Here is a 72,089-nt window from a genome sequence, read left to right as displayed (position 1 = left end):
CAAGGTTCTGAAATTCCCATTGATGTATGTGCAAATTTGTACTTGTTGATGCAGGAGGAATTAATCCTCCTAACAGCACAAAATTATTATTGAGTTATGGTCTGGATTTCCAACTTCATTTCTACTGCTAGCCAGCTGCATTGATTTGGAAAATACCAATTAACACGGTTACAGAATTTTATTTGAAGTAGTAACCCACAATCTTTTAACTCACTCTGCCCCTTGTAAACAGTAGAGACGACGGGAGACAAAAAGCTGGCATTCATTGTAAAAATCAGTATTTCCCAAAAGAGCCTCTCACTCCTACAAAAATACTGATATAAATTCATTTTTAAGTGGACGTTTATACCAATAGAGAAGTAAAAATCTAGGTGCACTTTGTACCTGCTCAACCAAGGACACTCTTTAAAACGAACACCCAGAGGAGATGGTATAATTTGTATTAGGTGCTCTTATGTATCTCAATGAAAATTCACATATTTACCATAGATGATGCAATTAAGTGGGGTTGCACTAAACAAATAATGCTAATGCCAATAAATATGGACTGGGGAGGGGAGATGGAATTAAGCCCCTGAGGCTTATTTAATTATGTTTTGTAACAAAATACTTCTTGTCTGTCTAGAATTTGTAGTTTAATTTGTATTGTCTGACACAATAATTTATTGTGTATCCATGGATGTCTTTTATCCTGAAATTTTGTAAGAAAAATGTCAGCTGTTCTGCACTTTGTACAGTGATCTGTTTGTCAAGTGTTTTGATCTTAAAAATGTTTTATTGTACTTTTGCTTTTCAGATCTGTTTTGAAATAGTTTGCAACAGCAAAATATAGCTACATGCTGTTTCGCAAATAATTAGCCACATAGTTTCTTACTTACCAAGCAAGAGAAAAGAAAACACTGGTCTATGACTGAACATGTGTAATGTGTAATGTGTAATGGAAACAGCACCCTCTTTCTCTGCAGCATACAGCAGAAACAGCTGTGACTTTCCTATTTCCTATATGACTCTCTTATTGTACAAAGCTATACTATATAGTCACTATGAGGCCAATGCAAAAAATAGGCCATTAATTTGTTGCGTAATAAAATCATCAAATCATACACTGCAGAAGGAGACAACTCAGGCCACTGATCCTGAGCTAGCTCTTTGAAAAAAGCCATCCAATCAGTCTTGCTCTCCCACATTTACCATATAATGCTGAAATGATTTTCTCCTAGTATTTATATAACTCTCACTGCTATTGCCACCCACAAAAGCAGAATCACAGACATACTACAGCACTGAAGGAGGCCATTTGGCTCAAAGTGCCCACACTTCCTCTCAAGATTAGCATTATGACTGGGAAATAATGCAAATGGAGGGTCAACATGTCCCTGTAAAGCTGAAGAGTGAGGCCAAATTGTTGAGAAAATTCTGGATATCAAAAGAACTCTACAGGATTGGATAATACTCCAGATGAGGTCGAACAAATACCTTATAGAAGTTCACCATTATCTCTTTGCTTTTGTACTCCATGTCCATATGAATGAAGTACAATATACCTTGTGCTGTATTAACAGCTTTCTTCATCTGTCCTGCCATCTTCAATGATCTGTGTGTATATTCATCCAGATCCCTCTGCTCTTACATCCACGCTAGAATTCTATCCCTTATTTTGTATCGTCTGTCCATGTTCTTCCTTCCAAAATGCATCAGCCACATTTCTCTACATGGAAAATCATCTGCCACCAACTGCCTACACAATCAATTTGCCTTTTTTTTTTAAGTTCTGCATTGTCCTCCTCACAATTTATAATTCTTCCAAATTTCATATCATCTGCAATCTTTGAAATACACGTAGACACTTAGTTCCCCATACATGTAGACACTTAGATCAAACTATTTCTATCAGGAAACATAAGGGTCCCTATATGAAGCCTAGGAACTCTACTACAAACCATCCCCGGCCCTAAAAATATCAATTAATCATTATTTTCTATTTCCTATCACTCAGTCAATTTTGTATAAGTATTACTGGTGTCCCTTTTATTCTATGAACTATAATTTTCACACAACACTGTTGTGTGTCACTGTATTGAGCACCTTCTGGAAGTCTGTGTTCACCACATCAACAGCATCACCCTTGCTGTTACTAATTCAAAAAATTCCAGTCAATTTGTTAACATAATATCCCCATTAGAAATTCATTTAACTTGTCCTAATCAATGACATTTTTCTATGTGATTAGGCATTCTATCCCAAATAATTGTTTCTAGTAGCTTCACCATCACTGAAGTTAAACTGACTAGCCTTTAATTGCGGGTCTTATTCTTACAATTTTTTTAGCATGGGTGTGACGCTTGCAATTCCCCAGTTGTCTGGTATTTCAAGGTACCCATCAGGCTGTGCAGTCCAAGATCACTAAATAAATAATATCAACATCATCTCCTCAGCTTTACAAATAATTAAATGCTTTCAAAGTCTTCCTATTGATGCTTATAGTGCAAACACGTAAGTTTTTTTTTACAGGGCTAAGTCAATTAAAGAGACTGTATATGTGTTGTAAATAATACTTTACAGGTGTAGGAGAGAATAACAGCTACAGAGAAGGTGCAGAGAAAGATCAATTCTAATATATGAGATTAGATTAGATTAGATTAGATTAGATTCCCTACAGTGTGGAAACAGGCCTTTGGCCCAACAAGTCCACACCGATCCTCCGAAGAGTAACCCACCCAGACCCATTCCCCTACATTGACCCCTGACTAATGCATCTAACACTATGGACAATTTAGCATGGCCAATTCACCTAACCTGCATATCTTTGGATTGTGGGAGGAAACCGGAGCACCTGGAGGAAACCCACGCAGATACGGGAGAATGTGCAAACTCCACACAGACAGTTGCCTGAAGCAGGAATTGAACCCTGGTGCTGTGAGGCAGCAGTGCTAACCACTGAACCGCTGTGCCGCACCCGAACCACCGTGCCGCCCCCTGAACCACAGTGCCACCCCTGGCTTCCAAGAGGTTATTACCAGAGCCGGGAAAAATTGGCTTTGGGTGCATGACCATTCATAAGTCTCATAACAGCAGGGAAGAAGCTGTTCTTACCACTCTGCTGGTATGTGTTTTCAAATTTTTGTATATTTTGCCCAATGGAATAGGGTGGAAGAGAGTACAACCAAAGTGGGAGAGATCTTTGATTATGTTGGTTGCTTTCCTACAGCAGTGGGACAGTGTAGACAGAGTTAATGGATGGAAAGGTAGCTTTTGTGATGGACTAGGCTGCATTCACAACTCTCCATAGTTTCTTGTGGTCTTAGGTGGAGTAGTTGGCATAGCAAGCTGTGATGTATCCTGACAGGATGCTTTTTATGGTGCTTGTATAAAAATTGCCCAGTTAGAATATGAAACGTATACCAAAGAAATAGTGACTGTGTGAAAATCGCAGTGGATTTAATTCTGATTAGTCCTACACTTCCAAAGCACATTCCAAAAATCACTGCATCTTCAGTCAACACATGGGAAATGGATACTGCTGGTCTAATCAATGTGCACCTACACTGCCTTGGAACAGGACGTTGGTTATGCTAATGTGAGTACTGTGCTCCCACCATACCCACCAGAGGGAAAAACTAACTATTAAAATAAAGTAATACTTGAAACTGAATGTGCTGATTACACTACATTTTGAAGTGTAAAAGATAAATTGGACCAGTATGTCTCATTCACCAGTTTGACTATTATTTCCTTTTGGAACTGAAGCAGCAAGTTGGTGTTGCTGACATCATGATTGTGAATGTTGTTTGCTGCTTGTCCCTTGTTCCACCCCCTGCTTGCTGACACCTTACCACTCAATAATGGTGCAAATCAGACAAAAGATTTAACTGCACAGAGCTGATTAAATGGACTGTGCAAGAGCATATTAACATTAATGCAAGTCTGTAAAATAAAGGCAAAAATCAACTGATTAGGTTTCGGAATGAAGAAAACAAGCCATTGTTTAATTTTTTTATTCACTTTTGGGACATGGGTGTTGCTGTTTGGCCAGCATTTATTGCCCATCCCGAGTTGCCCTTGAGAAGGTGGTGGTGAGCTGCCTTCTTGAACCACTGCAGTCCATATGCTGTAAGTTGTCCCTCAATGTTCTTAAGGAGGAAATTCCACCAGGATTATGATCCAGCAACAGTGAAGGAATGGTGATATATTTCCAAGTCAGAATATGAAAGGCTTGGAGGGGAAATTGCAGGGTGTGGTGTTCCCATATGTTCACTGCCCTTGTCTTCCAGGTTGAAGTGGCTGTATGTTTGGAAGGTGCTATCAAAGGATCACTGGTGAATTTCTGCAATGCATCTTGTTGACAATACACACTGCTGCTAGTGGGTGTTGGTGATGAAACCACCAGAGATTGTATGACCAACAGCACTCGTTGTTTCAATTACCACTTTCCAGCAGGTCATCTCCGCAGGTCATCTTCTTCTAGGACTGGAGCAGACCTCCTCCCATTATTGCATCCTCTGGATTCACAATGTACAGATTATTCCAAAATTTCTCATTATCAAACTCAGTGTTTCTTGAGTCAGCATGGTTGCACAAGACAGACCATCCAGAAGGAGAAAGTGAGGTCTGCAGATGCTGGAGATCAGAGCTGAAAATGTGTTGCTGGAGAAGCGCAGCAGATCAGGCAGCATCCAGGGAACAGGAGAATCGACGTTTCGGGCATAAGCCCTTCTTCAGGAATGAGGAAAGTTTGTCCAGCAGGCTAAGATAAAAGGTAGGGAGGAGGGACTTGGGGGAGGGGCGTCGGAAATGTGATAGGTGGAAAGAGGTCAAGGTGAGGGTGATAGGCGAGACTGGGGTGCGGGGGGAGAGGTGGGGAAGAAGATTGCAGGTTAGGAAGGCGGTGCTGAGTTCGATGGATTTGACTGAGACAAGGTGGGAGGAGGGGAAATGAAATTTTCAGCTCTGATCTCCAGCATCTGCAGACCTCACTTTCTCCTAGCCATAGTGAAGCCACACAGTGTCTAACTCAATGACTCGTCTCTGGTAAATACGAACGTTGTTGATCTCCTCTTGTGTTGAAATCAGAAACAGACATGAAGGTGACAATTGGAAGCCACCCACCCTGCACTGAGACTGAAGCCAGCCGTCTCTGGTTTGATGTTTTCAAGAAAGACCTTTATATCTGCGATGGGAAGATTTGGGTGTCAATCTTACAAGGTAATGCAACAATATCATTAAGGTAGAGATGGATTGTTTGTAGTGCCACCCCTCAGTGAAGTTGTTAATGAATAAATAGAATACATAAAGAAAGAAAGTCACATTTGTATGAACCTCAGCAAGGCTCATTACGGTCAATGAAATTTTTTTTACTCAGCCAATGAAACAGGGCACAATAAGCTCCCACAAACAGCAATATGATAGTTGCCAAGTGACCTGCTTTTGCAATGTTGATTGGTCAGGACTCCAGGGTTAACTCCCTTACTATTCTTTAAAATTGTGCTATGGTATCTTCTCCCTCCACTTGAGAGGATAGAATCATAGAATCCCTACAGTGTGGAAACAGGCCCTTCAGCTCAACAAATCCACACCAATCTTCTGAAGATCCATTCCCCTATCCTATTATCCTATACTTACCCGTGACTAATGCACCTAACCTGAACATTATGACAATTTAGCATGACCAGTTCACGTACCCTGCATGTCTTTGGATTGTGGGAGGAAACCTGAGCACCCAGAGGAAACCCACACAGACATGGGGAGAATGTACTGTCGCCCAACGGTAGAATCAAATGCAATACCCTGGTGCTGTGAGACAGCAGTGCTAACCACTGAGCTACCATGCCAGATAGATGCGACCTTTTTTCTTAACAATTCGCCTCTGACTGCACACCCCTGCTCAGGACTACACTGGGGTATCAACCCAGATTAGAACTTTCTAAAGAGGCATTTTGCCCACAATATTGTAAATCAGCGTTCAGGGTTCAAGTAGTGAGTCACGCTAATTCAGAGTGCATCAGTGCTGAACGGTACTGTCTTCCATGTGCGTCAATGATCAGATAAAGGTCTCTGAGTGTTGAATAAATTATCCCCTCCCCACACAACACATACACACACACCCACTCTCTTTCTGTTTCACACACACACGCCGTGTTGATTCGGTCGTCTGAGATAGAAATAGAAAGGTCGAGGAAGGGGAGGGAGGAATCTGAGACTGCCCAGGTGAATTTGAGGTCGGGGTGGAAGGTGTTGGTGAAGTGGATGAACTGTTCATCCATAACCTTTGTTTAAATTCTTATATTTGTCAGTGTTGTTTCATGGATATGCATTGAATTCAGAATCCTGTTTTTCACAATTGAAGTTAGTTTTAGCACAAAGTTATCGTTAGTGTCTGTGGCAGTGATGTCACATGCACTGTTACTGAACATGTGGTAAATAAAGCTCAAATCACAAATGCATGCCAATTTTTCTTTTAAAATTCTAGCATTCTAACTATGATTTTAAAATGTAATTGAAATATTCAAAGTCTATGAAACAATTAGAATTATAATTAGCTTTATTGTCACATGTTCTAAAATGAGTGCAGTGAAAAGTTTCTAGGTCACCACTTACAATGCCACCTTAGGTACAAAGGTACCTAGGCACAGCTTCTTCAGTTACAAGATTAATTACAGTGTAACAATCTCACCAACAATGTACAATGTCACCAACACATGGCACCATCTTAGGTACAGAGTGACTAGGCACAATCCTTAGTTACCTAATAGAGAAATGGAAAAAAAAGTTACATTACAGCTATTCATGTTATAACCACATGGCAGAAAAACCAGAAGCAAAGTTAAAAAGACAAATATCACAATCTCTCCCCAAAGGCTCTCTGAAGCAGATCAACGTCAGCACAATGGGTCTCCATGTGGTTTGACCACTGGCTGCTGCCATGCTCTGCACCATGCCACTGGCCTCTGGCCTCCCTGCTCTGGGCCACCACCTGTGCTTGGGAGGCTGAGGCTGGGTGTCCAAGTCCGAGAAGACAGAAGAAGAAAAACATAGAAGGGAGGAAAAGAAGGAGAAAAAATAAAAAATGAAAAAAATGAGTTTGGAATGAACTGAAATTGCTGATTCTGTGACTTTATTTTGTTAAAAAGTAGAATACTTCCACAGCAATTACACCCAGGCTGTGACAACGGTGTTCAGATGATCATTGGTCATAATACATTCAAGCAAGAAAGCATTCCACTAGGGCAAATTCCATAGCAGGAAGAAGTTTTAAGGAGTGAATGCCTGGGAATATGACTTTTCAAGATTAAATATACATGCTCTTTTACTCATCATGTAGATGTGTTAAATGAGTTCAATTGGAATATATCTTCATTATCATTATACTACACATTTACTGGAGTATGCTGAGAAATGCTATGTTTATATCTGTGTTTCTGTAAATTGCATTTTATTATCTTTCTGCTTGTTCCCCCTTACTTTGATCATTCCCTGTTATTCACTGCCTGCCTCTAAACATTGGATTTCACCAGCGTTATCCCAGAGTTAGTTATTGATGGGCACATTTGTTTCATAGAGTCAAAGAGTCATGCAACATGGAAACAAACCCTTCAGTCCAACCAGTCAATGCCGAATATAATCCCAACCTTCGATTTAACCATCTGCCCACTGCGTATAGTTGTAATAGAAATTTGACTACCTCTTATGAGCTTCTTGATATTACTGCTGAAAAAAAAGATGATAAATTTCACCTTTGAGCTCAATCCAAGTCATGGCGTTCAGAATGTCAGCAACAGTCAGAGTCGTAGAGATATCAAAAATAAAAAGGGATTTCAGGTGAGATTTTGAGGCTTAACTTGTTACTTAGTGCTAAAAACTATTTTGCATGTATGATCATATTTTATAATAGTCAGAAAAATATTTTTGTAAATTTCCTCTAAAAATTAATACTTCATGACAAAAAAAATCAAAGGTGACATTGATCACGTGGAAATGATGACAAAGAAAATCCTAATTAGATTTATGTAAAGAAGCACTTTTGTGTCCATGTAACCTGGAAGACATGTAGATAATCATGCTCACAATGACATTCTGTGCAGAACGTTGTTCACTCAGCTTTAAGCAGCTTGTGGCTAATACCCATGTTCACCCAAAATACTGATTTGCTCAAGTAGAAATACAACTAAGGTGTTTGCTGTCAGAGAGGCTCTATAGCACATCTGGAGACTCAGATATAAATTAATAATCCCTATCAAGGTACGTGATTTGAAAATTTCTTTTAAAAAGGGTAACGTATTTATTTTCTTGCCTGAGATTGTTATGGACCCGCTCACATAAAGAACATTAGAAAAAGGAATAGGAGTGGACCATCCACCCGTTGAGCCTATAACAGCATTCACTACAATCCTCTGAGTCAACTCCAGAATTTAACCATTCCCTTAATGCCTCGACTCCAAGAAATCAAAAAAAAAAATTGATATCAGTCCTGAAAACACTCCACAGCGGAGCATCCAACCCATCTACATTGGACAATTCCAAAATTCACAACCACTACATGATGAGTAAAAGAGCATGTATATTTAATCTTGAAAAGTCATATTCCCAGGCATTCACTCCTTAAAACTTCTTCCTGCTATGGTTCTCCCTCATCACAGTCCAAAATAATCAACCTCTTATCCTGAGAATGCTCCCCCATGTTCTTGGCACTCTGGTTAAGTGGAAACAACTTTTTAGTGTCCTTCAGAATCTTTTCTGCTTCAATGAGATTACCTTTCTTTCTTCTTACTCTAGAGAATATAGGCCCAATTTCCTCTGCCTGTCGTTATAGGACAACCCTTTCATGTCAGCAACCAATCAAATAAAACTTTGCTCTTCAAATGTTAAATCAAATATATTATTTCATAGATGTTGAGGTTAAAACAGCATGCAGGTATCCATGTTTGGTCCCATTAACACTCTATATGATTGTTACAATAGTTCTTTGTTGTTATGAAGTTGTAGGTGTACTGTACCTTTAAGAAAGTTGAAAAGCTGGCAAGGACTTAGCAAGCATGCAGAGTACTGGAAAATTTAAATATAACATTTGGGAGAATAGCTAGCAGTGGCTAGGCTGCTATGAGACAAAAATAAGTTCAAATTCAGCCAATCAGTTTAAATTATGCCCCAAGATATCAAACTCCAATCAAGTTTGAATTTAGTATTTTGATAACCTTAAAACCAATGAAATGATCCAATGTTTTGGGGTATAAAGACAGAAAAAAATTGAACAGTTGAGGGAAACTGCCAAAAGACCAATGGATGTAGCCTGCTGGTTTAAGAACTCGCCGAGAGGTACCTGTCTGTAGAAGAAGTCTGCACAGAAGAACATAGAAACCGACCTAGAGAGAGAATCTACAGAGAAAAATCCACAGAGGAAACTCGGCAAAGCTGACTGGTTTTGAAATGTGATTATTTCTTTTTGTAAATCTTAATTGGGAACTTTGTCAGACCAGTATTGTAGAGGGGGAGGTAAAAGATAGGTTTAAGAGAATGGAGTTGGAAATAGTTGTTAGTTAATATTCTCTGTTAGACTTAAAGAAATAAAGTTGTTAATTTTTACTTTAAATATTTACATCTGGGATAGTTCTTTGCCTCTCGAATTTTAACAGATTATATCACTGGGTGAATCTTTTCTGTGTTGTTGGTTTAAATTAGCAGAGGGGTTTATCCCATGTTGTAACATTATTCCTGCACTCCAATCCCCTTGTACCAAAAGTCAACATATCACTTGCCTTTTGATTTGTTCGTAGAACTTGTATACTAACTTTTTGTCTTCCTTCTAGCGGTGCACTCTTGAACATCGACAGATAAAAGTTTCATGACTTTCAAAACTATTCTGTTTTTCTATTCTTACTTTAAAAACAGACAACCTCACAGATTCCCATATTCTGCACCATCTCCCATCTTGTTGCCACTCACTCACTACCTTATCTTGACAGCGTCTTTGAAGCCTCATCTAACCTTATGTAATGGTAGACTTAGGCGGACATTTGGCTTGAAGATCATGAAGCAGATTCAATTTACTACTGTCATCATCTTATCACAAACATTAAGAGAAATTATAGCTAAAATAAGGAAAGCAGAATACTTACAGACCCTATAGTTCACACTGATCAAGAAATCCTTTATCCAACTGACTGACTGTGTCTCTCTCTCTCTCTCTCCTGCCTCCATGAGGTTGCTGCTACCTGACAAAAACATTCCTCACTTCAGAGAATGTCCAGGGTGACTATCTGACTCCCCTGCTCAGTGTCTTCCCTAAATGTCGCCACCTGCTGTTGTTGATCCCATTACACACTTCCTGTTTGAGACTTGCCAGCCTGGCAACATTTGCAAAACAGCTGCATGATCAACAAGTTGAATTGTATGGAGGTGATGGACTAGTGGCATTATTGCAAGACTATTAATCCAGAAAATTCAGCCAATGTTCTGGGGAACTAGGCTCAAATCCTGGCATAGCAGATGGTGGAATTTTAATTCAGTTAGTCTGGAATTAACAATCTAGTGAGGAAAAACCTAACTGGATTCATCAATATCCTTTGGGGAAAGAAATATACCATCCTTATCTGGTCTGGCCTCCATGTGTCTCCAGACCCATGGACCTGTTATTGACTCTTAACAGGATAATTAGGGAGGAAAATAAATGCTGGCCTAGCCAAAGACACTCAAATCCTCTGAATGAATAAAAAAAAGTTCCATGCTAGCTTGAATGTTTGGACCCACCTTAGTTGCAGCAGTTTCTTTTAGCACCATCATCAGGACAAATGATAAAGGTGATGGTGATATCCAGCATTTGCCATACACAATTTCCTCAGCCTCTCATCTGTATTGGTACATGCCATTGGATTCCCCGCTCTATGTAAGTATGTATTGGGGACTAGGCCAGTCAGGGCTGTCAGAATTTGTATCATCGGCAGCACTCATTTGCCTCAGTCACCACCTACCAGCAGGTCATCTCCTTACTTCTATCATGTACATTAACATAAAGCAGCATTTGTTTAGCAATAACTTGCACACAGATGTCCAGTGTGTTCTGCTAGGGATTCTTAGGTCCTGGTCTCACTAAAGTCTTGGCTCAGACATAGATGAAAGAGCTAAATTCCAGAGATGAAATCAGAGTGATAGCCCTTGATATCAAGGCCACATTTGGCCAAGTGTGGCATCGCAGAGCCCTAGTAAAACTGGAGTCAATGGGAATCAGTAGCAAAGCTCTCTGCTGGTTAGAGTCATACTAGGCACAAAATAAGGTGGTTGTAGTTGTTGGAGATAAATCATCTGAGCTCCAGGACATCTCTACGGAATTCCTCAGTGTCTCAAACCCAAGCATCTTCAGCTGCTTCATCAATGACCTTCCCTCCAACATCAGCTCACAAGTGAGGATACTCTCTGATGATTGTACAATGTTCAGCACCATTCACAAATCCTCAGATACTGAGGCAATCCATGTCCAAATGCAACAAGATCTGGACAATCAGGCTTGGCTGAAAGGTGGTATATAATAATCATGCTAAATAAATACCAAGCAATGACAAATACCAACAAGTGAGAATCTAATCATCATCCCTTGGCAGTTAATGGCATTGAATTCCCCCAGTATCAACAGCCTGGGGATCATCATTGACCAGAAACTGATCTGGATTAGTCATGTTAATATAATGGCCAAAAGAGCAGGTAAGAGGTTAAGAATCCTGCAACATGAAAATCACCTTCTGCCACCCAAAGTCTGTCTGCCATATAAAAGGCACAAGTCAGTGATGTGATGGAATATTCTCCACTGGCCTGGATGAGTGCAGCTCAATCAACACTGAAGAACCTTGACATCATCCAGGACAAAGTAGCCCACTTTATTGGCATCACATCAATGAACATCAACAAATCAGTGTATACCAACTACAAAATGCACTGCAGAAATTCACTCACTATCCTTAGACAGTGCCTTCCAACCCCATGACCATTTCCATTGAGAAGGTCAAGGGCAGTAGATACATGAGGACACAAACATCTGCAAGTTCTCCTCCAAACCATTCACTATCCTGACTTAAAAATATATGACTGGTCTTTTAGTGTTGTTGGGTCAAAATCCTAAAGGCATTGTGGCTCTACTAACATCACATAAACAAAGAGACCTTGGAATGCAGGTTCATAGCTCCTTGAAAGTGGACTCGCAGGTAGATAGGATAGTGAAGAAGGCATTTGGTATGCTTCCCTTTATTGGTCAGAGTATTGAGTACAGGAGTTGGGAGGTCATGTTGCAGCTGTACAGGACACTGTTGGAATATTGTGTGCAATTCTGGTCTTCTTCCTATTGGAAAGATGTTGTGAAACCTGAAAGGGTTAAGAAAAGATTTACAAGGATGTTGCCAGGGTTGGAGTATTTGAGCTATAGGGAGAGGCTGAACAGGCTGGGGCTGTTTTCCCTGGAGCATTGGAGGCTGAGGGGTGACCTTATAGAGGTTTACAAAATTATGAGGGCATGGATAGGGTAAATACACAAAGTCTTTTTCCTGGGGTCCGGGAGTCCAGAACTAGAGGGTATATTTTTAGGGTGAGAGGGGAAAGATATAAAAGTGACCTACAGGGCAACGTTTTCACGCAGAGGGTGATACGTGTATGGAATGAGCTGCCAGAGGAAGTGGTGGAGGCTGGTACAATTGCAACATTTAAGAGGCATTTGGATGGGTAAATGAATAGGAAGTGCTTGGAGGGATATGGGCCGGGTGCTGGCAGGTGGGACTAGATTGGGTTGGGATATCTGGTCAGCATGGACAGGTTGGACCGAAGTGTCTGTTTCCATGCTGTACATCTCTGTGACTCTATGACTCTATGACTCGAAGACAGCTTGTCACTATCTTTTCAAGGACAGTAGGGATGAGCAAAAAAATGCTGGCCATGTCAACGATGCCCACATCCCAAGAATGAATTTTTTTAAAGTCTAACCCATACAGAACTTCAGTTCACATCTGGTACTTTAAGAAAAAAGAGGCAAGTCAAAGCAAGGAGAAGCTTTGAGAATTCAGTATTATTACAAGTCAAATCTCTCTAAAATAATGAGCTAGGTGAACACATTGAACACAAAGGAATTATCCAGTCCTCATCTTGAGAAGCAAGGTCTGTTTCAACAGGACGACAGTGATAGAAGCAAGAGAGAAAATACAGGTCATTCTGCTGTAACGCGACAGTTGTATTTCTGTGCAACCTCGCATTATAGAAAATCATGCTTTGGAAAACCGCACAGGAACATTGCGTAGTAGAAGATTGCTATTAGAAACTCACTGTATGTGTTCAGTAGAAAGTTCATATTACACAAACAATGTTCTCAATTTGTCAATTGTGTTATAGCCAATTTGTTCTAACAAAACATGTGCTATTGCAGAATGACCTATGTAGTTCATTGTATTTTTCACAAATGCAGGGCAGATCCCAAAGCACTTTGTTCAAGTGTAGTTACTTGTTATATAGGAAATGTGGCACCCAATTTGTGCACACTGATCTCCTACAAATAACAATGTCATAATGCAGATACACTAATTTTATGTTGATTTGGGGATAAGTATTGGCCATGGGACTAGGAATAAATTACTTGCTTCAAAACATTGCTGTGGATCCTTTCTATTTATCTTGAAAGCAAACAGAGCTTCCGTATAATGTTTAATTGTGGTCCAAAGTTTTTGAAAGAGGCTAAGGCTGAGGTTGAAACACTGATGTTAATTAACATAGATAAACTAAGGCACTTAAAGCAATCTTAGACAAATTTATTTTGAAATACATAATTTTTCAAATTGTAATTAGGATATGGGTCTTACTTTAAGATTATAAATTGGCTGAATGAAAATAAGAATTATCAGAGGATTTTTTTCTATTAATTTGAGAAATTTTATTGATTAAGCATGGTAGATATTTGTAATTGTCAATTGCCAACTTGAAAAAGTGTTAAATTGCCCATTTTGGCAGAAAGAACAAAAAAGAAACATATTATCTAAATGGTGTGTCCTTGCAGTGCTCTGAGATATGGGTGTCCGAGTACATGAATGGCAGAAGGTTTGTATGCAGGTGCAGCAAATAATCAGGAAAGCTAATAGATTGTTATGATTTATTATGTAGGAAATGAATGCAAGAGTAGGCAGGTTATGCTTCAATTTTGCAGGGCTAGGTTAGATGTTCTATTGTTCTGGTCACTGTACTTACGGAACAATGTTAATGCATTGGAAGCAGTTCAGAAAAGATTTATTGGACTAATACCTGAAATGAAAATTTGCATTATATGAAAGGTCTCTGTCCTCTAGAGTTTAGAAGAATCAGAGTTGGCTTATTTTGAACATGTAAGATCCTGTGGGTACTTGACCAGGTAGCTATTGAAGGGATACTTCCTGCTTTGGGAGAATCTAGAACTAGGGTAATAGTTTAAAAATAAGAAGGTGCCCATTTAAAACAGATGAGGAAACCTTTTTTTTTCTTGCAGAGGATTGTGCATCTTTGGAATTCCCTTTCTCAAACAGAAGTGGTTGCAGAATGTTAAAGTATTTTTAAACCATAGTTAGATAGATTATAGATTACCAAGGAGACAAAAGATTATCTAGGATATTCAGGAATGTAGAGTTGAGGCTAAAATTAGATCAGCCATGATCTTATTGAATAGTGGAGCAGGCTCAAAGAGCCAAGAGGCCTACTCTTGTTGATTGTTCATATGTTTGTATATTACAACATATCTCTAAATAGCAACTGAGCTTTTCTACCCAACCATTCAGAAATAAGGTAATATGTGATACTACTGCCGGTTTTAGAACTTTGTATGTGTCTCTTACAGTTTGTTTGCTTGTCAAGATAAAGATGACCATATTTATCATCTGGGGTGTTTGGTAGGTGATAACTCCAGCCAATTTGTAACTAGAATTTTTTTTACTGAAATAGGACTGGACACTACAGATGTTTGAATTTTGGGCAAGTCGATGGCTCAAAATTTCCTCCCTTTCCACTTTCTCTCTGTTACTTATATGTAAGAGCTTTTGACGGAGGTCACACTGTTATTTATATGATCAATATATAGAATACACAAAATCACTATATTCCACATATCCATGATATAGATGTGCATAAAGTTTGATCAAAATATAGACCACTCATAACTTCAATTGAGGATCAATATTTTGTAGATATTTTATGATATTAGTGCATATTCCATTTAATAATTGTCAATGAAATATATGATCACAATATTATGTACTGTTACGCTATGCAAGACTTCTGTCCTAATCAAACAATGTATCCAGAAAATTATCCGTACTTTGCCTTTGGAGATTCAGACACCATTTTCTAATGTCCAGAAGTGTTAACACACACAGCCAAATGACTTTCCCACAACCAAATCACCGTGATTGTTTTGCTTTTGTTTTTGACAATTAACGACCACCCGTGCAGCCAATTAGAAGTTTACATGCAAAGCCCATTATGAACCATCAAAAGTGAAGGGGAGGGGAGGGAGGGCAGAACAGAAACCTTTTTTTTAATAATTAACCTGTTCAAATGTGTTATACATTCCTGCACTTGAAACTGGGCCTTTTTGCTCAGAGTTAAGAACACTACCTCTGCATCATGAGAGGGCTCAAACAGATACCTTCATTTTTTTTAAATATAAAATTTTTCTAATCAACCAGGTGAGAAATGTTATTATGCAGCTATGGAACAGGTAGGACTTGAATGCATGCCTCCCAGTCAAGGGGTGGGGACATTATCAATGCACCACAAGAGGGCCCCAGACACAGTATTTTTCTTTTATTTTAGCTGTCACACTGCATAAATGTTTTCTTTTCATTGATTTTCCAATCAGTTTGATATTGAACAGAATCTCCTACAAACAGTACAGCAGCAAAAGCAGCAGCAGCAAAGGAGCCCAGTAGTCAATAGGGAACAGGGAATGAGTTACATCAGGAAGATTATTGGAAGTGACAGCTGGGTTAGATAAGATAAATTGATCTCTAGGATTAACAGGATAAGTCTTGGGCAGGAGTCAAAATTCTTTTTTCTAAGCACTCTTGAGATTTTCTCGCAGGCTACGTTTTGATTTTAAGGTCTACATTTTGGTTTTCAGGTTGACTTTTTGTTCTTGCTAACTCATTTATTAGGTGGTGCCAATATAGACCATCAATATCTTCTATGTCTATGGTGGTATGTTTAGACTCAGAAGCAGAATCAGACTAATTCATCAATGTCCTCAAAAATTATAAATTCTCAATTAAACTTAAAGCCACAGCTCACAAGAAAAACATTTATTTCATATATGTCACAACATTTAAATTGGGATAAAACAGGAAGCATAAGTTAGCAACAGAAGTTTTTTTAGCAAAATCATACACATTTCTACTTAAAAACACTGACTTCTGAAATCATAGCTGATGCATTTCCACTCAATATGCACAATATGTAACATTTTAAACACTTACCCCCCCCCCCCCCCCACCCCCCCACCATTATATTATGACTGAGATTGGGGGGAGTCATAATCTAACTCATACCTGATCCAACTCCTCCACTAGCCACAAAAAAATTTCAGGTGTTGAAGGTGATTTCCTCGAATTCCAGGAGCAGCAATTACTGTTTTATATACTGTTGCACTGTTTTGGAACCATGGGGAAAAGAAAAGTCAAAACAACAGCAGTTTTAAAAGGGAGAAGAACAGACAAAGGAAGCACATGGTGAGGACAGTGCAGGAGAGAGAGAGAGAAAAACAAACTGACAGAGCAGAGAACCTACACAGTTACTGCCTTTGCTGTTTCAATTCATGTACCGCTGGACATTGGAGTGTGTCTGTGAAAATTAACAAACAGTGAAATTCACAACTAATCTTGGAGGAACCAGTTGAGAGAAGTCACAGCACAGAAACAGATAAGTGAATATTTAAGCGTGGCCGTACAGTAAGTCTGCAGTAGTGAGTAGAGTGAGTTCTTTCTTGATTATATGTTTTATTGAGATATGTCTCTTGATTAAATTTAAAATAGAAGCCACAACTATTAATTTAAACTGGAGCAGTGTTTTGTAGAGGAATAAGAAGGTGCTATTTTCTGTGTCTGTAGATTGCAAAGGAGCAAAAATGGCCTTTAGTAGAGTGATATGCTCTTCCTTTCAAACGTGGGAATTTAGGGAGAGTTTACGGGTTACTGAGGATTATGTCTGCAATAAATGCAGTTGGTTACAAATTCTATCAGTTCGAATGAATTGGTTGGAGAGACAGTTAGAGGCAATGAGGAATTTATAAGAGCAAGGAGATATGATGAATGGCAGTTATAGGAAGGGGGACAAAAATCGCAGATACAGTCACATAGATGGGTTAATTCCAGGAAAGGTAAGAGAGGTAGGCAGTTAGTGCAAGAGTTTTCCGTGGCTATCAACCATTCAAAAAAGTATGCTGTTTTGGAAAATAAAGGGGATGATAAATTCTATGGGGAATGTAGCACGAACAGCCAAGTTTCTGATATTGAGACTGGCTCTAATGCAATAAGGATACGTCGGGTTCCAGGAGATCAATTGTGTTAGGGGACTCTCGAGTCTCAGGTACAGAGAAACGTTTCTGTGGGCAGCAGCGAAAATTCAGAATGGTGTGTTGCTTCCCTGGTGTCAGGCTCAAGGACATATCAGAGAGGGTGCAGAATGTCCTCAAGGGGGGACAGGGGCCAGCAGGAGGTCATTATACACATTGGAACCAACTACAGAGAAAGGGAAAAGATTGAGATTCTGAAAGGATATTACAGAGAGTTAAGTAGGAGTTTAAAAAGGAGGTCCTCAAGAGTAGTAATATCTGAATTACTTCCGTTCCTATGAGCTAGTGAGGCCTGGAATAGGAGGATAGAGCAGATGAATGCATGGCTGAGGAACTGGTGTATAGGAGAAGGATTCACATTTTTCGATCATTGGAATCTCTTTTGGGGTAGAACTGACCTTACAAGAAGGACGGATTGCACCTAAGTTGGAAGGGGACTAATATACTGGCAGGGAGATTTGCAAGAGCTGCTCGGGAGGATTTAAACTAGTAAGGTGCAGGAGATAGTGAGGAAAGAGATCAGTCTGATACTGGTACAGTTGACAACAGAAGTGGGTCAAACAGTCAGGGCAGGCAGGGATAAAGCAGAGAACAAGGTAGGACTGTTAAATTACACTGCACTTATTTCAATGCAAGGAGCCTAACAGTGAAGGCAGATGAACTAAGGGCATGGTTAGGAACATGGGACTGGGATATTATAGCAATTACAGAAACATGGCTCATGGATGGACAGAACTGGCAGCTTAATGTTCCAGGATACAAATGCTACAGGAAGGATAGAAAGGGAGGCAAGAGAGGAGGGGGGGTGGGGTGGCGATTTTGATAAGGGATAGCATTACAGCTGTACAGAAGGAGGATATTCCCGGAAATACACCTAGGATAGTTATTTGGGTGGAACTGAGAAATAAGAAAGGGATGATAACCTTATTGGGATTGTATTATAGACTGTCTAATAGTCAGAAGAAAATTGAGAAGCAAATTTGTAAGGAGATTTCAGTTATCTGTAAGAATAATAGGTGCTTATGGTAGGGGATTTTAACTTTCCAAATATAGACTGGGACTGCCATAGTGTTAAGGGTTTAGATGGAGAGGAATTTGTTAAGTGTGTACCAGAACATTTTCTGGTTTAGTATGTGGATGTACCTACTAGAGAAAGGTGCAAATCTTAACCTACTCTTGGGAAATAAGGCAGGGCAGATGACTCAGGTGTCAGTAGGAGAACACTTTGCGGCCAGCGACCGCAATTCTATTAGATTTAAAATAGTGATGGAAAAGGACAGATGAGATCTAAAAGTTGAAGTCCTAAATTGGAGAAAGGCCAATTAGGTATTAGGCAAAAGCTAATACCTGTTCGCAGGAAAAGGGGTGGCTGAAAAATGGGAAGCCTTCAGAAATGAGATGACGAGAGTCCAGAGGGTGAAAGGGAAGGTTGGCAGGTATAGGGAAGGCTGGATGACTAAAGAAATTGAGGGTTTGGTTAAGAAAAAGAAGGAAACATGTGTCAGGTATCGACAGGATAGATCGAGTGAATCCTGAGAAGAATATAAAGGAAGTAGGAGTATACTTAAGAGGGAAATCAGGAGGGCAAAAGGAGGACATGAGATAGCTTTGGCAAATAGAGTTAAGGAGAAAGTGAGGTCTGCAGATGCTGGAGATCAGAGCTGAAAATGTGTTGCTGGAACAGCGCAGCAGGTCAGGCAGCATCCAGGGAACAGGAGAATCGATGTTTCGGGCATAAGCCCTTCTTCAGGAATTGAAGAACTTTCATTCCTGAAGAAGGGCTTATGCCCGAAACATCGATTCTCCTGTTCCCTGGATGCTGCCTGACCTGCTGCGCTGTTCCAGCAACACATTTTCAAATAGAGTTAAGGAGAATCCAAAGGGTTTTTTCAAATACATTAAGGACAAAAGGGTAACTAGGGAGAGAATAGGGCCCCTCAAAGATCAGCTAGACGGTCATTGTGTGGAGCCGCAGGAGATGGGGGAGATACTAAATGAGCATTTTGCATCAGTATTTACTGTGGAAAAGAACATGAAAGATACAGAATGTAGGGAAATAGATGGCGATATCTTGCAAAATGTCTACATTACAGAGGAGGAAGTGCTAGATGTCTTGAAATGCATAAAGGTGGATAAATCCCCAGGACCTGATTGGGTGAACCTAGGATTCTGTGGGAGGCTAGGGAAGTGATTGCTGGGCCTGTTAGTGAAATATTTGTATCTTCAATCATCACAGGTGAGGTGCTGGAAGACTGGTGGTTGGCAAACGTGGTGCTACTGTTTAAAAAGGGTGGTAAGGACAAGCCAGGGAACTATAGACCAGTGAGCCTGATGTCAGTGGTTGGCAAGTTGTTGGAAGGAATCCTGAGGGACAGGATGTACATGTATTTGGAAAGGCAAGGACTGATTAGGGATAGTCAACATGGCTTTGTGCTTGGGAAATCTTGTCTCACAAACTTAATTGAGTCTTTTGAAGGAGTAACAAAGAGGATTGATGAGGGCAGAGCAGTAGATGTGATCTATATGGACTTCAGTAAGGCATTTGATTAGGTTCCCCATGGGAGACTGGTTAGCAAGGTTAGATCTCATGGAATACAGGGAGAACTAGCAATTTGGATACAGAACTGGCTCGAAGGTAGAAGACAGAGGGTGGTGATGGAGGGTTGTTTTTCAGACTGGAGGCCTGTGTCCAGTGGAGTGCCACAAGGATTGGTGCTAGGTACACTTCTTTTCATTATTTATATAAATGATTTAGATGTGAGCATAAGAGGTATAGTTAGTATGTATGCAGATGACACCAAAATTGGAGGTGTAGTGGACAGTGAAGAAGGTTACCTCAGATTACAAAGGGATCTTGATCAGATGGGCCAATGGGCTGAGAAGTGGCAGATGGAGTTTGATTCAGATAAATGCAAAGTGCTGCGTTTTGGGAAAGCAAATGACCTATACACTTAATGGTAAGATCATAGGGAGTGTTGCTGAACAAAGAGACCTTGGAGTGCAGGTTCATAGGTCCTTGAAAGTGGAGTCACAGGTAGATAGGATAATGAAGAAGGTGTTTGGTATGCTTTCTTTTATTGGTCAGATTGTTGAGTATGGGAGTTGGGAGATCATGTTAGGCCACTGTTCAAATATTGCATGCAATTCTGGTCTCCTTCCTATCGGAAAGATGTTGTGAAACTTGAAAGGATTCAGAAAAGATTTACAAAGATGTTGCTGGGGTTGGAGGATTTGAACTATAGGGAGAGGCTGAACAGGCTGGGGCTGTTTTCCCTGGAGCATCGGAGGCTGATGGATGACCTTATAGAGGTTTACAAAATCATGAGGGGCATGGGTAGGATAAGTAGACAAAGTCTTTTCCCTGGGGTGGAGGTGTCCAGAATTAGAGAGCATAGGTTTAGGGTGAGAGGGGAAAGATATGAAAGAGACCTACAGGGCAACATTTTCACACAGAGGGTGGTACATGTATGGAATGAGCTGCCAGAGGAAGTGGTGGAGGCTGGTACAATTGCAACATTTAAGAAGCATTTGGATGGGTATATGAATAGGAAGGGTTTGGAGGGATATGGGCCGGGTGCTGGCAGGTGGGACTAGATTGGGTTGGGATAGCTGGTAAGCATGAACGAGTTAGACCGAAGGGTCTGTTTCCATGCTGTACATCTCTATGACTCTATGACTGTAATTTAATCACAGTGGTGATATGTCTAATAATGCAATTTCATACGAAAATAGTTCAGCCATTTATTTTAGTCAAAGAATAACAAGTTTATTACATGTAGAACTTATTCAAGCAAATATGAAATCAATTATTGACCAAAAAGAAAAGTTTAGACTGTACAAAGATAAGACTTATATTCTGACATCCCAAACTTAAAATGAGGCAAATACAGGGAACAGGCCAACTAAGGTTAAACAGCCCCTCAGAACACCTCAAAAAGCAAATGCTCTTAAGACACTTCACAGTCACACACTTCGGACTGGCTATCTTGAAAATGTTAGAAAGATTAAAATATCCTTAAGCTTCTGGCTAATGACAAAATTGAACCTCCCAACAACCTCCATACCCAATCCCCAACCGATTCATCACTGAAACTGCCCATCCCAACTCACCAACCTGTCTGGTTTTCTAACGATAAATCCCACCCCAAACAGACCTGACCCAACCTAGCCACTCAACTGCCACCTAACATCCAGCTCTGACCCAAACTCTCAGATTCAACCCAGCCAACCTCATCACCTAACTCCTGACTTGCCTCAACGACCAGTGAACCTACTCTACTCCCCATCCATGTGCCACCTACTATCTGTCTGAACATGCCACTACCCTACCTGATGTGCCACATGGAAATATAGAAATGGGAGCACAATCAGATCATTCAGCCCATCAAGCCTGCTCAGCCATCTCATATCATTATGCTTGATTCTTTATATCAACTTCATATTCCTGCTCTTGACATTTTCCATCTCGATTTCTTTCTTAAATATATTCAGCGATTTGACCATATTGCCAGCATAACATTTTGTCCTTCCACCCTACCCAACCACCATCCTATCTGCCACCATAACAACCAAGTATTTTAAGATTAAGATTAAGATTAAGATTAGATTACAGTGTGGAAACAGGCCCTTCGGCCCAACAAGTCCACACCGACCCGCCGAAGCGCAACCCACCCATACCCCTACATTTACCCCTTACCTAACACTACGGGCAATTTAGCATGGCCAATTCACCTGACCTGCACATCTTTGGACTGTATTCTGTCCATCTACTCACTTTCCACCCTCCCCACCTGCCAATCGGACACCTTGCCATCCTATCTAGCTGCCACTTGAGTCCTTTGATAGACAGGCAGGAAGCTGGAAGAACACAGCAAGTCAGGCAGCCTCAAGAGGTGGAGAAGTCAATGTTTTAGATATAACCCTTATTCGGGACTGGACAGTCGTGGTCCTCCACATGTTTGGGAAGAGGAAGCCTTGAGCTGGGAGAGGGTGGAGGAAACAGAATGGACATGCCTCGCATAGCCAAGAGGGTGGAACAGAGAATCCAGAGAGGGAATTGTCCATTGTTTCATTGGAGGTATTACAAGTATGGAGCATCAAAGGTGGGTCCAAATTTGGATGGTTTAAACTGTACCTGTAGGTCTTGAGGGATGAGATAGGTGCAAAGCCAACAGCTGAGGAACATCATGTGGCTGTAGTATTGGGTTTGTTTCATTGTGTTGTCAAAGAGCTGGAGGGCTGAGGAGGTCATGGCGTTGTGGCAGTGAGGAAGGGACTCACTGAGTTCATGTCTGAGGGAGGCAGAGAACTTCTTCAAACTGGGCATCCTTTGAAGAGACTTTGAGGTGAAACAGACTGGCTTATACCTGAAACATCGTTTTCACCACCTCCTGCTGCTGCCTGGCCTGCTGTGTTCTTCCAACCTCCTGCCTGTTTATTTTGGATTCCAGCATCTGCAAATTTGTTGTCTCTAAACTGAGTTCCTTGTCCAATTACTTCAATCTCCACCCCCATCCCATTGACTTCACTCACCCCCCCTCATTCATTAAGGATCATTGAATTATATTGAATTTTAAAGAAGAAAAACTCTTCATAGCTATACTTGGTCAGTAACATTTTATGTGTAAAAGAAACAGAAAAATATTAAAATACTGGGCAGTCCTTGAAAGATGCTACAGAAACATCAGAATACTCCTTTGTTCGGCTCCTTGCCTTTTATACCTTTATCATTTAAATCGTTTCCCTGGTGTCAATGTGGGCAGTGACTTCTCATCCCCTGTATTACTTCGACACCTACCCAGCCTGTCTTAACAACCTGACTTAATTAAATAAGTAAGATTTGTCCTTTGCTAATTCATGTCCTCGTGTTTTTAATTCACACATTGTGATCCATATACAGTTGATACTTAATTACTCTTTAATATATATTTGCATCTTGGGAATTGCTTTTTGCAACTGGGTTTTTCAACAGATCATCCTTAGAAAGACATCTACTTTTTTTGATTCATTCTGTCATCTGACTTACAAGAGAGAAAGACATGATTAATTGAGCACTTTTCACATCCAGGTGACATTTCCTCGGGGTTCATGAACAATGTTACTGTTCTAATGTTGGATCCCATTTGGACACAGCAAAGTCAGAAAAATAATATTGAAATAAATAGTCAGAGGATCCTTTTGGTGAGAGAATGCATATTGCCCAGAACATTGGGCAAACTCCCCCTCTCTTCTTCAAATATTTCCAAGATTTTATTTCGATTCCCTGCTGCTTCAGAGCTGGAATCCTTGTGGCAAGTCCAATTTCCTTTTGATGACAGATGAACATTTATGTTGAAGAAATATTTTAAATTCCTTAAATCTTAAGGAGCTTCCACTTTGATTTTTTGCATCATTCTGTAAAACTGTTTCCTATTTGTCCGGTTTCTCCATTTCGCAAGAGAATCCACATTCACATTTGTGGTCAGAAATGTAATATCTGGGTTCCAGTAACTGCTTACCTGTGGTCAGTCTTATAGATCTGAGTGCTACACAATCATACTGTCATTACATATTACAAAAAGGTCCATCAATTGCCACTGTGGCCTTTGAGTAAAGACTAACAATTCTAAATTCTCATGACACTTCAAACCGAAAGACATAGTGCCTCCTTTAGAAGGCTTTGTTTGACATTATCAAAAAAAAGATCATTTTGGCAATTTTAGGCCAGTTCAACTATTCTGCTTTTTGTAATCTTATGAAAATAAATATTTGAAGACTCTATGGGATGGACTCCATCTCATGCACAGATTTTATATCATGATTCTAGTCCAAGTGTTAAGTTATAAAGAAGGTTAGTGAGGCTTTGTATCTTTCATTGTTTTGCAACCAGATATTCTGTTTTGTGCTGCAAAATGATGAAGCAATCACACAATAAGAGTGTTTCCTTTCTCCCCACATTATCAGCAAATGTTTCATCAGGACTGAGAACACATCTGCAGGAGAATTGTCTGATGTAGTTAAAAATGGCATCATTATTGCCATGCAAATGGCTTTAGAAAAAGTAACATGAACTAATTATGTGCTTGCTTGTTTTCCATTCTTGCTTCCAAGTTAGGTTTTCCACGGACTCATTGCACATTTCCTACTCAAGGGAATCAAATCTCCAAGTTTTATTTCAATTTAGAGGATTGAGTTCTGAAAAACACAAAGTGAGTGTGTACAGAGATGTACTTTAAGCTTGCATGGGGTGTCCATGGGGAACAGTAAAGCAACAGCAATTGAAAAAGGCCTCTGAACACTTCAGGACAGCTAGTCCAGTACAGAAAAAAAATGTCCTGGTGCAAAAATGTATGACAATATCCTCGCTAGATCCAGCAACTGAAGAAAAAGGCAACTCTTCAAAAAAGATAAAGGGCCCTATACTTGAAAATAAGTATTTGTTAATAGCCAAGTGGTTATTCTTCAGTCAGTACCTGTGGATGTTTGATAGGTGTGATGATAGCAAATTCCAAACTTGTTCTCATCCACACTCACTGAGGTGTTTCCAGGATGAGCAGTTAGTGCCAGAATTCTGACCAATGTACCCTCTTCCTACCCTAAAGGTTATATGTATTCAGCATTCCCACTGATTCGCTGGTTATATCGGAGATTGAATCTCTTCTGGTCAATATGGCAGATTGACATAGCATGGCGTTCATCTGTTATTGAACTGCTACAATGATTCATTAATAAATGTTTATAAAATGACAAAAAAAAATCCTTCAGTAGTTAATTTCTCTAAAGGCTACAATTTGTTCTGGAGAAGTCAATTGTTGGATAATACTTTCAACAACTGTTATTTTCTTTCTCATGGTTCTATGAGCTTTTAATGTTTTGAAGTTAATTAAAATTTCCCTTGTTGATGCTAACTATAAATCCTTCCATACTGTAATAAATCTAAGTGATAATTTTCCTGCTTGATTGCATTTTGAAGTTAAAGCAATGGTTTTCATCCTCTATTCACTGCAGTCTGTTCTGATGTAACGCGATAGTTCCGTTGCCGTGCGATCCCACGTTATAAGAAAATCATGTAAAAACAGCACTATTTAAACCAATGGGACCGGAATTGCATTATAGCGAATACAGGTAAGGAAAGTTGGTGTCCTACAAATAATGGTCTAAATTATTCAATTACATTACAGACAATTCGTGTTGAAGAAACATATTATAGCAGAACCAAATGTACTATCTTCATTGTGCTATGATCAAATGAGGAGGAGGAGTTAAAAGCATGCCCCTCTCTACCCATCCTTTTCATTTTCCTAATTGGAACTCGATAGGCTTTTTCGTTAAAATGGATATACTTGCCAATACAGTTACAGTTTAAGTCCTATGATCATAAAAGGCACAATCACACAGTACATATTAGTTTAAACAAGGAGATAACAGCTTTTATTGTATTTAGCTCATATGTCAAAGTAAAATAATAAAATATGCATTGACATATATTGAAATATTATAATGTATAAATAGATTGCAGAAGAAGGATAGATTAAACAAATTAAATGTCCAGAGAAACAAATGAGATACATAGTCTGTGGAGTTTGACAACTTGGCTAGCTTCAAAGAACAAAGAATATTTCAGGTCATTTGACCCACCAAGACTTTGCCAACACGTGATGCCTTTCTAAACACTTTTTGCCTCCACGTAGTCTGTACCCCTCTATATTCTGCCTATTCATTTATGTGTCAAGATACCTCTGAACATTGCTATTGTATTGGCCTCCTCTGGCAACACATTCCAGGCACTTACCACCCTCTGTGTAAAAAACGTGCCTGTCACACCTTCTTTAAACTTACCCCCTTTTACCTTAAATTTATATCACCTAGTAATTGACATTTCTACCCTGGGAAAAAAGACTCTGTCTGTCCATTTCTATCATAATTTGAGTGCGAGCAGCAGCAGAGTGTAAAGGAACCCGGAAGGCTACAGCTAAGGTGAGACAGTTTGTTTTAAAATTACTTACCGGTAGCGGGCAGCGGTGTTTTTTTTCTTTTCTTTTCACAGAAAGAGCGGGAGCAGCAGGGGGAAGTGACGAAGACCAGAGGGGCAGCCGGGTAGGTTTTTTCCCTATAAAAGCGTGCAGAATGAAAGTTCTTCAATTCCTGAAGAAGGGCTTATACCCGAAACATCGATTCTCCTGTTCCCTGGATGCTGCCTGACCTGCTGCGCTTTTCCAGCAACACATTTTCAGCTCTGATCTCCAGCATCTGCAGACCTCACTTTCTCCATATGGAAGATAGTGGGCTAGTGTAGGTTAGGTGGGCTTGGATCGGTGCAACATCGAGAGCCAAAGGGCCTGTACTGCGCTGTATTCTTCTATGTTCTATGTTCTATAATTTTGTAAGCTTCTATTATGTCACCACACTAAATGTTCCAGTCCTATTGCTTTCACTAAGTGATTCTGAGCTTCTATGGGGTAAAGATGTTCTTTTGCAGACAGTAGTGTTAAGTTGACTTCCTCTAAGAAGTTCTGTCTGTGGCACTTGGAGCAGTCTCAAACAGCAGACAGGGTTTTAAATCGTACAAGTTAAATGGTGAGAAGGGAAAGACTCTGGGTCTAGTTCCATTGGCATCTCAGCTGCTTTTCCTGTTTCACAGAGAATAGGAGGTTAAATTGTCAAATGACTTTCCCCAACCAATCATGGATGTCCAAATAAGATCATGGCCCATGTAATCGAATAGCAATTTGGCCAACCTACATCTGGGAATCCCCTTCTCAGCCTTCCACTGTCAAATAATTATATGGATTGGTTTGTGTCCACTCTGATGAGTACTTAGATGGATATCTGAATATTGTGCTAATGGCATAGGTAATCTGATTCACTCACATTCTGCTGAGGTTAATGTCTTTGGTGATATTTAGAAGATAGTTAAATTCTGTCGCAATGATGTTGGAATTTGAAGGGCAAAGTAAGACAAGTTGTGCAGATATCTTTGCCTGTGAGCTCAATCCCTGGAATGCAACTTTAGTTTCTTTTTACCATCAAATTGGAATTTAACCAGCCTGTAATTCATTTCTTTTAATATAAATGGCAAGTTTTCATGACAAACGAGTCAATCAATAATTGACCTAATTATAATTTTTCACTTCGAATTTTCCTCAGTATGTTTATTAGTTTCTTGGTTTGATTACTTGAGCTGACACTTTATTGAAATGATTCATATAATTTTAATAATCAGGAAGCTAAACTAATGCTAACTCAACAAGAAAATTAAATTTTAGACTAGAGATAGCTCTCAACCACTTATATTTCTCAGAGCACACTAATTATACTTTCATTAGGTATAGTTTTTGCCGTACAATCTCAAATATACATCTGTGATTACTGGGCACCAAATCTATCATAGGATCACCAGTATATATAAAGTAATTGTAGAAAGTGCAGAATAGTTTTGAAAATTAATTAGCAATTATTTTTATTTTGGATAAGTAAGTAAAGGAAATTTTTGTGGGTTTTCAGCTAAAAAGAGTTTAATACAGTATCTTGATAGGATGAAAGCCATATGTTACTCTGTATAGATAGTCAAATACATATTTATTATAGTTTATAATTTCCTGATATAGATTCACAACCAAAGAAAGATGCAAAGTTATCTGCAACATTATAAATCTGATCTACAACTAAATAGAATATCTTGAGTATGTCTTCAATAATTGAACTCCAATTGACATTTTAATTATAAGCATCTGTCTGTCTCCAGGGTGAGATTAAGAATTTCATAACCAAAACAATTGGCTTTCCATGACGTATGAGAGCCCATCTAATGCTTTATTTTTTCTGGACTAAACAATGAAAGATAATTCAGATTTCCATTATAAGTAGACAGTGATTTTATGATAATAGGAATGTTATTTAATTCAGTTAATTATTTGTGAACCAGATTGCTGTACTACTTTTGTTCTCAAGCAGTTTTATAATATTTGTTATGGATTTTCATTAAGTATAAAGAGATGACAATTGAGGTGCATGAACAAAGCTGACTAACAGAAGAGAAATTAAACACTTGGCATACTTTATCTAAATAAATGGACAATTTTGAATGAACTGTTTTGGATAAAAGATGCATATCGTGACCTAAATGAAAGCATTGATGCTTTTTCATATTTGCCTTTATCCAAAAAATGTTTATTAAGGAAATTGTTTTGATTCATCTATGTACCATTGTATAGCACACTTTTGTTTTTACAAGAAACACTAAAAGAAATTAAATATTGTTAGTATATTTTTTATGGAGTATGATAACCAGCTTGAAAATATTGAGGCTGAAATTTTTCATGGTGCAAAATGAATCTTATCAAATTAGTTGTCTGTTATATGAAATGTCTAATATTTAATTCCTTTAATGACAATGCAACTATGTTCGCCTTACACGCTGATGAATACGCTTGTGCTAGAATAGGCATATGATAACATCAATCAGTGTACAATGTTGACTTGTCACAATACTCCAGTTAAAGCCCTCAAATAATCTCATGGGTGAATGCACATTCAGCAGCAAGAAAGATCATCTAACCTCACTGCCCATCTTACTCCTTTTTTCACCTCCACCCCATCCCCACCAACGGCACTATTTAAAGGGATCATCAGCCATTTACAGATGGGTTAGTGGTTAGTTTCTATTGACCCATTGCTGAGTTTAAAGAAAATTTAGATATAGTTTTTGGTCACTTATTGTACAATGTACTGGGTCTTTCATTGAGTGTATTTAAGACTGTGATAAATAGGTTCTTGAGTATCAAGGGGATCAAAGGTTACGGGGTGACAGGAGAACGGGATTGAAAAGTTTAGCCATGATTGAATGGCAGAGCAGAGTAGATGGGCTGAATGGCCTACTTTCTGCCCCTATGTCTTATAGTCTTATGGTCCTGAAGAATTGGTCCTGACTTCAAGAATCTTGATGAAACATTTGCTCTATTAGTTCAATTGTTTGGATTCCATAGGACTATAGCATGGTGAGGAGAATGAAGTGAGACAAAACACAGCAGAATAAGCTGATGAAACAGTGAGAAGGAGGGAGGCAAGGGCTTTCAGCAGTAGGCCATGCCCATCTAGGATGTTCAGGGAGCAATTTGTCTACACAAGCCTCCATAAGGAACAGAGGGTCCGTTTCATCATTTGAGTAAGAATGTTCTTATGGAAATTTGCACATTGCACCCCAAAAGCATGGGAAAAAACAGCATTGTTAGAATTTGTGAGATCACTGTGTCCATTAACATTTATGCAAGTGGCTCCTTCTAGTTTGGAGCAGATAATATATGAAGCAACTCACAATTTAGCATCAACTATTGCATATGGGACTGAATAGAGGTTCAGTATTCTAATGGAGCTAAATACATTTAATTAGAGAGAAGAGAGAGGCATGTAAAGCAGGCATGTGGCTTTGCATGAATTATAGGTTTTCCTTTCATGAAGAATGCAAATGAAAGTGCATATATAGCTTTGCAAATACACGTCAATATATGTACCACAACTGGAAATTATCCAGTTAGCTTAAACTCTAGCTGGTGTATAACTATAAAAAATGGATCATGCAGGTTAATGGTTAATTCTCACAGTACATCTTCTTTCTATGATACTCCATTACAATCTATATTTTAACTATCAACACAACCTTGGGTGGTTAGTGGCAAATTAGTGCCATACATCTCCTTGATATTGGATGACAACTTTGTGGCAACACTAACAATATACCAAGCATTCCAGCATGCTTATCCATTAGTCATCTTCTTTATACATCAGCTGTTGGAAGTCACTTTTAGATTCCTCTGCAGCAGATCTTGTCTGTGATCTGACACTCCAGTGAGTTGTCACCCCATCACATTGCTTCCCTCTGTAGCTGCAGGCCACTTTTTCCATTTGTATCATCATACGCAAATTCCACCTCCAAGCTAGCCTCTGAAGTACACAGAGTATCAGTAACATAGCTGAGAGCTGCAGTTGTGAGAGTGAATAATGATGTTTCTTCTTCGTGTATCTTCCTGCTCTTCAGCTATTGCTCGTCCACCAATGCCTGACCAGTCATCAGTTCATGGAGATCTTAAAGGAGAAGGTTAGATTGTGGTGAAAGGAGTTTGAGGGCAGAAGGTGTAATGACATTGCAAGATGCAGACTTACAGCATCTAATACTTGTCAATATCGAGAGATTCTGGAATGAGCAGGAAGTATAACATAGAAAGTGTATAAGGGATGACCATGGCATTGTCTTCAATGGTTTTAGGCCCATCACTGAGCATGGCATCAACTTGGGCCACTCTACTAACCATGAGCACTATCTCCTTCATGGGGTTTCGGACAGGCAGCTAGCATATGTACCTGCCTGCCATCACTTATGTGTTCCACCTTCATCTGCAAGATTGTGGTTTTGAGATGTGGCAGTCACTGTTGATTAATGAGCAATGTGTGCAACTCACATGACCAGGGTGTGAGGTTTGCAACAGTCCTATGGTCTGTGAGGATAAAATAGAGTTTTGAATTTTAAGTGTAAGTCAAAATTATTGGTAAGCGAGTGTGCGAAAAACTGAACAGAGCCTGAGGTGAGTGGCTCCGTTGATAGGATATGGCATTTGAAGATTCTGACCACTCATTTGAAAGCATTAAGCTTTGTTTGGTATGGCATCCAGGTCCTGGGCTAAAGTGTTGTCATTGACTGCAACTGCTACCTGATTCCACAGTTTGCAAAGTCTACTCTCCACCTGTTATGCTAAATTGCATTGTCTGGGAACATTGGAACATAATCCACCATTCTACTTACAAGCCAATCCTTTTCCAACTGAATGCATTTCCCTTGAAGAAATATGGGCTGGCTTTTATTAGGTAAAAACAATGACTGCAGATGCTGGAAACCAGATTCTGGATCAGTGGTGCTGGAAGAGCACAGCAGTTCAGGCAGCATCCGAGGACAGGCAAAATCGACGTTTCGGGCAAAAGCCCTTCATCAGGAATGAAGGGCTTTTGCCCGAAACGTCGATTTTGCCTGTCCTCGGATGCTGCCTGAACTGCTGTGCTCTTCCAGCACCACTGATCCAGAATCTGGCTTTTATTAGTACAGACTAGCTTTAGGTGGTGCTCGTGTCATACAAACTTGGGGTGCCTGCTAAGACATGGAGTCACCTAACAGCACATACAGCTCCAGTTTGCTCCTCATTTAAATGAGGAGACAACATAAAATTGGAAACAAGAGACAGGAGTTTAATTGTACATTGCAATCCTTGCATCTGTTTTCAGGAGTTCTCCAATATTATACCCAAAGACATTTCCTGCAAATAGGTAATCAGTGTGTATGAAGACAAACACAACACTTTTTCAACAATATGAATGAAGATTTTTTCCATAAATATTTATGCTAAGAAAGATAATAGTAATAATTTGAAAATTTACTCAAAATTCCTAATTTTCTGTAAAAGAAACATCACTTCAAAATGTTCACCTACCCGAATATTAAAAAGCTCTGTCCTGAATACTGTAGTTAATGATCTAGCAAATCTATGCATAGCCAGTGAAACTCAGACTCCTGCCTTTCATGCTGCCATTATCAATAGTACGTTATCTGGTATCATAATAGCATTCATCAGGTTCAGGATAATACTTTGGGAGCTGCACATTATGAATTGAGAAGACTTTGTTTTTTGGACACAAAATCCCTCACAACTGCAAAGTGAAAGAGCAACTTTGAATGCCGGCTGCATTTTAACAGAAGTTTATTTGATATTTACAGTCAATACATCTGACAAAAAAGGATTTGTTGTGTACAATGTGATGACAATAGATCTAGGACCGATAAACAGTAGCATATCTGAACATACAATTCTGATCATAACCTGAGGAATCTCATGCAGAAAATTTTAATTTCTCAAGTTAAACATTCACACCATTAGTCACATAAGATTTACTCATTTTCAAATGTACTGACTTCAAACCAACTGCACTTTCACAACAAGTAAAAGGAAAACATGTGGTTGCAATGTTCTGCTTCTGAGGTCCTGATGCTGGAAATACATATTGACAAATTGCACTCACTCAACTTGTTCCTTTACACCATCTTAATTTTATGAATAAAGACTGCAGGTTGGCAATGCAAAATTATCCAATATGCACTCTGGGAAGCACAGAAATGCAAAATTTCCCCCAGCATGCAAAGTTTGAGTATCTCCTCTTTTGATCAAGAGGATCCAAGGATACACATCGTTGAAACATAAAATGTATCTTTTGAAACACTTTTCTGCGTATATTTCATGTTCTTTAATATCTTCTCTCATCAGAATAAATTGGTTCAATAACATGAAATTATTCACAGTAATATGTGCAGTCAGGTAACCAGTAAAGACTCACACATTTTACTTGAAAATTATACCTGGATTCAAATATTAATTCATCAAGAAGACAGAATTTCGTTTCAGTATATAAGGCCTACGTGATTTTCCAATACGCACTTGTCTTTTTAAAATATATGGGTATTTTCTCTTTCGGTGTTTTTCTTTCTTATGTTCTGAATCTTCATAGTCACCATAGTCTTGGTGTGCCTGAAACAACTACAAAACATATGGCCATCACTATTACAAATCACACAGTTTAGAAAATTAGTCATTTCATTAGGATTAATGTCAAATGACAATTTTACAAACACTCATTTACTCAATTAGAGATTTCTAATTATCTTTATGACAGCATCATGCTGGAGTTATCAATTCAAAACTTAAGCTCGGTTATGAAATCATGAAGGAGAAAGTGAGGACTGCAGATGCTGGAGATCTGAGCTGAAAATGTGTGGCTGGAAAAGCGCAGCAGGTCAGGCAGCATCCAAGGAGCAGGAGAATCGACGTTTCGGGCATGAGCCCTTCTTCAGGAATGAGGAGAGAAATGAAAACCTACAGAGTGGAAACTGGGCATTCGGCCCAGCATTTCCACATTGTCCCTCCAAAGAGTAACCCATCCAGACCCATTCCCCTACCTTATTACTCTACATTTACCCCTGACAAATGCTTCTAGCCTACATATCTCTGATCACTATGGGCAATTTAGCACCTAATCTACACATCTTTGGATTGTGGGAGGAAACCAGAGCACCCAGAGGAAACCCACGCAAACACGGAGAGAATGTGCAAATTCTGCACAGTCACCGGAGGTTGGAATCAAACCTGGGTCCCTGGTGCTGTGAGATAGCACTGCTAACCACTGAGCCACCGTGCAACCTTATCTTTAACTATGTTGTAGAATATGAAAGGCAACATTCATCTGTAGATAGGCCATAAGTTTAATTCTAGCTAAACATCTACTAATTACAGAATATACTTACTTTAATCAGTTATCCACTCTCTGTGTTACAAATTGAGGACATTATTGCCAAGCTGTTTTAATATGGGAGGAGATTTTGAACATCAACATCTGGACAAAGCACCTATCTACCTCTGTCTTAAATATAGTCAATGACTTGGTCTCCACAGCCTTCTGTAGCAATGATTTCCTCAGTTAAGCATCATCTGGTTGAAAAAATTCCTCCTCATCTGAGTTCTAAAGGGTCATCCCTTCACTCTGAGACTGTGCCCTCAGGTCCTAGTCTCTCCTACAGGTGAGACACCTTTTCCATATCCATTCTATCCAAGCCTTTCAATATTTTGTATGGTTCCATCAGGTCACCCTTATCCTTCTAAACTCCATCAAGTACAGATCCAGAGTCCTCAACCACTCCTTATATCACAGGCCCTTCATCCCCAAGATCATTCTTTAAACCTCCTCGGGACCATCTCCAATGCCAACACATCCTTCTGTAAATACGGGGGCTGAAACTGCTCCAAATGCGGTCTTACCAGAGCCTCAGCAATAAATCTGTACTCTTGTATTCTAGCCTTCTTTAAATGAATGCTAACATTGCATTTGCTTTTTGAACTGCCACTGAACCTGCACGCTAACCTTATGAGAATCCTGAACTAGGACTCTGTAAGTCCATTTGAACTTCAGGTTTCTGCAGCTGTTCCCATTTAGAAAATAGTCTACACCTCTATTCTTCCTACTAAAGTGCAATTTCCCACATTGCATTCCATCTGCCACTTCTTCTCCCACTCTCCTAGCCTGTCCAAATCCTTCTGCAGCCTCCCCATTCCTCACACTACATTCTCTCCACATATCTTTGTGTCACATGCAAACTTAGCAACAATCCCCTCAGTTCCTTTATCCAGTTTGTTGTCCGACATGAATTGTTGTGGTCTCAACACTAATCCTTGCGCAACTCCATTATTCACCTGCTGCCAACCGGAAAAGACCCCACCCTCTGCCTTCTGCCAGTTACTCAATCCTCTATCCATGCCAGTACCTTGCCCTTAACACCATGGGTTCATATCTTATGTAGCAGCCTTCTTTGCGTCATCTTGTCAAAGGTCATAATCAATAGAGATCACATCAATGGTTCCCCTTTCTCAAAGAATTCTAACAGATTTGTCAGGCATGACCTCCCTTGACAAAGCCACGGTGCCCTCCCTAGACAAAGCCTTATTATACCCTGCACTTCCAAGTACTCTGCAATCTCTTCCTTAATAACAGAGTCTAAAATTGTACCTGCAACCTAGGTTAGGCTAACTGACCTATTGTTTCCTATCTTCCCCCTCTCTCTCTTTTTAAACAGGGATGTTACATTAACAATTTCCCAGTTCTCGCAGAGCCTCCCTGATGCTGCTGATGCCTGAAAGATCACCACTTATGCCTCTTTAATCTTCTTAGCTATCCTCTGCAGAACTGTGGGGTAGAGTCCATCTTGTCCAGGTGATTTGTCTACCTTCAGACCTTTCAGCTTCCCCAGCACCTTTTCCTTAATGGTGGCCACTATATGCCCTGACTCTCTTGAAGTTTTGGTATGCTGCTGATGCCTTCCACTGTGAAAGCTGATGCAATGTACCTAATCAGTTCCCCCGCTATTTCATTGTTTACCTTTATTACTTGTCCAGCCTCATGTTCCAGTGGCCCAATGTCCACTCTTGTTTTCCTCTTATTTTTAATATAACTGAAACAAGTCTTCAAATCTTCTTTTACATTACTAGCAAGTTTAACCTCATATTTCATCTTCTCCCTACTTATTATTTTTAAGTTATTGTCTGCTTGTTTTTAAAGGTTTCACAAACATCTGGTCCCACTGATCTTCATCACGTTATATGTTTTGATCTTTTCCTTTTGTGCCATCCCTGACACCTCTTGCCAGCCATGGTTGTCTTGTCCTTCCCTTAGTACGTCTCTTCTTCTCTGGGATAAGTTTCTGCTATGTCTCCCAAATTACCCCCAGAAATTCCTGCCATTGCTGCTCCACATCTTCCCTGTTAGTCTCCCTTTTCAATCAACTCTGGCCAGCTCCTCCCTCATGTATTCGTAGCTTGTAGTTACCTTTACCTAGATCAGGTAATTGCTTTGCAAAACCCATCTGATCTTTCCAGCAGAATGATCCCAGCCTTCCAGTTTCTAGCCATTTCAAGAAACCGCTTTGCTCTCAAGCTAACATTTCCATACTTGACCTGCTACAGTGTTCCAATGGAGTCTAGTGCAAACTGGAGGAACAACATATCATTTCTGCTTGGGCACTTACCGCCAGTATTGAATTTCACAGCTCCAGAGTACAATGCCTGTTTCCATTTTTACTACATCTCCTACCCTCCCTTGACTGTGTCTTGTTGGCTTTGCTTTCAACAGAGCAAATCTATTTCCTCCTTTCCACAACTACCATTTATACCTGTTTTCCATATCTATATTTCTTTTACCATCATTATTGCTATCTTCGTCTTTAGCACTGGACATCCTCACAATTTGTTCCCTTTGCTCATCTCCCACTAGTGTCTGCAGCGTAAAATCCACCATTTTCCAGCTCCTTTCAGTTCACACTGGGCTTGAATCATTTACTGTATTTTTCTCTCTACAGACGCTGCCATTCTGCTGAGTTTCTCTAGCACTTTCTGTTTTTATTTTTAATTATGACTTCATTATTACTGTTCTTAACCTCCTCTCTCTTGGAGAAGAGGATTATTGAAGAAAAGTTCACAAAAACGTTTTATGGGCTCCATGGTTAGCTTGTGACTGCCTATTAAATTCAAACCTTTGTAATGGCTGCAAATTAGGGAAAGATTTTAAGAAATCCTTCAATGAGTCTCATCCTGGTTTCAGTATTTTCCTTCCTGGTCTTGTTTTTTAGCTTCTACTGTTTAGTTAAGAGTATAGTAGAAGAGCCACCTGATTTTGACCCCATTCAAAATAAAATTTACCTGAATAAAGATTTCAAAATTTACCTTTTAGCTTTTCTTTAATTTGTTTTTGGAAAATGAACAAGCAGATAATGTTAAAAGCTAATGGATACATCTGACCAAATATACTGAGATCTTTTGTTAATTCATGGGACTTGGACATCACTGACTGAGTCGGCATTTATTGCCTGTCCCTAGCTGCCCATGTTAGTGTTATCTCAACTAATTGTTGCTGCTGCATCTTTTGAACTGCCCCCATTCAAACTGCAAGGTTTGTTTGTATTTAATAAAGCCAGAACTCTGGACACAAATACAAATACAGTATTTAATTCAAGCCATGTAAAGAATAGACTGAGGCTGGATACTCACCTCCTCAGCCCCAAGGTCTCTCCATCAACAAAGTTTTGTCAAGTATCTAAACACCATGGACTACTTACCAGGCACCTGGTTGGCTACAGCTGCTCAAAACTAGCGCCCATGCATGTGGACTCAATATCAACCTTTGCTATCACTGGTGAATTATACAGTAGGTACTAAACTACAAATCAAACTTACAATATATCTTGCAATAAATAACTTTCTTTGTCCCACTTGACTTATTTGAGTTGCTCTTTAAGAACTCGAGTAGCTGTTTAGGAGCTTGAGATCAAACTAATCTGATAAAAGTAAATAAACTGAAGGGAAAATTATTCTTCCATTAAACTGTGAATCATGAACTGTAAAAAAAATTACAAAATTACATCGAATGGATATGTTTTTATAATAACATTTTAAATTTTTCAGGGAATATGTTTCAGAATTTTGTATGAGTCATAGAGTCGTAGAGTCATAGAGATTTACAGCATGGAAACAGACCCTTTGGCCCAATTTGCCCATAGCACCCAGTTTTCACAATTAATCTAGTCCCATTTGTCTACCTTTGGTCCATTTCCCTCCATACCTTTGCCATCCATGTATCTGTCCAAATGTTTCTGAAATGGCAAAATTGTACTTGCCTCCAACACTACCTCTGGCAGCCTGTTCCAGACATTCACCACGTTCTCTGTGAAAACACTGCCCCTCTGGACCCTCTTGTAACTCTCCCCTCTCACCTTAAACCAATGCCTAGCGAAAGTGAGGACTGCTGATGCTGGAGGTCAGAGTCAAGAGTGTGGAGCTGAAAAAGCACAGCAGGTCAGGCAGCATCTGAGGAGCAGGAAAATCAATGTTTTGGACAAAAGCTATTCCTGATGAAGGGCTTTTGCCTGAAACGTCGATGTTCCTGCTCCTCAGATGCTGCCTGACCTGCTGTGCTTTTCCAGCACCATACTCTCAACTTAAACCAATGCCTTCTAGCTTTAGACTCCCCCCTACCATAGGGAAAAACTGTTGGCTATCTAACTTATCTATGCCTCTCATGATTTTAAACTCCTCTATAAGGTTACCCCTGAGTGTCCTATGCTCCAGGGAAAAACTTCCCAGGCTATCCAGCCTACCATTGTAACACAGACCAGTCCAGGTAGTATCTCAGTAAATATTTTCCACACTCTTTCTGGTTTAAGTTTATCCTTTCTATAGTAGGGGGACCAAAGCATGCAGTACTCCAAATGTGGCCTTACCAACGTCTTGTACAGCTGCAACAAGACATCCCAACTCCTATACCCAGTGCTCTGATGGATGAAAGAAGGCATGCTGACAGCCTTCTCCACCATCCTGTCTACCAAGACTCCACTTTCAAGGAGCTATGGACCTGTACCCCTTGATCTCTTTGTTCTATAACACTCCCCAGAGCCCTAATCCATGCAGCAGTGCCAGACTTTCTGCAAATTAATTATTAAATAGGATAGTGACAATAAAATGTCACAGCATACTTTTAAAGCTGGAATTGTTCTTTCTGTAACCTTTCACAGCCTCCAAAATTTCTGTATCCTATCCAGTCCTGCAGAGCCATGCCTGACAACATGCCAATTTGCCAAATCCGTCCATCACATCGCCATTTTCTACCGTATTCTCATTAAAGTCTCTTCAACCTCTTTCAACGATATGCTATTCACAACCACTTGGTCCTCTGATAGTTCTAGGTATTCCCTACTTAACTTTATCCCTGAACTAAAAACAAAATCTTATTAAATGATGGATTCTTGAAATATGGAAGCCCCTGCAAAACTGGAATCTAATGGCCGTCCCAACTGCAATTGAAATTGTGGGGTTGAGCCTTCTACCTTCTCTTTCAACTGTTGCATTCTATGCAGTGAATACAGAAAGCAAGGATATTAACCTTGACAATGAAGGAAAAACCATAATTGTACAATTCTGGATGGTACGTAACTTGGAGGGGATCTTGAATGTGATGGTGTTCCCATGCACCCACAACCCTTCTCCTGTTCGATGACAAAAGTCATGGTTTAGGAAATATTCAGTTACCTTACCCTTGTTGTTGAGATTTTCCTTCATAAACACCTCTTGTGCTCAGCATATTTAAAAGCTGAGTCAACTCCCATCATTCCAATCAAACATTTGATCATCCTCCTTACCTGTCTTCCCCACACCACCTTTAGTTTGGAAGCCAATCTTTTTGCTGAACAACCTTGGAACACTTTACTTACAGTAAGATAGCAAAGCAAATGGAAATTGTTGCAAAAGAATTTGACCAGATATGCCATGGGGATTTTATAAATGAGTTACTTTATCTCCTGGTGGAGAATGACATAATCCCCGCGTTACATACGTGGCTGAAAGTGACAATTGATGGTATTTCCCAGGTGTTCTACTCATCTCCACTGAAGTTGAAACTGTTGGAGCCATGTAAATTTACATTGTCATTGTTCAGAAGTGTACTGTAATCTGTATTGCAGTGGTACTGCAATAAAAGAGACCATTTTGTTGCAGAGATTCAACAAGGCCTCTATGCAGATGGAAACCCTGACACAATACTGAAATAAGTCAAACAGCACTCTATGCCTGAATACATGACCTCCTCACCATCTGCCAGAAGGAGAAGAGCATGCCAGCAAATGTTTGAGATGCCATAATTCTGACCATCTTCAAGAAAAGAGATAAGACCAATTGCAGCAACTAACGAAGGGTCTCCTTGTTGTCCATTACCAGGAAGGTAATTGCTAAAATCCTCCTCAATCACTATCACCCTAACAGTTAAGAGCTTGTGCTTAAATCATAATGCCATTTCAATCCATCAAGAGGCATATTGGACATGACCTTCACAGCAAGACAAATTCAATAAATGTGTAACGGGCAGTAGCAACTTCTAAATACCTGACCTCACAACAATCCTAATTCCGTCAACCAGAAGGGATTATGGAGCATCCTCCTCACATTGGACTGCTTGAAGAAATCTGTCATCATCCTATGTAAGCTGCACAAAATATGCCAGCTGAGATCCTCAATCTTGGATCTGCCATAGACCCAATATGTGTACAAACTATAATATGGGGTCAATAAGGAGGCAAGCAAGCTGTGTCATCGCACCATCACCATTCTTCATTTTCCTCAATACAACACTCTACCAAATATCCATGAACTTTCCTGCTGGAGTGGAAGTTTTCGACAGGATATGTAGGAACTATTCAACCTACATCATCTCCACTCCAGAACCAAGACCTTCACAATCGCTTGTCATTGAGCTGCAGCACGCTAACACTTGCATACACATACATATTTAAAGGCTGTGCTCCAAAACATGATGGCACATTTCTAAAAGCATATGAGACAATAGGCCTTAAGCTAAATGTCCAGACATCCTCTCCAGCCTGCTCCTGCCATGCAAAATTATCCCTATCAAGATTCACAGCAGAAAACTGGACAATGTGGATTAATACTCATTCCTTGGGGGCCTCCTGAGAGAGACAACAGAGATTGACAATAAAATTCAAGATTTCCTCCAGTATGTCAGTGAAGCCTTTGACCATCTGCAAAGCAGTATTTGATGGCAAAGACCTGAAACCTTGTATCAAGATATCTGCCCTTTTGTGTATATTGGAGTCATGCACAATGTGCAGTAGACATTACAAGTTCCTGCAGAAATATCACCAACAATGCTTCTGCAAAATCTTGCAAATCCATTGGCAGGTCAGCTGCTTCAATATCAGCGTCCTCTCTCAGGTCTACATACCCAGCAATTGAGACACTGGTTACTAACATTTGGTTGCATTAAGTGGCCACATTGTCCTCTCATCCAAAATGAGTTTTCTAATCTAAGCTCATCAAGCAAACGGTTACCAGGAGGGTAGGGAAAATGCTTCAATGTATCCTTACTGAGAAAATGTCACATGCCTGTTGATTCATGATAATCTCTTGATCTTGAGCACACAAACTGGAGAATGTGCATTCAAAGAAGTGCCAACTATGTTAAGCATCTCTGATAGGCTTGGATGGACAGTAAACATAAATAGAGAAAGGACTATTTGAAAACCTGAGCAACCCATCCACAAGTGTCTTCAAACATTGTCTGCCGCACCAGTGGCAGAGTGTGCAGTCTAACATTGGACTGTTTAGTCACCTCAGAACCCACAGCTCTGGAGTGGAAGTCATCCCTGGCTTCAAGTAACTGCCTAAGAGAAAGAAGACTATCACACAGTGATCAGATCTTTGACTGTAATCGATTTGAAATAATGGGTCATTTATGTTGCATATGGTTAACAATAATACTGACGTTTGAGTTCAAATGTGGAGAAAGATTCAAGAAAATGTTATATTTGTTAATTTAGTTACATCTCTAGGAGGTTATGCAAATAATAAGTAATACACATTCATCAATATTTTCTATGTTGAAAATTATATTGGGAAAATGAATCAGATCAATGCATGCTAAAGAATCACCTATTCACAAAACATATTACAGATTCATTTGCTGACTTCATTCCTCTTTATGACACTGCCAAAAGTTTATTAATATAACTTAAATGTACCATCACTAGTGATAGAATAGGCAAGGATAAATGGGTCTCCATTGGCAGATGTGTTGCAAATCAAACCACCAGATATAACAATTGATTTAAAATCTAAATGAAGCTTTGAATTAGGGACATGACATCATGCTATGATCTGAAATGTTTGAAAGATCCAATGCTAGCTTCTAAACGAGGACTGGACCTTCACTTTAAAAGAAAATAATTCCAGGGTGAAAGGGAAAGAGCAGGGCAGTGGGACTAATTAATTAATATTTCAGAGCTAGCACAGACCTAATCAGATCAATAGTCTCTTTCTGTGCTGTATGGTTCTATCTTTCTATTCCATGATTCTATCCTTGTTGAATTGTAGCAAAAAAATTGCCGCAGGAAACCTGAGACGTGATTTCTTTTAAATACTCCCAATTTTCAGATTAAAACTGCTTACACTAATATTAGGTATCTGCTTCAGTACATGACATGCTTTTTATACAAATTTTCATTTCATCAAAACAGACCTACCTTTAAAGCATAAAGATGATCCAGGAGTTCGCCTTCCGTTGGTATTGTTTCAGTATAAGCTGCAGAAACTGAAAACAGTTCCAAACAAAATTCACAGTATTCACCCATTGAAAAAGAAAGCATCTGAGAATCATTTTCATTCCAATATTTTATTAACCATTTCACTTCTCTGCTGCTTTGCCATTTCCTCTGCCCAAGATGCACAGCCAAACTGGACTAAAATGTTGTGAGCCACATATTGCGGTCATTCTAAAATTATTATGAACTGTGTTGAGACTTTAATTGCCTTCTATAACATAGACTATGGTTTGCATAATGTAAGGGTGAATTTTTCATATTTTACTGCCTTAATGCAATTTTATCTGAACTAATAAAGATGTATAGTTTTGTATTCCTTCACATTTACAGTGAAAGCAATGTTAATTTGGCAGGCTGTATTTCATGCATGGGAATTAAGATTAATCATTTATACTCAAATAAATAATTGGTATCTTAGCAAAGTCTGAGCTTTCCCTAGAGTATGCTCGCACAGTATGCAGACAATTAACTAGTTTTATATTAAAGTTAACCTGTACAAATTCTTCTGTAGTTTATATAACAATTTTTCTATCCTTACATTGTTTAACATGCTGTGACTTCAACTTATTTGCATCTAATTTCAATTCAATTATTTGGAAAAGTTGTCTTTCAATGAATGGTCTGTTATTAAATGATAAACTCCATCACTATAATTAATTTCTACCCAGATATTTCTCCATGAAAACAGCTGAGGAAACAGTATAAACACAACCAAATTAGCAATGCAATAATCATTTGGAGCGCTCAATGCCCATCAAAAATTCAAATCCTCACATTGTCAATAATGCAACAGTCACCCCAGTTCAACTTAGCTACTTCTAATCGAAGAATTGTTAAAACACTACTTTCTTGCATAGGTCTGAGCGAACTCCTATCACTTTTCAATGTGTTGGATCAATGATTGGTGTTGGTCAGGGTCACGTCCTAATTTTCTGAACAGATGCAATATTTTCAACAATGCGAGCAAAGCATTACATTTGATAAGTTTTTTCTCTCGTTTTTACATGGATAAAATATTTGCCCCCAAACTGGTCAATCAATCCGTTGACTCGTTTGCTGCCAGAATTAAGGTTAAATTTGACCTGGAATTGATATTCCAAAAAACTTTCATTTTAAAAATTCAATAAGAATGTCAATGCTCTCACTCTAATTTGGAGCGATAAAAATATTCGGCTTTTGTTTTCAGATATGAGTTTAAAACTTATCATAGTCCCGTTTTCTTGTCGGTTATTTTTAAATGCAATATTACGTTCCTTAAATGCTCCTACTCACCTGAACACATGGCGTAAAAACCGAGGAAGAGCAACAGCCACATCATTTCAATCCTCATTGTAGCAGCAGTTGAGTCTTCACTTTGCTACAGCCCAGAGTCTATGAAAGTTAGGGAGAGGAGTTGGGGAGCTGGGAGTCGATTGTGGTCCTTCTCCGTGGGGTTACTGCTCGCTCAGTGCACATAAGGAGGCAGGAGCTGACTTCTTTAATACCCCCAGGCTGCCTTGACGTCAAGAGAAACGCTGTCCTCCTGACTTCATTCCAAGGTGTGGAAATTACAGCACGATTATTCCCAGTGATGTTCACGTTCCCTTGGAACCAGGGCAACTCTTAAATGTACATCATTTCGGAAACAATGCGGCGATTGGAGCACATGAATTGAATTCCACACTCTGTGCCAATAATTTTCCTGGTTTCTTCAACAATGTTATGCAGTTTGTGTCACTCTCCTCGGCTCTCTTCCTGCGTTGTGAAGACCATTGATGCATTATTTATATTATTTCGATCAAGTGTCTAATGAATGTATCTCCAAAAGCACTTGGGGAGCTTCATAGTCTATACATCTCTCCATTTCCCTTGTGAAGTTTCCTGTTACAACTTTGCCATTCCCAAGAGATGTATTGGAGTTTACATGTGAGAAACTCAAAACGTTGTGGCTGTCGCTTTGAGTCTCCCTTTCCCCAATCTGAAAAGAAATATGCTGCCTATTCTCAGTTTTCTGAAGGGATGGAACTAATTAATTTCAGTTTTAACTTATATTTTACGTTTGCTATGTTTTTACAGTGCAGTTGCTAGTAGAGATCTGAACACACTCTCCTCGCCCACCCGCACCACTTCAGAATTTTTCATCCTGTTAAACCTGAGTAAAAAGCATCACAGCATTCATAGGAAATACTTCTACTAGGAGCAGGAGTAGGCCCTTCAGCCCATTAAGCCTGCTGTACCTTTCCATATGATTATCGCTTATCCTTTATCTCAATGCTTTATACCCTCTTTCTCCCATACCCATTGATGCCCTGAATATCTAGAACAATCTATCTCTTTCAAAGCATTCCTGACAAGATGGAAATTAAGAGTCAGTTTGTTCTAAATGTTGTTTTGTAGAGCTTTTTTAAAAAAACTTCCATTTTTTTCTGATGAGTGCAAATTCAACAACACTAAAAAAATCTTCAAAATCATCCAAAATAAAGCAGCCTGGTTGATTGGCACCCCCTCACTTCCTCCACCTGTGGTGCACAGAGATAGCTGTGTGTATCAACTACATAATGTACCTCACCATACCTCCTGAAGTTGCACCTTCCAATCTTGACCACCAACAAAGGTAGGATACAAGTGGGAATACAAACATCTGCAACTTTTCCTCCAAATCTCACACCATTCTGACTTGGGACTATATTGTCATTCACTCACTGTCACTGGGTCAAAATTTGAAATTCCCTTATTGAATTATAGCAACAGCACAGTGGCTCAGTGGTTAGCACTGCTGCCTCACAGCACCAGGGTCCCAGGTTCTACTCCAGCCTTGAGCAACTATCTGTGTGGAGTTTGCGTATTCTCCCCATGTCTGTGAGAGTCCCCTCTGGGTGCTTTGGTTTCCTCCCACATTCCAAAGATGTGCAGGCCAGGTGAGTTGGCCATGCTAAATTGTCCATAGTGTTAGGTGCATTAGTCAAAGGGAAGTCAGTCTGGTTGGGTTACTCTGCGGAGGGTTAGTGTGGACTGGTTGGGCCGAAGGCCTGTTTCCACACTGTAGGTAATCTAATCTAATCAAAACAGCCATTTGGATTTATCTTCCCCATAGTTGACAGTCGTTGTTCAAATATGTGGCTCATCAGCGCCATCCCAAGGGCAATTAGGGGTGAGCAACAAATGATGGCGCAAGGATGAAAATAAAAGAGACACCATCAGAAAATGGGAGTTTTTGTTTTAAATCTATAAAACAACATTTCGGACAAACTGGCTTATAATTTCCATCTTGTCAGGAATGCATTGAAAGAGATAGATTGTTCTAGATATTTAGGGCATCAAAGGATATGGGAGAAAGAGAGTATAAAACATTGACTAGAATAGATTCCCTACAACATGTAAACAGGCCATTCGGCCAAACAAGTCCACACCAACCCTCCAAAGAGTAACACACCCAGTCCAAGTCCCCTACTCTACATTTAACCCTGACTAATGCATCTAACACCATGGGCAATTTAGCATGGCCAATTCGCCTGACCTGCACATTTTTGGACTGCGGGAGGAAACCCACACAGACATGGGGAGAATGTGCAAACTCCACACAGACAGTCACCCAAGGCAGGAATTGAACCCAAGTCCCTGGTACTGTGAGGCAGCAGTGCTAACCACTGAGCCACCATGTGTAATATCACCTATGGAACAAACACACTTTCAACAAAAATGTCAATGTTTTAATACGCACATTGTTCATAATGGTTAAATATTCTGTTTTCTCTGACTCAAACAAATATTCATGAATATGATGAACCACGTCCTGCACACAAAAAATGATTGCAAAGAAACAAACAGTCTTCTGGAGCAACCAAATGATTTTAACACTATTTAATTAGTCACTATCTGAAGAGGAACTCGAAGAGGAACTCCGTCTGAAGAGGACAGAGAGTGTTTTTCCTTTTTCTTAATATTTGGTGGTGTTTGTGACTTTTGTACTTGCTTTTCTTCTTATTTTTCTTTTTTTCCAATGAACTTTTACTTCTTGCTCTTTTTCCCACTTGTGTCTTCACTGATTGAGTATGATCTTTTTCTGTGTTCATCTGTCTTATCCTTCCTTTTCTTCTTGTGATGTTCATTTTTTACACCAGCTTCTTTTATTTCTTTTTTATAATAATATCCTGCAGCTGCCGAAGCTGTTCTTCATTCTTGGTGTCCTCACTGCTGGTACTACTGACATCTAAAACAATATCTCTCTTAGGATTCACACAGACAAAATTTTGACATTTAAAGGTCAGATGGCCAGAATATCCACATTTCTGGCATCCCGCTCAGATATTGTCTTTATTTGGGCCTGAAAAAGCCATTGCAAAATTCCATTCGCTTCTACTTCGAGAAAGTTCCCAAGCACGAAATAGAGGTTAAGGATTAGCCATGATCATATGGAAAGGTGGAGCAGGCTTGATGGCTGGAAGGCCTACTCCGGTTCCTAGTTTCTATGTCCCAGAAATGTGCCATTGACAACCAAAGGGTGTTGAACACAATTTTTCCAATGATAAATCTTTTTGATCTGGTTTTATTGCAACGTGTATGTTTAAATTCCTAAGTTGTTGGACATCATAGTTCCCTACACAAAATGTCTTTAAAAGTGCTCTGCAAACTCATGGCACAATCAGCAGGTGATAAATGATCTAAAGTCCATTTTCAACAACTCATTTAATGATATCTCTCACTCACAGCTGCAGATTATACTTACAGAATTACGTCCACTTGGAATGCCAATTTTGTTTTCATTGGACACGATGCTAGGTCATCAGGAAGTGAATTTGCAACCAGCCTCTGTGATGAATATTTCCAAGTCCACCTGCAAGAGGTACAAGATCATAAAGAGCAGGTATCATCGATTTCCTACAGTGTGGAAACAGACCATTTGAGTCCACACTGACTCGCTGAAGAGCTCTCACCCATACCCATCTCCTTACACTATAGCCTGACATTTACCATGGCTAACCCACCTAACCAGTCCATCCCTAGACATAATGGGCAATTTACCATGGCTAATCCACCTGCTCATCTTTGCAGGAGGAAACCAGAGAACATGGAGGAAACCCAAGCAGACAGAAACAGTCACCTGAAGGTGGAATCAAACCCAATCCCTGGCACTGTGAGGCAGCAGTGTTAACCACTGAGCCACTGTGCTGATATAAACACAAATCTCTGAGTCTTCCCTATCAAACTGTGATCACACATGAAAGCATGAGAGCTCACACTGATACTGACTCCTTTACCCATAAGCAGAACTGATCAGCAACAAATATGAAGTCAGGCAAGGGTAGTATGTCATTATGCTATTATTAATATCATCCTCACATCCCACATCTGTCACTTTCCTTATCCCAGTTGTTGCTCATTTTCTGACAGCCTTCTCTTTACAAATAATACAGCCTTCCATTTCATTGCTTTACAAGAATAATGAGTGCTTTGAAATACAATTGCCTCTTATCTCATGATCTGTAATTTATTTACATAATAGTACAATACATAGAACAAACATTATGGAGGAGAATGTTATGGGAATCAGAGTGACATGGGCACTGTGAGATTCATGGCAAAATCAAATGAGAAGTCCAGTGAGGGCCACTTTGATGTTGGGAGCAACTTGATGAAATGTAGATGTCAGCATCACTATGAGGTGACATCAGTCTTCTTCAGTATAATACAGATTGAGCTGAATGTCCTAAGAATAGAGCCCTTCAATATTTGCATATGTGCAAGACTGATTGACTGGTATCGTTTGTGGCAAAAGTGAGGACTGCAGATGCTGGAAGTCAGAGTCTGGATTAGAGTGGTGCTGGAAAAGCACAGCAGGTTAGGCAGCATCCGACGAACAGGAAAATAGATGTCTCAGGCAAAAGCCCTCGGGGTGGAGAGATAAATGGGAGTTCAAGGAGCTATGAACTTGCACTCCAAGGTCTCTTTGTTCAGCAACACTCTCTAAGACCTTACCATTAAGTGTGTAAGGTGCTGCAAATTTGGGAAAGTCCTGCTAAGATTTGGGAAAGCAAATCTTAGCAGGACTTTCCCAAATTTGCAGCACCTCGCATTTATCTGAATTAAACTCCATCTGCCACTTCTCAGCCCATTGGCCCATCTGGTCCAGATCCTGTTGTAATCTGAGGTAACCCTCTTCGCTGTCCACTACACCTCCAATTTTGGTGTCCTCTGCAAACTTACGAACAATACCTCCTATGTTTACATCCAAATCATTTATATAAATGACAAAACGTAGAAGGCCCAGCACTGATCCTTGTGACACTCCACTGGTCACAGGCCTCCAGTCTGAAAAACAACCCTCCAGGTGGAGTGGTTAGGTGGGAAGGGAGATTGGCAGGTAGGACAGGTCATGGGGACGGTGCTGAGCTAGAAGGTTGGAGCTGGGGTTAAGGAGTGGTTAGGTGGGAAGGGAGATTGGCAGGTAGGACAGGTTATGAAGATGGCGCTGAGCTGGGGGGTGGAGAGGAAATACATCAATGTGACCTTCACCAGTCTCCTCACCCCAGTTCAAACCTTCCAGCTCAGCACCATAATTTGTATTTGGATTGGAGGTTTGGTCCAAAATTATTAATTATTGGTATAAACCTAATGACAATCTTGAAAAGTCATAGCCTTTGGAGAAACACATTCTCAGGGAAGCCTTATGGATTTGATGTAACCTGTTATTATGCAAGGACTTGCTAAACTTTGAGAGCTACTGACCTGAGCCATGCTGCCTCATTCTCCTCAGTAGACAGGCAGGAGGCTAGAAAAACACAGTAAGCCAGGCAACAACAGGAGATGGAGAAGTCAACGTTTTGGGTGTAACCCTTTCTCAGGACTTCTAACCAAGAATGGACCAGTTGGCTGAATGGCTTGTTTCTGTGCTGTATGTGTTAGTAATTCTATGTAGTGGGAAGATATTCTCCACCTTCTGATGCTGCCTGGCTTGCTGTGTTTTTCCAGCTTCCTGCCTGTCTACTTTGGATTCCAGCATCTGCAGTTTTTTTTTTGCCTCATTCTCCTGGCCTGGATATGCAGCTACTGCAACTCCTCATCCACCACAATGGCACTGAATTAGCCTGTCTACTTTGGATTCCAGCATCTGCAGTTTTTTTTTTTGCCTCATTCTCCTGGCCTGGATATGCAGCTACTGCAACTCCTCATCCACCACAATGGCACTGAATTATATTTCCATGGAATGATCATCCTTTATCTAAAGTTCATGCTAATTTGTGGGTAAATGAAACCAATTGGTTCAATGCTTCTTCCTGGAAGAGAGGTAAGTACCATCTTCAAATATTGCTTTCATTAGAAATGTGAAGGAATTATGTTTTTAAAAAGTTCCTTGCAAATGTAGCAGATGGGAGAGACATGTTTGAATAACTTTGTCCCTTTGTTCTTCAACTTTAATATCCCTGATACAAGATACATATTTCAGTAAGAATGGTTTGAAACACTTTTGGCATCACAGCTTTACTAAAAGACATAAGAAAAGCTTTCTAGTGAGTTTAGAAAATTCTAAATGTTTGTTCATGCACCACCTCATAGTGTAAGTGCAAAACAAAAGCACTCACTCAAACACACATACACACAGGGAAGGATGAATTCTCGAGATGAATTAAAGGAATTACATCAAGAAAGAGATCATTTATTTAACTCAATTCTTTGCTTTCATGATTTGGACTATGCTTTGCTGATTTGGACTATGGACACCATTAGATTTCCAGATGAAGTTATGGCTGAGTTTCTATAGAGAGGAATCCTTGCAGATGAAGGATAAATTTGTACATCTCTCATTGCCTGAGTTGCCTACTTACATTAGAAAGGTTTACATTCTTTATGTTGGAGGATAGTCCCTCCCATTAGATTACTTACAGTGTGGAAACAGGCCCTTCTGCCCAACAAGTCCACACCAACCCGCCGAAGTGTAACCCACCCATACCCATTCCCCTACATTTACCCCTTCACCTAACACTACAGGCAATTTAGCACGGCCAATTCGCCTAACCTGCACATTTTTTGGATTGTGGGAGGAAACCAGAGCACCCGGAGGAAACCCACGCAGACACGGGCAGAATGTGCAAACTCCACACAGTCAATCGCCTGAGACGGGAATTGAACCTAGGTCTCTGGCGCTGTGAGGCAACAGTGTTAACCACTGTTGATTTTCAGACTCACTTCTCTCTGACTGGTTCCATGGAGTATTAAGATTTGTTATCTTAAGTCAGTTTTGATCATGTGATCACATCTTAGTACTAAACTGGTGTCTCCATTTGGAAATTATGCATTTTACGGGAAGACTTATGACAGAAAACTAGAACAAAACACAAGAAATGAATTTTTTTTAAAAGTACATTAATTTTAATGAAAATCTACAAACACAATTTTAAAATGGCCAGTTTGAAATATTCTCAGGAAAATTCAGGTATTTTAAATTCGATGTAATTATTTTTAGATTCTGACTTTTGACTGTGCAATCGCATTTGCACCTGCCAGTACACCAGAAGTTATTGACTTAAATGATCCTCATCATATATTATGTACATTCAAAGTATCCAACCTTGTGTTGGACATTTAGTCCATATTTACTAACAATAGTGAGAGTTTACTAGCAAATGGGCAACATGTTTATCATTATTAAACTGAAGTTCTTGGATTGTGTATATTTTCAGAATTGGATGTAAATATATACATAAATTCATTGATGTTTGACACATATCAAAAACTTATGACAACTGAAGTTTTGACTATTAAAATTGGCAAACCAGTTTTAAGCATTTAATTTCACTGATCACAATGATTGCAGTGTTTCAAAGGTTATACAGTATTTAAATGTGTTTGCTCGGATATTTGAGTCAACGGGAAGGCTCAGTGCTCACCATTCACTGTGCCAAACAACTACCCAGAAATGTTTTGCAAGATTCTGATATTTAAAGGTCCCTTTCAGTGGATCACCCTCTACAAGGGAGCTTTGTTGTGTATGAGCTAGGAAAATAATAATGTGACCCTGTGGTGCTATTGATTGCACACACATGGCAATATTAATACCAGCACAGCAAGCAGAAGTTCATATAAACTGCAAGAGATGTCCTTCTATCAATGTCAGCTCATATATGACCACAAGAAGGGGTTTGTACAGGTATCTGCCAGACTCTCCGGGAGCCACCTTTGCCTTTGTACATCAATAGTTCAACATTTTCAGCTTTTTTGTTCAAGGAAGCAAATACAAGGGCGTACAAATGAAATACGCCCTTCAATAGAACGTGGAACATAGAACAGAACAGAACAGAACAGGTCCTCGATGTTGTGCCAGCCTTTTATCCTACTCTAAGATCAGACTAACCTACATACCCTTCATTGTACTGTCATCCATGCGCCTATCCTAGAGCTGCTCAAATGTCCCTAATGTACCTGACTCTACTACCGCCACTGGTAGTGCATTCCACATACCCACCACTCACTTTGTAAAGAACCTTACCTCTGACATCTTCCCAAAACCTTCCTCCAATTACCTTAAAATTATGCTGCCTTGTGATATACATTTCCACCATGGGAAAAGGTCTCTGGATATCCATTCTATCTATGCCTCTCAACATATCATACACCTCTACCAAGTTATCTCTCATCCTTCTTTACTTCAATGACAAAAGCCCTAGCTCCCACAATCTTTCTTCATATGACATGCCCTCCAGTCCAGGCAGCAGCCCTGGTAAATCTTTGCACCCTCTCTAAGGCTACCATATCTTTCCCATAATGAGGTGACCAGTCCCGAACACAATATTCCAGGTGTGGTCTAACCAGTGCTCTATAGAGCTGTAGCATAACCTCGCAGCTCTTAAACTCAATCCCCCTGCTAATGAAAGCCAAAAATATGGAATATGAGATCTGTAAAGAAACAAGGCACAAACACAGGATAACAAAACCTCAAGGACTCTCTATATGATGTTGAAGATGCTTAGATAGCTATATAGGCACCCTTCAATCCTCGAGGAGAAAGTGAGGACTGCAGATGCTGGAGATCAGAGCTGAAAATGTGTTGCTGGAAAAGCGCAGCAGGTCAGGCAGCATCCAAGGAGCAGGAGAATTGATGTTTCGGGCATAAGCCCTCCTGAAGAAGGGCTTATGCCCAAAACGTTGATTCTCCTGCTCCTTGGATGCTGCCTGACCTACTGCGCTTTTCCAGCAACACATTTTCAGCCCTTCAATCCTCAACAAGATATCCAGAATGACAGTGGTGCACTGCAGAGATGATAGCAAGTGGAATAGGAAGAATGGACACATCAGACATGCTCAGATGAAAAGAATATGGAGGGGAAAAAAGGGAAGAGTTTGAGGAGGATGGAAGTGAGTCACCTCTCACTAGAACAGTGTTAAAAATCACACAACACCAGGTTATAGTCCAACAGGTTTAATTGGAAGCACACTAGTTTTCGGAGCGACGCTCCTTCATCAGGTGATGACGAAGGAGCGTCGCTCTGAAAGCTAGTGTGCTTCCAATTAAACCTGTTGGACTATAACCTGGTGTTGTGTGATTTTTAACTATGTACACCCCAGTCCAACACCGGCATCTCCAAATCATCACTAGAGCAGTGACACACATTTCTGCCTGGGATGTCATAATCATCTAAAAATTCATCCAGTGTTGACTCACACAGGAAACCAGAAGAAATGAAATACTTCAATCTGTTCCCACCAGCAGAACCAACCACATTTCGCCTTTGGTGCTGAATATTCTTTCAACCGCATCTTTATAATTCTTCCTAATAGGTCTCGACATGTGTTTGCATTGAGCAGCAAACAAGTTGTCACAAAAGCTGAACATTATAAGACATTGGTTTAAAATTCATACTTTAAAATATCTCTTTAATTCATTGTCAAACACATATTTCTGAAAGAGGTGGAACTGGTTAACACCTCAGTTTGGAAAAGTGCTCCTCTGACTTGACATCAGATTGTATTAGGGAGGGGAGCTAAGAAGAGGAATATTCTCAATTAGAAATCCATGAGGTATTGAATCACACCTGGTACATAAGCTTACAAAACAGGGAAATAATCTGCTGCTAGTCACCATGGAAGAGAGAACTGGAACACTCTGAAGACCAGATCTTTTCTGTTCTATAGAAAATGATGGAAAGTAGAAATAAAACTCTCTAATAGTAAAACAGTTTTACTAGAGTTGTCTAAGCCATTTAAAGTGGTCAAATACAAGAATCCTTGCAATTCAGTGTTGCCTCAACCTTCATCACATGAGGAAGAGGGGAATTTGTTGAGATACATCTGGCGGATGATAATTGAGTGCTGAAAGTTCAGGCAGTGTGGCAAGTTTGTCAAGACTGTCTAGAATTGTTGACACAGTCAAGAAAGTGATGAATCTCCACTGGAGGATCAGGAGATACTTTCTGATTGGTCCTTTAATATTACGTTATCTAGAAGAATTGTATTAAGTGAAAGCGTTTCGTACGGTATATTCTGGTAGTACTGCCTTGTTAATAGAAAGCTCATCATTTTCCCTAGCTTGATGAACAATTGACCTGTTAATTAATGTTGGAAATCTGTTGATTTTACATCCCACAGCATCTTCCTATGCATTGGCAGAAGATGCAAAACATGCCTGTTTACTTCCTCACTATCCAAGACTTGATCCACACTTTTTAAGTGAAGCAGTGAGTTACCTGAACTTCACTTAATCTGTATTCACTGCTCACAATGTGGGCAGTCTCCTATACACTGGGAAGACAAAACCTTAGACTGGGCAACAGCTTTGCAGAACACCAATTCATAAAAATGACCCTGAGCTTCTAGTTGCTTGCTACTTCAACACACCACTGTGCTCCCATGCCAACATTGCTGTCTTGGGTCTGCTTCAGTGCTCCCATGAGACTCAATACAGGCTGGAAGAGCAACATCTCACTTTCTACTTGGGGACATTACAGCTTTCAGGACTCAATAACAAGTTAATAATTGTAGACCAAGAAAACATCCTTCCATATCTATTTCCCACCGCCACCACACCCCAGGATCAGTCATGACATGGGTTGCTTTCAATATAGCCAACCCATTTTCACCTGCTTATAATCCCCATTATTATCAAGCTAGCTTTTTTTTTGTCCTCTGGCTTACTATTAACAATCCTCAAGTAATTTATTTTTCTTTCTCTCTCTGAGTTCCCTCTCCACTTCTTACTCCACACCACCACCAACCCCCTTTCCCCCGCCCTGCAACCAGTGTACATATCATTTTTACCCCTAGCTGCTATCAGTGCTGGAGAAGGGCCACTGGACTTAAACATTAACTCTGCTTTCTCTCCATACATGCTGCCACACGTGCTGAGTTTCTCCAGCAATTTCTATTTTCTGTGAGTTTCATATTCATGTCTTGTCTGTTGAAATGCTTTTTGTCCTTCTCCTCAAGGTTTTCCAACACTTGAAGAACTATCGATCACTGTCCTTCACGTAACTTCACAGTGGGAGACTGATCCATTAGTGGGAGGAAAAATCATAATTCTGATACCTCCATAATCTATCACTCAGTGAGGCGCTGCCAAAATTTTAAAATTCAAGGTCTTGCTGCTCTGACCATTGGACACTTTTGCCCCATCAGCAGTCACAAGAATAATGGCATTCCAACCGGAACTCTATCAACAAACACATCGAGTTAGACCCCATCTACCAATTCCTGAGAAAAAGAACAGGAAATGACACCACCACAGGAAATGACACCACCACAGGAAATAACATCACCAACCCAAAGAAACCCAAACAAATAAATAGAAAGCAGGAATCATGTACACTGCTTAGCCTGAGGCCCACTGAAGATGTTACCTAGTAGGGTGACAAAACATCTGGAAATGAACCTCACAGCTCAGCGAGCAAACCTACATCCAGAACCTCAACCTAAGCTACAGATCTTCTCAAAACTCACTAACAAAAATCATGGTCACTAATTGTGACACTTACAAAGTAAAATAGAAGCTTTTCCAAGTTTATTAAAACTATTATCTGAATTAATATTAATGCACTGGAAGGACAAATTTTAGAGAGAGTAATGGTTAAGAGATTTTGTGGGAGGACACACTTCCATGGCCATGTTCTCCACCATTCCCATACCATGCCAACCTCACCTTTATTTGACCACTTGGCCAAGGTCAGTGAAACAAAATAAACAACTGAGAGTGCTGGAAATCTGCAACAGAAATATAAATTGTTGGAGAAACTCAGCAGGTCTGGCAGCATGTATGGGAAGAAAACAGAGTTAATGTTTTGAGTCTGGACACACTTCATCAGAACTGTTAGCAGCAGCAGTTGATGAAGATTGTCTGGGCTTGAAATGTTGACTCCACCTTCTCTCCACAGATGCTGCCAGACCTGCTGAGTTTCTCCAGCAATTTCTGTTTTTGTTGCAGAAAAGACAATTCTGCATTGTAAAGCTATGTTCCTCCTATTTAAGGAAGCCAATAAGTTGAAACCAAATGTCTTTATTGTAGTGATTTAGTCATGGTGAAGTTGTAATCTTCACAATTGCTATATTTTGTCCATACAGATTTCAATCTTTGATGTAATAAATTCATCATAAATGTGCCAGAAATATTCATCATTCTGTCACCGGATGTCCCTCTAAGTCAGTGCCATCTACTTCAAGTGCTTCATCCATTGTATCTGTTGGGTGAATTATTTCTTGTCCCTTCCTTTTGTCATGTTTAGCCTCCCCTCTAAGAGGTGGAAAAATAAACTTTGGAACAAGTGAAGATCGGGTATTTATCTGACAGATGCAGTGCACTGGGTGAGAGATGGAACAGTTGAAACACATTGATTACAGATTTGTTTCCAGCACTAGCTATGTGACGAAGGAGGAGCACTCTGAAAGCTTGTACTTCCAAATAAACCTGTTGGACTATAACCTGGTGTTGTATGATCTTTAATTTTGTCCACCCCAGACCGACACCAGCACCTCCACATCACGGCTACAGATTTGTTGTGAGTGCCAATAACAAATTAACCAGATGGATATGGGGAAAGAGAAAAGTAAATAGTGTAATGACCATAGGGCATGGAGAAACCTTTTTTAAAAAAATGTATTGCCTCCTATACATTTTGTCTTTGAATTCTGTTTGTTTAAAATTTAACAATCTTGCCTGGCTCATAAGTAGGCCCTGATTGATCCCATGATTATATTTCCAGAAGCTTCTGAACTCTCTGTATTGTATAAATAGTTCAGCTAAAGCTGACACAAGTCTGAAAGTGAACTGTCTTCCTCCAGCCAGCTCCTGAAAAAGTAAAATAAAAGTGAAGTAATTATGCTCGAGTGGGTGCTAATGTTTTTACTGTTGACTTGTTACCTCACAATGGAAACACTAATGGAGAGATAAAGCTATGCACTTAGCTTAACAAAGTTCCAGTAAAACCACTGAGGTGAGTCATCAGCAGCTGAAATGTGTGTCTTTGTCACATGACTGAAATCTAAACAAGTTGAATTGCTTAAATAATGTCATTATTGTTTTCTCCAGGCTGAGTTGGCAGTCTACCTTGGACCCCCAGTGTCCAAGTTGCTGGCTGGAAGGAATCCATACTTTGCCTACCTGAAGAAAAATTACTGGGCCCAGCACACCAAGGAATCTATTAGTAGGCACTGATATCTGGACAATTGCAACTGTTGTGAATTGATTTTTAATACTTCTGGATTTCCCAAAATTTAACATTTATAACCTATATCCTCCCCTGACCCCCTTAATTTCCTGAGTGCTTGTGTGTACCTATGGTTTAACAAGGCCATCTTCCTGCAATTTGAATTCTGTGTTCATAGACCTTCTCTTTGATTTCACCTTAATGAATTTTGATCTGGGATTATTCCAAAAATTGAAATTCAATAACTAGGGTTCAGGGAATATGCTTCAGCCTATCTCAGTAAGAGATGGGAGTGAAAAGGGTAAGGTGTAAATCCAATAATATGCTGCTGTTTGGGCTTAAGAGGGGAAAAGCAATCATAATTTAAATTTACACTAAATCATGTATAAGACTCTGGTGCGGCCACATCTGGAATATTGTGTGCAGTTTTGGTCGCCATACTATAGGAAGGATGTGGAGGCACTGGAACGGGTGCAGAGGAGGTTTACCAGGATGCAGCCTGGTATGGTAGAAAGATCGTGAGTTCATGGAATGCCCTGCTAGTAGCAGTGGTGGACTCTCCCTCATTATGGGCATTTAAGCGGGCATTGGATAGGCATATGGAGGATAGTGGGCTAGTGTAGGTTAGGTGGGCTTGGATCGGCGCAACATCGTGGGCCGAAGGGCCTGTACTGCGCTGTATTCTTCTATGTTCTATGTTCTATGTTTAACTTCGTCTGTGACAATGAAAATTAAACATTAGATACAGCTGGAATCTGTGGAGGTGTGAGGAATGAAATAATGGAACAAGACAGTGTGAAATGTCAGGACTTCAACAATAGAATGCATGAGTTCGAACAAATGCATTCCCTTTTCCTAACACGGTTATGCCATTAACCTGCTTCCTTGTGAATTCTTTATGCAGTGTGAATTGGAATATATTGGAACGCAATAGAATTTAATATGCCCCTCAGCTGCCTTGTCATTTTCATTTCCAAATTCAGGTCCATGCTTTGCATCTTTTCTTTACATTAGATCTGAGTCAATGTGTAGCTGCTTGGATAAATTTTTATAACTGTTAAAACAAGACTTGTTGGTGGGGGGTGGAACTTATGGAGTCCACGAGATCAGGAAGCATGGCATGTCGGGTGATTCAATTAGACAGGATGCAAAAATTCAATTTCCTGGGATAAAGTCAGGAGTGTGTTTGCAGTGTGTTGATCATGACACCGGCCTGTGGAGTGTTCATACTTTTAGTACATTTGCCAGCAATGAAACCCCATTCTCAGAGAACAAAAGTGAATGGAGCATCAATATCTGATGGTCATTGGTTAACAATCAATACAACATGACATGTAGAAGTTAGCTTTATGCATTTGTTGGTTCAGCCTTGTTTTCCTCTGTTGCAGTATGCTTTATGCAAACACTACTCTCGTATTAATGTAAAACAAAAAAACTGTGAATGCTGGAAAACTGAAACGAAAACTAACTGCTGGAGAAAGTCAAAAGGTCTGGCAGCATCTGTGGAGAGCAAGCTGTTATCATTCTTTGATCCCACTTCAATAAATCTCTGGGAGTTGTTAGGCTACTCTAAGAAGCTGACCCTTTTTCTCGAGGTGACAACTCTTATTGATCTCCAGCATTCATAGTTCATCATTATCCTAGAATAACATTCTCTCATTCTCTTCTTTTACTCAATACAGCTCTCCAGTGCAGTATCTAAGTCATCTTTTCTATACTTCTCTCTGGTCCAACTTAAGTTCACTTCTGTTCGGCTCTGCTGCACAGATGTCAGAGGAGCATCATCAGTTGCATTGGCATGATTTACACATTCTCTTTGACATTTACAGCACAAGGCAGAAGAGCAGGAAAATGGAACTGAGGCATAGGACCAGCAACAGTAAGTTATCAATGAGGAGCTTTATGGATTTGAGTCAAGGGTACAAAAGAGAAGTGGGAGAAGGGTATAACGAAATCGGATAAGTGGATTGGGAATAGTCTGATGATGTGGCTGTGGTATGAGTGGAAAAAAGCATTGACTGGAATGTTCCCGGTTGGTAGTCGGGAAAGCTACTTAATTAGATTGGGTGGTTGCATACTAGAATCCCACCCCCTTTCCACCTCCAAAATTATTGTTGAAGGTGGGGTTATTGGGAGGAGGCCAAAGTTTCACCTTTCTGTCTTGGCACCATGTGAGGCCTGAAAGTGATCAATTAGACAATTAAAGGCATATTCCCACCTATTCCCTCAATTTTCTCATCTTCAAGGTAGACGAGAAACAGAGTTAGCACACCTGACTAGTCTGCAGGTTGTCAGTTATGGGGATGGTGCCTATATCTACACTGGAGTCATACATTCGTAGAGATGTACAGCACAGAAACAGACCCTTCAGTCCAATTCATCCATGCCAACCACATATCTTACATAAATCAGTCCCATTTGCCAGCATTTGGCCAATATCCCTTTTAAACCCTTCCTATTCAAATATGCTTTTAAATGTTGTAAATCACACCCACTTACATCACTTCCTCTAGCAGTTCAGTCCATACACCCACCACCCTCTGGTGAAAAATTGCCCCTTATGTCACTTTTGTATATTTTCCCTCTCACCTTAAACCTATGCCCTCTAGTTTTGTATTTCCCTCATCCCAGGGAAAAGACCTTGTCTATTTACCCTATCTGTGCCCCTCATGATTTTATAAATCTCCATAAAGTCACCCCTTAGCCTCCAAAGCTCCAGGGAAAATAGCCCTAGCTATTCAGTTTCTCCCTAAAGCTCAAACCCTCCAACCCCGGCAACATGCTCACAAATCTGTTCTGAACCCTTTCAAGTTTCATAACACCCTTCCTATAGGAGGGAGACAAGAATTGAATGCAATAATCCACAATTGGCCAAACTAATGTCCTGTACAGCCACAACATTACCTCCCAACCCCTGTACTCAATGCACTGACGAATGAAGGCAAGCATACCAAATGCCTAATTTGTGTAGAGGTGGGTGGACTCTGTGAGTCACCTCTTTTGATTGCCCTGTCTCACTGTCTCTGTCTCTGTCTCTGCTCCGCCCCCGCAACCCACAAAAAAGCTATCATCTTGTTTGTCCTACTGGGAGCAGCCACGGCTTTCTCAGCAGCATTACCAGTTACAAAGACTGTCAGATTAGCCAGCAGTTATCACTCAGCAAAATCTCGATTCTGGGAACAATGGTATCAGGAAAACCCATGCTGCTTTCAAACCACCTGACTGGAGGAAAATACAGTGAATCTTGCTCAGAAGGGTCAATGTAAGTATCTCATCAAGTTTTTCAGCAAACTATCAATACAGAATTGGATTGTTTTACCGACTGTGTCTTCCCAATAGCTGAAAAGTCCCGAACTCCCCTGTAATCATCAGTGCATTCCCGCCATGGCGATGCCTGTACATTTAGCTCTCTGACAATGTTAGTCTCAACAAACGATGAGGATGACATAATAAATAAGGTGAAACTAATATAATGTGAAACGTTCACAAGGTGAAATTTGATTTTGTAAAACACCCATGCCATCTTCGTCCTCTCAAGCCTTATGTTAATGGAAAGAGCGAGAGAGCGCGAGGGAGAGAGACAACAGAGATGGCTTTAGTTACATCAGGAATAGCACATGATTGACAAAGTCCCACCCCTGGAGTTTAAAGTTCAAAGAGGAGGTGGGTAAATTGTGATTGGCATTCCTTTTAAAATAGGAGAAAGTGAGGACTGCAGATGCTGGAGTACCAGAGTTGAAAAATGTGGTGCTGGAAAAACACAGCAGGCCAGGCAGCATCCGAGGAGCAGGAGAATCAACGTTTTGGGCATAAGCCTTTCTTCAGGAATCCTGAAGAAGGGCTTATGTCCGAAACGTTGATTCTCCTGCTCCTCGGATGCTGCCTGGCCTGCTGTGTTTTTCCGGCACCACATTTTTCAATTCCTTTTAAAATACCAGTGCAAGAACAGAGAGTGAAATTGTTCCATTGGATGCAACACTACTGAAGTTGCCACCACCTAGACTCCTAGAGTCATAGAGGTGTACAGCACGGAAACACACCCTTCGGTCTAACTGCCAACCAGATATCCAAAATTAATCTAGTCTTATTTGCCAATATTTGGATCATATTCCTCTCAACCCTTCCTATTCATATACCCAACCAGATGCCTTTTTAATGCTGTATTTGTACCACCCTCCACCACTTCTGACAGCTCATTCCATACACGCACCACGCTCTGTGTGTTGCCCCTTAGATCCCTTTTCAGTCTTTCTCTCTCAACTTAAAGCTATGTCTTCAAGTTTTGGGCTCCCCTACCTTGTAAAAAAGATCTTGACTATTTACTCTATCCATGCCCCTCATGATTTTATAAACTTCAATAAGGTCAATTCCCAGATGGTCTGGGGAAAATCACTGCAGCCTATTCACCCTCTGCCCTGCTCAAACCCTCCAACCCTGGCAACATTTTTGTAAAACGTTTCTGAACTCCTTCAAGTATCACAGCATATTTCCTATAGCAGAGAGACTAGAATTGAACACAGTATCCTAAAAGAGGCCTAACCAATGTCCTGTACTCCACACTGTACTCCTAACTCCTGTACTCAATGCACTGACCAATAAAGGCTGGCCAAATGCCTTCTTCACTATCCTGTCTACCTGTGACTACACTTTCAAGGAGCTATGAACCTGTACTCCAATGTCTCTTTCTTCAGCAATACTCCCAGGACCTTACCATTATAAGTCCTGTCCTGATTTGCCTTTCCAAAATGCAGCACCTCACATTTATCTAAATTAAACTCCATCTGCCACTCCTCGCTCGGTCCATCTGATCAAGATTAGATTACATTCAGTGTGGAAACAGGCCCTTCGGCCCAACAAGTTCACACCGCCCCGCTGAAGCGCAACCCACCCATACCCCTACATTTACCCCTTACCTAACACTACGGGCAATTCAGCATGGCCAATTCACCTGACCTGCACATCTTTTGGACTGTGGGAGGAAACCGGAGCACCCGGAGGAAACCCACGCAGACACGGGGAGAACGTGCAAACTCCACACAGTCAGTCGCCTGAGGCGGGAATTGAACCCGGGTCTCTGGCGCTGTGAGGCAGCAGTGCTAACCACTGTGCCACCGTGCCGCCCACAAAGATCCCGCAGTACTCTGAGATAGCCTTCTTTACTGTACACTACACCACTAGTTTTGGTATCATCTGCAAATTTATTAACCATACCTTCTACATTCACAAGCAAATCATTTATATAATTGAGAAAAATCAGTGGAATCAGTACCGATCCTTGTGGCACACCATGGATCATAGGCCTCCAGTCTGAAAAGCAACCCTCCATCATTACCCTCTGTGTCCTAGCATCGAGCCAGTTCTGTATCCAAATGGCTAATTCTCCCTGTATTCCATGTGACCTAATCTTGTTAACCAGTGCAAAACATGTGCATATCAAGTTTAATGCATATAAAATTTACATCTGGATGTGAAATTCATAATGCATGACCAATATTCATGGAATGAAGACAGATGGTGGTGTACAGCAGTAAATGAATTACTGATGATTTCTCTTGTGTTGTTCATTCTCTCCTTACTGTTATCATTATAAGTAATGCAGCCTCGTGCCAATAGATGGCTTGCTTTTTATAATCACAAATTCTCAAATGGATACAATGTATAAATTCTATCTTATTTGCTGGCATGAAATCTCTTGCTGCTAAAATTCTGCAGCTTGTTTTCAATAATTAACTTCACACTGAAGTCTAACCTTTAATTTAGACAGATATGTTGACAAGGATTTTCACACCTGTTGCATCATTTTAAATAACCTGTTCAACTATTTAACACTGTTGAATGAAGTTTTACTTTAATTTAATAGTCCTGAATGTTTTTTCAGTCAACATGCCAGGATTCTAGAATTCTAGCAAGGTGAAAATGGCGTGACACAAACATACAGGCCTTTTCTTTTCTAATGATCTTTGTTTTGAACTGGTTTTACGAAAAATGTGAATGTTGTTAGTGTTGTTAGAGATATTTGTATGTGTGTATGCATTTGTCATGTGATGAGAACAATTTATATGTTCATCTGCCCATGGTAGATAAAGAAAGGTTTCTATCCTGATTGTCGTGTACCCTGTCTGCTGGCAGGTTGGAGGGGCAAGGGACTCGTTAAGATAGGAAGAGCTATCATTAAGTTCAGCTAGACCTCCAAGTCCTGAAACTTAATGATTTTCTCCTATTTGCCTCCTGCACCTACATCGTCTCTTTGGGACCTATGCATGTCTTCTCTAAACCCAACAAACAAACTCCACTGCTTCTGAGCAGATATCCTGTGCATTTATTTCTTCTCAAATATGATTCAATATTTGATGACAATTAAAGGGCAGAATAGATTACTTGCTTGCAGTATTACTAAGTGCATCAGAAATACAGCACATTGTTTGTTCAATTTGTCAATACAGCAAATTATTTCCCAATATATAAGAACCATTCACAGTCAAATTGGCTAACTCCTAACCATGTGCAAGTTATAGTCATATGATTGTCTTTCTTGATGTCGATTTATTTGAAACATTACATTTACTTGCTTACTTCATTTAATTTGGATAGTGCTTAAGTACTGAATGGATACTTAATTTTACATATAGTAACAGCTGGGAATTACTAATTCAAAATCCTAAGACCATAAGACCCTAGACATAGCAGCAGAAATTAAGCCATTGAGCCCATCAAGTCTGCTCTGCCATTCAATCATGGCTGATAAGTTTTCAACCCTATTCTCCAGCTTTCTCTCCATAACCTTTGATCTCCTTGACAATCAAGAACCTATTGATCTCAGTCTTAAATGTATTCAATTACCTGGCCTCCACAGCCTTCTGTGGCTGAAGAATTTTCTCCTTATCCCTGTTCTAAAAGGTCTTCCTTTTAGTCTAAGCCTGTGCCCTCAGGTCTTAGTCTCCCGTACCATTGGAAATAATGGAGGATGTGAGTAGTGAGGGCATGGACAGGATTTCACGGTCACAGGAGTGTTCTGGCAGACAGCAAGTTGGTTTGAAGTGTGTTTACTTCAATGCAAGAAGTATCCGAAATAAGGTAGCTGAGCTTGCAGCATGGATAGGTACCTGGGACTTCGATGTTGTGGCCATTTCAGAGACATGGATAGAGCAGCATCAGGATTGGATGTTCCAGGTTTCAGGGTTAGATTTTTCATTAAGAACAGGAAGGCGGTAAAAGATGGGGAGGTGTGGTCTTGTTAGTCAAGGACAGTATAACGGTGGCTGAAAGAACTTTTGACAAGGACTCATCTACTGAGGTGATACGGGCTGAGGTTAGAAACAGGAGAGGAGAGGTCACACTGCTGGGAGTTTTTTATAGGCATCCGCAGAGTTCCAGGGATGTGGAGGAGAGGATCAGCAAAAAATCGATTCTGTGTAGGAGTGAAACGAACAGGGTGGTCATTATGGGCGCTTTAACTTCCCCAACATTGCCTGGAAATGCCATAACTCTAGTACATCGGATGGATCAGTTTTTGTCCAGTGTGTACAGGAGAGTCTCCTGATACAGTATGTCGAAGGGCCAACAAGAGGGGAGGCCACACTGGATCTGGTGCTTGGTAATGAATCAGGCCGGGTGTTTGACTTAGTGGTAGGTGAGCACTTTGGACATAGTGGCCATATTTCGGTTACGTTTAGTTTAGCGATGGAAAGGGATAGGTACATGCCACAGGGCAAGAGTTATAGATGGGGAAGGGCAATTATAGTGCGATTAGGCAAGACTTAGGATGCATAGAATGGGATAGCAAAATGCAGGACAATGGAAATGTGGAGGAGAAAGTGAGGGCTGCCGATGCTGGAGATCAGAGCTGAAAATGTGTTGCTGGAAAAGCGCAGCAGGTCAGGCAGCATCCAAGGAACAGGAGAATCGACGTTTCGGGCATAAGCCCTTCTTCAGGAATGGAAATGTGGAGCTGATTTAAGGAACAGATATTGTGTGTCCTTGACAGGTATGTCCCTGTCAGGCATGGCAGAAGTGATAAGGTAAACATTAGCAGAAGAAGGAGGCTTATGTGATGTTGAGACAACATGTTTCAGATGAGGCGATAGGGAGTTACAGATTAGCTAGGAAGGATTTAAAGAGAGAGTTAAGAAGACCAAGGAGAGGACATGAGCAGTCTTTTGCAGGTAGAATAAAGGAGAACCATAAAGCTTTCTATAGGTATGTGAAGAATAGAAGGATGACTAGGTTAGGAATAGGGCCTGTCAAAGACAGAAGTAGGAAGTTGTATGTAGGCCTTGTGGAGATTGGAGAGGTGCTAAATGAATATTTCTCATCTGTTTTCACTCAGGAAAAGGAGAATATTGTAGAGGAGAAAATGAGATACGGTATTTAGGCTAGAAAGGATCGAGGTTAGTAAGCAAGAGGTGTTATCAATTCTAGAAGGAGTGAAAGTAGACAAGTCCCCTGAGCCGGATGGGATTTATCCGAGGATTCTCTGGGAAGCTAGAGAGGAGATGGTAGAGCTTTTGGCCTTGATATTTGAGTCATCATTGTCTACAGGTTTAGTACCAGAGGACTGGGGGATTGCAAATATTGTGCAGAGGTATGGACCCAGAGTTTTCAAATGTTCCTCATATGTTAAGCTTTTCATTCCTGGGTCCATTCTCGTGAACCTCCAGAGACACACTCCAGAGCCAATACACCCTTCCTGAAATATGGGGCTCAAAACTGTGCACAATACTCCAAATGTGGTCAGACCAAAGCCTTATGGACTCTCAGAAGTACATTCCTGCTTTTATATTCAGGTCCTCTCAAAATAAATGTCATTGTTGCATTTGCCTTCCTAACTACTGACTCAAGCTGCAAGTTAACCTTGAGTGAATCCTGGACTAGAACACCCAGGTCTCTTTGAACATCAGACTTCTGAATTTTTTCCCCATTTAGAAAATAGTCCATGCCTGTACTCTTCCTACCAACATGCATGACCTCACACTTTTCCATGGTGTACTCAATCTGCCACTTCTTTGCCCACACTCCTAACCTGTACAAATCCTTCTTCAGCCTCCCTGCCTCCTCAATGCCACCTGTCCCTCTACCTATCTTTGTATCATCTGCAAACCTAATCACAATGCCCTCAGTTCCTTCATCTAGATCATTAATGTATAGAGTGAAATGTCGTGGTCCCAACACTGAGACTTTTGGAACACCACCTGTCACTGGCTGCCACCCTGAGAAAGAACCTTTTATCTCCACTCTCTGTTTTCTGCTAGACAGCCAAGCTTCTATCCATGCTAGCACCTTGCCTCTAACACCATGGGCCCTTATATTACTCAGCAGCCTCCTGTGCAGCACCTTGTCAAAGGCCTGCTGGAAGTCCAGGTAGATAACATCCTTTGGCTCTCCCAAGTCTAATCTGTTTGTTAATCTCTCAAGGAATTCTAGCAGATTTGTCAGACATGACCTCTCCTTGATTAAACCATGCTGACTTTGCCCTATTTCACCAAGTATTCAGAAATTTCATCCTTCACAATGGATTCCAGGATCTTACCCATGACCGAGGTTTGGCTAATTGGTCTATAATTTTCAGTTTTTTGCCATACTCCTTTTTAAAGTGAGGTGTCACGTTAGCGATTTTCAAGTCCTCTGTGACCTTCCATGACTCCAGCGATTCCTGAAAGATCACCACTAACGCCCCTTCAGCTTTCTCCCTTAGAATTCTGGGGTGTAGTCCATCTGGTCTAGGTGATTTATCCATCTTTAGGCCATTCAGTTTTTCTAGCAACTTCTCCTTGATGGCGACCATACTTAGCTCTGCCCCCTCACTCTCTTGAATTATTGGCATATTATTTGTGTCTTCCACCATGAAGACTGACGTAAAGTAATTATTCAGTTCCTCAGCCATTTCCTTGTTCCCCACTATTATCTCTCCAGCCTCATGTTTCGGCAGCCCAATGTCCGCGTCTGCCTCTTTTTTACACTTTATATATCTAAAAAACCTTTACAATCTTCCTTTATATTACTGGCTAGCTTACCTTATATCTAATCTTCTCTCTCTTTATTTCTGGATCCAGGATTTCTGAAATCCTGGATTTCCCTCCCTAAGAACATTGTGGTCAACCCATAGCAGATGGATTGCAGCGATTCAAGAAGGCAGCTCAACAGCACCTTCTCAAGGACAATAAGGGATGGGTAATAAATGCTGGCTCAGCCAGTAGCACCCATATCCCACAAATGAATACAAAAAAGGCACTCACTTCACAGCAATCTAATCAAATGTAATTTGAGATTTCAGGTTTATGTACATTTTTGGGAAGAATTATAATAACTCAAATAATTTTGTAAAGCTCATGAATTTTGCAATAGTTGGGAATAAGCATACATATTCTTCAAAATATTAGAGAATATAGACTAAAAGAAGATCTCAGGGACTTGACTGATTAGATGCTGAAAACGGTTTCTTCTGGTTTAAGAAACTATAAACTAGAGTTAGAGTCTTCAAATAAAACATCGAGCATATTGGATGAAATCATGAAGAGATATCTTCATTAAGATGGTCATGAAGCTTTGGAATTCTCAACTCCAACAACTGTGGATATGACAGTCATTGGACGTATTTAAGATTGAGATTGAGAGAGTTATTGTACACCTAAGGAATTGAGGTCTGATGAAAGGCCTCTGGACTCAAAACATTAACTCTGTCTCCTCCCCACAGATGCTGCCTGACATGCTGAGTTTCTATAACAATTTATTGTTTCTATTAAAAGTTGAAGGATGTGAAAAAAAAGTCAGGCAAATGGTATACATCTGTGGGGCGGAACGGTGGCTCAGTGGTTGCACTGCTGCCTCACAGCACCAGGGAATGTGGTTTAAGTGACTGACTGTGTGGAGTTTGCACATTCTCTCCATATCTGCATGAGTTTCCTCTGGGTGCTCTAGTTTCCTCCCACAGTCCAAAGATATGCAGGTCAGGTGAATTGGCTATGCTAAATTGCCCATAGTGTCAGGTGCATTAGACAGGGGTAAATGTGGGGAGATGGGCCTGGGTGGGTTACTCTTCAGGGGGTCAGTGTGAACTTGTTGGACTGAAGGGCATGTTTCTACACTGGAGGGATTCTTATCTAATCTGCATGATAATGGAATAGCACATTATTTATTGTTGAGAATAGCACAGATGAGAATTTCCAAATGAATTTCAATAAATGAATGCCGTTGTTTAACATTAACAGTATTAAATGCAAAAAAATAAACTTGTCTTCTTGAATAAAAAAAAGACTGTAGATAACTGTTTTTCTGATGCATGTATTAAAATGATTTGTCCCCTGACTTATAGTCATCCGATACAGAAATATGAAATAAGACCATTTAGTAATCAAAATCTGCTTTTAAAAAAAAAATGTCAAATGCATGATACCTCTGGAGTGAATGAATATAAATGATTTTAAATAATCCACATGAGAATTGGGTTGGAATTGATTCTAGATGATACTGTCATGAGGATATTTTGTTTTGGCACAAATTTATTTTCTGACAAACACATCAGAGACTCTATATTTAACTTATTGCAAAGAATTCTGAGTGTGCAGCTTTCACAAAAAAAATTAAACATCTTTTGGTTGTGTTATGCAAGCACCGTTCATAATTTAAAAACCTATGTTAATTAATCATACAAATTATTGAAGTTATTAGCACTGAGGTTTAATACACTGAAACAATATTTTATTTTTTTCTCTTTATACAACAAAATCATAGATAAAAGTTTCACATTTACTTACAGTCATAGAATCATAGAGATGTACAGCACAGAAACAGACCCTTCAGTTCAACTTGTCCATGCTGACCAGACATCCTATATTAAACTCGTCCCATTTGCCAGCATTTGGCCCATACCCATCTAAACCATTCCCATTCATATACCCACCCAGATACTTTTAAATGTTGTAACTATTCCAGTTTCCACCACTTCCTCTGGCAGCTCATTCCACACACACACACACACACCACCTTCTGTGTGATAACGTCGTCTCTTAGTCCCTTTTAAATCTTTCCTCTCACCTTAAACCCTCTAGTTTTGGACTCCCCTACTTTGAGGAAAAGATGTTGCCTATTCACCCTAAATGTGCCCTTCATGATTTTATAAACTTCTATAAGGTCACCCCTCAGCCTGTGATGCTACAGGGAAAACAGCCATAGCCCATTCAGACTCTCCCTACAGCTCAAACACTCCAACACTGGTAACATCCTTCTAAATCTTTTCTGAAACCTTTCAAGTTTCATAACATCTTTCTGATAGCAGGGAAACTGGAATTGAATGCAGTATTCCAAAAATAGCCTAACCAATGTTCTGTACAGCCGCAACAAACTTCTGCTGTATGGTCAGCCCACTGCTGTTCATCCTGTTGACACATGACTGTGCAGCGATGCACAGGTCGAATCGCATCATGTTCGCTGATGATACAATGTAGTAGGTCTCATTAGCACAAATGACAAGTCAGCACAGAGAGAAGAGGAACAGCGGCCAATGGACTGGTGCAGAGCCAACAACCTGTCTCTGAACGTGGACAAGATGAAAGAGATGGTTATTGATTGCAGGAGAGCAAGGAGCAACCGCTCTCCACTGGACATTGATGGCTTCCCCGCGGAGATTGTGAAGAGCACCAAATTTCTTGGCGTATACCTGGTGGAGAATCTCACCTGGACCCTCAACACCAGCTCCATAGCCAAGAATGCCCAGCAGTGTCTCTACTTTCTGCACAGGCTGAGGAAAGCTCACCTCCTACCCCCCAGCCTCACCAGATTCTACAGAGTGTTCATTGAGAGTACTGTGAATTGCTGCATCACTGCCTGGGTCGGGAATTGCACTGTCTTGGATCATAAGACCTTACAACGGAGAGTGAGGACAGCTGAGAGGATCATCGGGGCCTCCCTTCCCTCCATTACAGACATTTACACCACACACTACAGCCGAAGGGCTAAAGAGCATCGTGGAAGACCCCACACACCCCTCACTCAAACTCCACCTGGCAGAAGATACTGGAGCCTTCGGTCTCTTACAGCCAGACTATGCAATAGTTTCTTCCCCCAAGCCAGGCTCCTTAACACAGTATGATCAGACTCTTTCCCATCTGAAATGCTTTGCATGACTTTGAACTGCTGCTCAAAAATATTTATTATTTTTCATTCTTCTATTATCCTGTAACTTGCGTGTTTTGCACTTCTTATGCACTTTATGCCATGTACCATTGTGTAGCTTGTGCTGTCCATGCAGCACCCTGTATCCTGGAGGAACGCTGTATCAGTTGTATATGGTAGAAATGACAAATGAAAAGCTACTCCACTCTGCTTAACTTCATTAAGATCATTTTTTTACATTCCAAAACTGCCTTATGCTCTATTTCTTACACAAGTGACACGGATCACGTGTGGGAGAGAATGACAGTGATCAGCCATTTGTCACTCCCATAATAATGGCAGTGTTATGCAATATATTAATGCATAATTGGTACATCTTCCATGACATGTAGAAGGTGTGCGTGTGGTAAGGTTCTTCCCCTGCGGTTGTAGGTCAACAATTGAGATGATAACCCTTTTTATTCATGAACGGCACTGCATTTGAATTGGGGATACCTAAGACATGCTCTTAATGATCACCTGTTCTGGGTAAACCTTTATCATTTTACCTTATGGTGAAAGTGATTACCGGTTCCTTGCTATTGGCTAATTTGTACAGGAAAAATAATGTGTTTCCGCAACCCTGCAATGTAATGACAAATTGAATATTGGAAATATGACATAATACACTTCCAGAGATTAGCTCTGGTCAAAGCTTGTTCATACTTATCCAGTTTTCTCTCAAGGCATGATACCATTCTGATGCCATTTTTAATGAAAGATCACGAATCTGAAACATTGGGCAGACTCTACACAACCCAAGGGGGTTAAGTTCTAGAATCTGGAGGAGTCTGAAAAATTAACAATGAGTTGGAATCCTATGTTATCCTGCCTTCTTCTGGCATTCCTCAGGACAATATTGAAGATGAGCAGAGAACTCCCCTTAGATCTGACAAGGAAGTAATTGGAAAGTGGTTGAGGTCGTTAAGAAGTCAATCCAAGTTGTTTTAACATTGAATCCTGAAGTTTTCAACCATTGAATCCACTTCCTAATGCATTAGTAATTTGCCTTGGTCCATGAGGTGAGTGCACAGTTGGAAGAGCAGAGGAAACTGAAAGGCTAGGAAGTATTCGATCAGTTACATTGAGGAGCTTCAGCCACGGCCTTTAAAGCAATGCTGTTTAAAGCACTTCTTCTTTCAGGCATAGTATTTGGCAAATGAGTGCCAACTTCTTGGAAAACCTTTCATCCATCTTGTCCATCACTTAGGTTTAGCTGCAATACCCCACTACCAGTCTTCAGCACAACACTGGAACAGGATATCCAGCCCTCCACCTTTGCTAATGGTCACAAGTAAAGACAACACCACAGCCAACTGATCAAGCAACAAGACCGATACCGGAAGCAGTAGGAGCAACACTGAAGGCAACATAGGTGGCTTTCACCACTGTGTGCCCCTTCACAAGCTAGATAGAATCAATACCACAATTCAGATGGAAGGTATTGGGTCAGTTTTCTCAGATTGTTTGAGCAACAGCATCTCAGGAGGCTCAGAATCTCAAGGTGTGTCACAGGTAGCATCTTGAGTCTCCAGAAACAAGATGTTTCCTTCCACATAAAGTGGCTGTGCCTGCATTGCCACTAGCTGTTAAGATGCTTTCCATTGGGAGGGCCACCTCCTCAACCAACCAACCACTACCCCCAACCCCAGCTTTATGTCTCATACCAAGTTACGTCCTCTCACATCCTGCAAGGAGAGAGAGCAGAGAGTTGTGAGTGTTGTCGTATCTTGTATGAAGAGGAGGGAAGGATAACAATTATACAGGATGTCTATGATACATGGGTACAAGAGGAGACAGTTCTGGTTGCTCATGATGGGATGGGCAGGGCTTGAGAGAGAAGAGTGCACGGAGCTGCAAAGTTTGTTGACTTGTGGAATGCTGTAGAGGACAAGTCACTGTGGAGCTTGCTGGGAAAGTCAGTGTGGAGCTTGGCACCTGAAACTGTTACCAATCAGACCTCTCTAAAGGCTTGGGTTTTGCTGCACACTGCAGTCACACTCTGGCTGCTGACATACTCAGCCCCTTCTCTCCAGGCCTAATTTCCCTCTTCCTCCCACCTCACCACAAC

General features: G+C 40.3%; 1 protein-coding gene and 1 pseudogene across 1 annotated transcript; both read right to left on the bottom strand.

Moving 5' to 3' along the window:
• Window positions 1–32,257: 32,257 nt before the first annotated feature.
• Window positions 32,258–43,797, bottom strand: nts (neurotensin). Its single transcript, XM_043709702.1, has 3 exons — window positions 43,539–43,797; window positions 42,189–42,256; window positions 32,258–33,099 (listed from the first exon to the last, which is right to left on the bottom strand). The coding sequence occupies exons 1-3, from the start codon at window positions 43,594–43,596 to the stop codon at window positions 32,935–32,937; spliced, it is 291 nt and encodes a 96-aa protein (XP_043565637.1). The 5' UTR covers window positions 43,597–43,797; the 3' UTR covers window positions 32,258–32,934.
• Window positions 43,798–46,110: 2,313 nt separating this feature from the next.
• LOC122559747 lies at window positions 46,111–46,582 on the bottom strand (annotated as a pseudogene).
• Between the last annotated feature and the right edge of the window lie 25,507 nt (window positions 46,583–72,089).

This window comes from Chiloscyllium plagiosum, chromosome 19 (assembly GCF_004010195.1).
Source record: "Chiloscyllium plagiosum isolate BGI_BamShark_2017 chromosome 19, ASM401019v2, whole genome shotgun sequence".
Classification (NCBI taxonomy): Eukaryota; Metazoa; Chordata; class Chondrichthyes; order Orectolobiformes; family Hemiscylliidae; genus Chiloscyllium; species Chiloscyllium plagiosum.
This window is presented reverse-complemented; position numbering and strand designations above follow the sequence as displayed.

Excerpts from the sequence above, each read along its gene's own strand:
- nts (XM_043709702.1), bottom strand. The coding sequence starts at position 43,596 with ATGAGGATTGAAATGATGTGGCTGTTGCTCTTCCTCGGTTTTTACGCC. Across the intron at positions 42,257-43,538 it reads TTTTTACGCCATGTGTTCAG|TTTCTGCAGCTTATACTGAA; the intron begins GTGAGTAGGAGC and ends AACTGTTTTCAG. Across the intron at positions 33,100-42,188 it reads ATCATCTTTATGCTTTAAAG|TTGTTTCAGGCACACCAAGA; the intron begins GTAGGTCTGTTT and ends TATGTTTTGTAG.